Consider the following 72089-nt stretch of genomic DNA (forward strand, 5'->3'; position numbering starts at 1 on the left):
AGCACTGGAAGGGGTCTGAATGGACGTGGGAGGCTAAGGAGGAGATGAGAGAGCACTACCCAGAGATATTTGCAGATTCAGCTGTAGCAGACTTCGAGGACGAAGTCTGAGATAAGTGGGGGAGAATTGTAACGACCCGTTTCCGGTATGATGATTTCTTGGTATTTATTTAGAAGTCTTGCAAGAGGGACTCGGCGAGTTCATAGCCTGACTCGCCGAGTAGGGGCGGGATTTCGAGCACGTGTTAGCTGGCGACTCGGCGAGTCCATATTCTGGGCTCGGCGAGTCTGTCCGTATGGGAGAAAACCCTAAATCCCCGGGTTGCCCACTATTTAAGCCACCTTATGGCCTCCATTCTCGCCTCCTTCACCCTCAGAAGCTGTGAGAAAACCCTAATTCGTTCTTGAGTGATTGTAAGTGATTTTTGTGTGCATTTGTGAAGGCTTGAAGAAGGAGAAGAAGAAAGGAGCAAGGAGAAGGATTGTAGAGTTGAGATTCAAGGGAAAGCAAGAGCTCTTTGAGGTATTCTTCAGATTTCCTCCCCTTTTATGCTTTAAACCCCCCCCCCCCTTTAGATCTAGTTGATGCTTTTCTCAAGCCTTATGTTGATATGGAAGCCCTTTTATGCTAAGATATCCTTAGATCTGTTCATTTAGGAGTTGTAGAGCCTAGATCTATTGCCTTTATGGAGCTATTTTGCATCCTAACCCTAGATCTACCCCTTTCAAGTGTCTTTTAGCCTTTATCCCCTTTTTCATGTGTTTGTACACGTAAAGTTGGAAACTTTACGTGGTAAATCAGCTTATTGGACTCAGATATATCATTTGTATGTATTGGATTCGAGCAGAATCGAGAATAGAATAGTTGCATGGCGGTGACTCGGCGAGTCGGAAGAACGACTCAGCAAGTCGAGTCGCGAGTCCCCGATTTCTTCCTTTTGAGCGGTGTCGAGTGGGACCAGTGAGTAGTGGAGTGGACTCAGCGAGTTTGAGGGTAGACTCAGTAATGGAGGGACTCGGCGAGTTGTTCATACAACTCGGCGAGTCCAAGGCAATCTTCTTAAGCTCAAGAACAACTCGTCGAGTTGTTCATATGACTCGGCGAGTCGGATGAAGATTGTATAAGTTCTTGGATCGAGAGGGTACTCGTCGAGTCGATGCCATACTCGACGAGTAGCAGCGAGTAGGGTTGAGGAGTGAGAGTAGGGACTCGGCGAGTTGGCGGCCCAACTTGGCGAGTCAGGTCAAATGAGAGTTGACTTTGACCGAAAGTTGAATTTGACCGAAAGTTGACCTTGACCGAGAGTTGACTTTGACCAAGGGTAAAATAGTCATTTTACCCAGTACAGTGTTTAGTATATGATTGAATGTGTTATGGACTTGTAGCCGGGGAGATACCGGAGCAACAGCAGTTAGCTTCCAGAGCCATACACTCAGCAGCCAGTTTACGAGGTGAGTTTCCCTTCAGTAGGAACGGGTCTACGGCCACAATGCCGGCCCGTTTAATTATCAGTAGTTCCGAACTTTGGTCTGATGCAGTAGTTAGAGTGCTTGATGTCTTTGTGATACAAGCATGTTTGTGTTATGTGTTCCGGACTCTGTACCGATGCAGTATGCAGTATATGTGTTTATGATAGTTGTTATGTTTTATGTTATGCCATGATCAGTCAGTTCCGGACTTCGGTCCGATGCAGTCAGTTCCGGACTTCGGTCCGATGAAGTTAGTTCCGGACTTCGGTCCGATGCAGTCAGTTCCGGACTTCGTTCCGATGCAGTTAGTTCCGGACTCTGGTCCGATGCAGGGGACAAGGTCCCAGTCAGTTCCGGACTTCGGTCCGATGCAGCCCATTCCAGACTTCGGTCTGATGCAGTGGGCAAGGCCCAGTATGTGCTATATATATGTATTGTATGGTATGTGGTAGTTTGGGGGAGCTCACTAAGCTTCGTGCTTACAGTTTCAGTTTTGGTTTCAGGTACTTCCGCAAGCAGAGGGAAGAACTCGGGATGGTTTTTGGTTATATTGAAAAATGAAATTTTTGGGTCGTATTTTTGGGTCGTTTCATACTCACCCATTTCCTCGAACCGGTCTAACAATACCTGCAGAGTCTTCAGCATGACTGGACCGCCTTACCAGGCCTTCATCCAATCTGTACCACTCTCAAAAACCTTCAGCCAATCTGGACTGCCCTCCAGGGCCTTCAGTCTGGCTGGACCGTCCTCTGAGCCTTCTGCCTGACTGGTACGCCTATCGGCCTTCAGTCTATCCGGACCGCTCAACTAGCATTCATCACTCCGAGTTATCTCTCCGGGAAATCCTCCCATGCATACTGTTCTAGCCCTCTAGGGGTTCCGAACTCTATCTCCGTCATATATACTCGATCCCGGCCTGATCCCAGGCCCTCCACAATCAAATGCCCTAGGTCTGTATCCCGCCCTGCACGCCTGCCACTTACTCATACCAGCCTATATTCTTGACTGACAGAACCACTGTTGAATCCCAAGCAGCTAAACAACTTCTCATGCCCATCGACCTTCCGAAGAATTTCCAATTCTCCCCCACTTAGCGCACTGACTATCGACCACTGGTCGCTATCACCGACCTCCCAAAACAACTTTGCACAAAACCAACACTTACATGCATACTGATTCCCCCTAGCACTAGAAACCTTCACAAAAATCACATTTCCACACTGATCACCCCACTCGAAAGAAACTCAATCTTCATCTTGTTGGATAAGGTGTCTAAGTCCATAACTTATTTGGTATATACTTGACCCGACCGGCATGGTCCATTTGGGTTGCATCTCATCCAAACTATTTATGGATAATTTTATGAGAGTTATACACATATGTTTATTAATATATTATAAGTTATAATATATTAATATGAAGTTATGCTATTTAATTAGTTTTAGTCTTAAATTAATTATGAATTAATTTAGAGATTAAAAGGAAGACTAATTAGATTATGGGCTATTGGTTTTATATAGTGTGGGCTAATACTCATTTGTTAATGGGCTAGGCTTATATGGAAGTCCATGGATGATCCATGGAGCTTTTAACCCATGGATCCTTGGAAAGGAAAAGACATGGGTTATTAGTGTTTCACCCTAACCATGCACACTATATAAGCATGCTTATGAAGCATGAAATGAGACTAGTGAACTAGTGTGTGTAAGCTTGTGTGCGGCCAAAAATTATACAAGTGTGTATACTCTCTCAAAGTTTTCCAAGAGTTTGTGGTGTTTTGTGATTCCATTTGAGGCATTCACACTATTGGTGCTTGGCCCTCAAACTCCTTAGAACCAAACTCATCAAAAGGTATGTAATCTCTTCTAACTCTTTTATGTTGAAATGTTCCCCATGCCATGTTAGATAGGTTATAAACCTTGGAAAATTTATTATTTTGCATGTATTTAGACAAACATAGATCCAAGGTTTATTAGGGTTGCATGCACACTTAGGAAGTGTTAGATTGCTCAAAACCCAACAGTGGTATCAAAGCCTAGGCTTGCTTGTTTGATACTTGATGCAAAATAGTGAAAAAAGTCGAAATCGTTGTTGTCTGCATGATGGACTCGCCGAGTCCATGGGGGGACTTGACGAGTCCAAGGCAAACTTCAACCTACTCGTCGAGTAGGTTCATGCACTCGACGAGTAGGATCGACAGAGTGCATATTTTCGACTTTTGCTGCTGGAAATGGACTAGAAACATTACCCTAAACTGTTTTGGTGTTTTAAAACTTATTTTAGTTGGCGTAATGGTTGTTCTAATCCATTTACAATAGCATATATCAAAATTCCATGATTTTATGTGTTCATATAATTCTTGAATTTTTGATGATCATGTTCATGTTCTTATGAATTTAGATAATGATAGGAATTATTTGCTGAATTGTTTAGAATTAATTCTTGATCATTTATGTGTTTTAATGGAGTCCATAATTTGTCCTCAAGTTATGGATTTCCAAAGGTCACTCTTATTTAACACACACTTAAAACACATAAGTTACATGAAAATGAAGAGTCTTCATTTTTATAAACCTTTTAATTCATAAGTTATGAAATGAAGAGTTTTGCATAGTTACAAAACTTGCCCTCAAGTTTTGGAATTTGTAATGTTTCACACACTTTAATAAACTTTAATTCCAACCCTTAGAGTTTTAATAGTTAAAATTCAACCCTTATACTATTTATAACATTAATGGTTAATTACTATATATATGTATAAGAATAAGTCGTTTTACCGTTAGTATGTCTCATTCACGAAGCCGGTCTATAAGGTGGGTATAAGGTTGTTGCCTATAAAATGGCGACTTAATGGGTGTCCATTCTCACCCACCGCTTGCTTGATCGGTGGAGGGTCGTTAGCCGAACGGGTAGAACAATGACTTTAAATCCTCATTAAAAGTATAATGATTATTATAAAGTAACTAAACTCTTTTAATTCCCAATCTTAGTTACCTTAGAAAAAATGTGAACATGGTGCTAGTCCATGGAATTCACACTTTGTACCTTACCAAGTCGTTGGTGGAGCGTGTGTGGTTAACCGGCACACTAACTAGGACTAGTAAGGATCACGAAGGGTGACTTAATGTTTGTCATAGATCAATGGAGCGGGTGTGGTTAACCGGCACATCGATTAGGTGATAATATTAAGGGTACCAAATGAATTAGCATGGTTATTCACACCTTGTTTTGTGATCCTCGGCATCGCAGTCACAAAACTTGAAGGGCACAATCGAGATTGAAACATGCCATTGAAAAGTTAAATGAATCTCAAAAGAATGTAGGAATTTCAAATCCAATTAAACCTAATAAATCATTTCGTTTTCGTGGTGGAAATTGGTGAATCGTCATTCACCTACCTTTCAAATATATTATTACTTAGATTACGGCATCCTTCTTCTAAGTGTAATATATTGTGATTGGATCCTAGCCTTAATATTACATTTGGGTGTCTTATTAAGGATTCTATATATCTAATCTAAACTTACTCACTTCTTTCGGATGTCTTCGAACACTAATGCTTCAGGCTCTAACCCAACTGGTTCTTTTTATCTCATGAATCTTTGTGGGAGGGTCATCTTTGATGGTTCCAACTTCATGGATTGGATTAGGAACATCAGGATGGTTACTCGTTATGAGGACAAAGAATATGTCCTCGATAAGGAGTTAAAAGAGCTTGATGAGTCTACTGCTACTCCTGAGGAGATCGCTGAATTCAGGACTCATGAGAGAGATGCTACTAAGGTGGCATGTATCATGATGGCCACGATGACAACCGAGCTCCAAAAGTCATATGAAGATTTCTACTCTTTTGAGATGCACCAAGACCTGATGGAAAGGTACCATCAGAGTGCTCGTCAGGAGCGGTACTAAATAATCTCCTCCATAATAACAACCCGCATGAAGGACGGTGAATCCGTCACCGGCCACATGCAAAAGATGCAAGGTATGTGGACCGTTTGCTGAAGCTCAATGTAAACATCCCTGAGGAGTTGGCAATTGACATCATTTTGCACTCCTTGCCTTCTTGTTATGACCATTTTCGTATGACATATCATATGAACAAGGAGGAAGTTACTCTCAGCAAGCTTCAAGGACTCTTGAAGACCGCGGAATCCGGTCTTAAGGGTAAGGCGGTTGTTACCTCTACTACTCCTACTCCAACATCTACCCCTGTTTTGGCTATCGGGCAAGGCAAAGGGAAGAAGAGGAAGCAACCTTCGAAGGGTACCAAGGGAAAGTCTCTTGAAGGCTCCTCATCGAAGACCAAGAGCGGTTCTATCACTCCTTTTGCCATTCCCAAGGATGCTGAATGCTTTTATTGCCATGAAAAGGCACACTGGAAGCGAAACTGCCCTAAGTACTTGCAGGATCTAAAGGATGGGAAAGTGAAACCCACCCATGCAGGTATTTACACTATATTGTCTAATTACTCAACATATTCTAACTCTTGGGTGCTTGATATAGGTGTTGGATTAATGTCTAAGTCCATAACTATAATTGGTAAGACTTGACCCGACCCGGCATGGTCCATTTGGGTTGCATGGCATCATGCACTTGGATAGACTATAATGAGAGAAATAAGACACTTATGGTTATTAATATATTATAAGTTCTAGTATATTAATAGTAAGAATAATAAGATTATTTAATTAGTATTGATCAATAATTAATCTAGGATTAATTAAGTGATCAAAAGAAGACTAATTAAATATATGGGTTGATTGTGTAAATCATCCATACTTGTATAGTGGGCTAATGCTCCATGGATTATCTAGTTGGGCCAAAACCCATATGATGCTCCATGGATGCTCCATGGTGTATTTGAACCCATGGATCCAAGGAAATGGAAAGTCATGACAATTAGGGTTTGCCCTAATTGTAACACTATATAAAGATATTATTCTTGACAAAATCGGCACTAGTGAGAGTAAGAAAGGGCTAGCCGATTTTCATGAAGTGTAGAATTCTATCAAGTTATTCCAAGTGTATTTGGTGTTGTGTGAACCATTTGAGGTGTCACACTTGGGGCACTAGGCACTCAAGCTTCATGAAGACATTCTACATCAAAGAGGTATGTATTATATCTTGTTATATTGATAGTTTTTGTATGCTAGATTAGGATAATACCTTGGATGTTCATATTTGCATGTATAATAGAGAAAACATAGATCCAAGGTATTTAGGGTTGCATGTACACTTAGGAGTGTTAGAATGCTCATAACCCAACAGTGGTATCAGAGCCTAGGCTTGTTTTCTTGTTATACTTGCAAATGGAGCTGAAAAATCGAGTTTTGATGCTGTCAGCCCAGCAGACTCGCCGAGTCCATGAAGGGACTCGACGAGTCCAAGGCAAAATGCATCCAACTCGCCGAGTTGTGTTCATGCACTCGACGAGTTGGACCCCAGACAGCATATTTTCGAGGTTTTTGGCTAGAAATGGACTAGGAACATTACCCTAAGTTGTTTTTGAACTTATAAATTTGTTTTTTAATGTGGTAATGTTCATGCTAATCCATTTTCAAAGATAATTGTCAATAGATTCATGTTTTGTATTAGTTTAAAGGTTAGACTAATTACATGAAAAGTTTGATTTGAATTATCTTGTTCTTATGAGTTGCTTAGATTAATAGAAAAGTTGAGTGAAAAAGTTGTTTTCAATCCAAATTAATCTAAGAGTTGATTCTAAAATGTGTTTTTGTAACTTGTCCTCAAGTTATATGAAAAGTCACATTTAAGTTTCATAAAACTCATAAAAGTTGGCAAAGGTTACAAAAAATGAAGAGTCTAGTTCTAATTAATTGGAGTTATGACTCCATAATTTGTCCTCAAGTTATGGAGGACCAAGAGTCTCTTCATTAAATAAAAAATAATAATAAAAAAAAAGTGTAACCTTAATTAATTCCATAAGTTATAAAAAAATAAAGAAAAGTGAATTCTTTTATTAGTTTAAAGTCTTCCATAAGTTATGGAACTTGAAGAGTTTTTGGATTAAAACTACTTTAAACACATAAGTTATGGAATTAATTAGTTTTGAATAGTTTCAAAACTTGCCCTCAAGTTTTGGAATTTGTAAAGTTTTCTCATATGAATACTTTAATTCCAAGTTAGCCCTTAGAATTTTAAAAGTTAAAATTCAACCCTTATACTTTATAATATTATAAGTTAATAATATATATATGTATAAGAGTAAAGTCGGTCTTACCGCTAGTACGCCTCATTCACGAAGCCGGTCTATAAGGTGGGTATAAGGTTGTTGCTTATAAAATGGCAACTTAATGGGTGTCCACTCTCACCCACCGCTTGCTTGACCGGTGGAGGGTCGTTAGCCGAACGGGTTTGACATGACTATAATGCTCCCTTAATTAAAAATATTAATGATAAATACTAAGTAACTAAACTCTTATAAATACCCAATCTTAGTTACTTAGGAAAAATGGGAATAAGGTGCTAATCCATGAAATTACACTTTACACTTTGTCTAAGTCGTTAGTGGAGCGTGTGTGGTTAACCGGCACACTAACTTGGACTTAACAAGGTAGGTAAAGGGTGACTTAATATTTATCATAGTATCGATGGAGCGTGTGTGGTTAACCGGCACATCGATTAAGGGGTAAACACTTAAGGGTACCTAGTAATTTGCATGGTTACTTCACACCTTGTTTTGTGATCCTCGGCATCCCAATCACAAAACCTGAAGAGCACACTCGAGATTGAAACATGCCATTGAACAGTTCAATGAATCTCAAAAGATCTAGGAGTTTCAAAACCAATTAAAACCTAATAATACATTTCGTTTATCTTGGTGGAAATTGGTGAATCGTCATTCACCTACCTTCAAATTGTTTTATAGCTTGGATTACGGTATACCTCTTCTAAGTTATAAAATAGTTTGTTGGGTCCTTGCCTTAATATTTCATATTGGGTGTCATATTAAGGACTTTAAGATCAACTATCTTGAATATCTCCCAAAACATGTCTGGTTTAGACATTTATGATCTTCCCAAATCTCTTGAAACAAGCTTTCCTAAATGAAGATGATGTCCCGTGGAAATCATACTTCTTTCACCTCCTCCAATTATTCTCCCTAACCCACAAGTTCTTGAAAAGTTTAAGGTCACTCAATCCTTATTGGCAAGGCAAGGTCTAGGTGTGATCACATCTTGGAGATGTAGTCACATATTGACAAGTCGGGAGAGTTGGGTGTCAAAGTCTTGAGAAAGTTGGTGGTTCAATCACTTTCTAAGTCACATAGTGAGTTCTTTTGGAACACCTATGAAACAGACTATAACAAGACCCTTAATGATCTTATCTATTTGCTAAGATCAACTTCCTTAAAACTTGATGGACATTGACAGTAGTGACACAGGAAATCCAGAAAAGCATTTTCTTCCCAATGGAAAGGGATTGGCCATAGTCAACTCGGTTGACCAAATGGTAAAGAGAAAAGGCTAAGTCTATGATAGTCCCGTGTATCATTATCAAAGGGTCCATATGTTTATATTGCCAAAGGAAGGGTCATTAGTTGCGAAGCTGCCAAATTTACCTAACGAGGTTAAAGTCAACAAGTTTGACTCTACTTCAGGTAACGTCCACTATCTAACTCTGCTAAGTTTCTATTCTGAGATTCTTGATACATGATGTGACTGGGTCACATGGTGATGTTTTAAGAATCAAAGAAAAGTGAAGAAACTTAAAGAAAGAATATGCTGAATCTGATCGCATAGATGGATTTCTATCGCGTAGTTTGAAAATCGAAATCGGATTCTTGAGCTACTTCTTAGGAGTTATGAGATATTGCTTAGGAATAGATAACAACAAGTTTTCATATGGATTGTAAGGATAAGTTTTTCCGCATAGTTTTAAAATAAAAGAAAATTTTTGATTTTATTTATTTTAAAATATCCTTACAATGGCATTTGAGGAAAAATTGTTGCTTATATGATTCCATTAATAGCAAGAGTGGAAATATGTAATTGATTCTTTCATTTGTGGTAATGTCTAAATTTACCAAACAAGGAAAGATTCTCATCATCCAAAGTCTCAATTGAACCGGGACTTGGAATCATGCAAGTTGTATAGCATGATGAATGAGAACTTTCAAGTATTGGAAAAATTAAGACTAATTACTTGTTCACATGGATGTGTGAGTCAAGTAATGGACTAAGGGATCGAGTACATAGTCATGTGCACTGATTAAGTCCACCACAAAAGATATAAGGCTATTCGTCATAGTTTACTAAAGCTCAGTAAATATGATTATACTTACAAGCTTAAGTGTAACTCTGAGACATTGGAAAAGGTTCCAATGCATGGCAGAGCGGATAAGAATAATCAAATTAGGCAGAAGGATAAAAGTTTCTCAAATCTGAAAAGATGGGAGAGTACTTTAGTATCAGCTTTGTGATCATCTCAATGATTAAGAAACCGTATCAAAATTAGTTCTCTAAGGAAGTCTTAGTGCATTCTTATGACTAAGAAGAAGGGATCTTGAATTGTTGAAATGGTTAAATCAAGAAGATGAGTCATACTTCGTTCCAATACAAGTCTTAGAGTCATACTCCAAGATTGTAATTTGAGCGACATGTCTTTAAGAAGGTTTAAAACACTTGTCAAATGTAAGAGTAAAAGTTTCCTACTCTTGCACATTTGAAATTGGTAAGTTGTGATGTTTTGGATAAAACAAAGACCAACTTAGGCCAATTGTGTGAAGTGTTTGTCTTGATTAGAATCCACACTATCTCTTGGATATCTGACAAGGGAGTCTTATAGGTCAAGAGGACAGTGAGAGTCTTAAAGGTCTTGAAAGTCTCAAGAACTAATCAAGAATAAAACCTGAAATTCTTCACTGGCACACGACTTGAGGTTTATAACCTATCGTGTTGACATAGTCTGTGCCCATTCCAGTTAAAGTTGAGTTCTTAGAGTTCTCAATTGGTTGCACAACAACTTGGAAGCAATGGAACACCCTTGAGCTGCCAGGTGGCAAGAAGTTAAGATTGAGTTCAGTCCATATGAGTTCGGATTTGTCATTATCCTTGTCTTGTGACTATGGTTTTGACAATTCACATGGATAAGAACACATACACCATTAAATCTAAGTGTCATAAGGTTTCTCTCCGATTTATGAAAATGATGGTGAGGAAACACTTTCACTAAGTAGATTTTAGTTAGATAGCAATTGTGATATTTGCATTCTCAAAGTCGTTAGTGGAGCGTGTGTGGTTTACCGGAACACTAACTTGGACTTGTGAGAAATGGCAAAGGTCAAAATGATCAAGACTATGATTACGACATCCCTTTTCATAGTTCTTAAAATTGTTTTGACACACCCATGAGCTATCTAAGGGAAGGTGTATGTTTTTGATAAAGTCTTATCAAAACAATCTAGTATCAGAAATCTGAACTTTGGTAAGAAAGTCAATAAAGTATTGATTTCTAGAAGTCGAGCTTTTTGAGTATATGTCAAAGCTAGTGGGAGCATAAGTGTTATGCTAATAATCATCATGTTAGTGGGAGCATGATAATTATGATAAAGATTGCAAGTTAGCAATGTTAATTATAGAAAACAAAAGTTTCAACTGGGAAAGAGTTGTTTTGCTATAATTAAGGGAGAGGAAATTATACTTCATCTCAAATCTATAAGCTTAGATCGTGAGGTTTTAATCATTTAGTCAAGGATATATATATATATATATATATATATATATATATATATATATATATATATATGAATTTCATGTTGTAATGGCTCAACATAAGGAAATTCTGTATATGGGTCCATTATTTGCGTTCTAAAATTCGATTATGATTACGGCATCCCTTTTCATAATCTGAATTATGAGAACTTGGCAAATAGAAATGGAAATGTTATAGCAAAAGACTGGTTTAGTCTTTATGTGAGACATCATGAATCGTGTTCCATATGCTTCGGATATAGGATCGATTACATGTGCTATATTCATCCTTTCTAAAAGTTTCCAAATGCCTGGGGCATTAAGAAGGGAAAAGGTTTAGAACTGGATATGACTAAAAGGATTAAACAATTGTCGAGGACAATCTAAGGTTTACCAAAGATTGGTTGCTCAAGGACAATTGGAAGTATAGTGATAATTCTGGAAGGACCATATTGACATAATCTGTAAGGAGGCAACTCTTGTTCAGAAGTGATAGTCAAAATGAATCTGGAAATGTTTCAAAGTTAGATTTTTCAATCTGTGTAAGATTAAGGAAACTTAATGCAAGAAGGATGTTTCCAAGGAGTTGATCTCCTTTGGAATGCTCTGTAATGTTTGTTGTCAAGTCTTTATGACTTTGTGCATAATCATTACAAGAGGATCAATGCATATAAGTTTAGAATCTAACAGATTTCAGTAAATGACATGAATTTGGAATTCTTGCATTTGCAGTAAGGATTTGGGAGTGTGAAAAGAGAATCATTGAAGTTATGTTCAATTGATCTAGTTCACAAAGTAAAGATCATAGACAAACATAGTATGCATACTTGGTGTATGGCATGACTAGTGTTTAGAAAAAACATAGTGTACATGCTTGGAGCATGGGATAACTATTGTTTTAAATTCAAGAATAAAGTTGATAGCTGAAACAATATACAATGAATAATGTGTAATCATATGGTGATAAATAAAAGGTGTTTTATTTATGTTCATAGGTTTTGATACCATATTGGATTCAATTATTATTGTGTTTCATTTTGCATGTTTTGACTTCCCGAATAAACTAGGTTATTCTTCCGGAATGACTAAGTTATTCAAACCATCCACAGTCGGTCATATGTTGGAAGTAGATATGAATTAAGACTGTCATGGGTTGGCTTGTAGAGGTCTAAGATGTTGGACAAAGGGCTACAACACTCATGAGTGCTCATAAGTTCTGAGTATTGGATTCAACCCGCGCTCATTGGAATCACTTCATGGATTTTATCACGAGTGATCATGAGACGATAATATCTTATATTCTTCAAACCTAGAGATATGAGTTGTTACTATGAGTTGATAGTACATTGATTGCACGAAAACGCATTGGTAACTCGATGTTATAAAACGTGTCTTTGTGTATGATTCAACAAGTAGTAGAACAAGCCATATGAGTCGAAGTTTATCCATTCCTTTTACCTTCGGGATAAAAGCGATATCTGTGGGTCCCTCGATGATTTGATGATGACAAATGGAAGTGCCCGGCCGGGCCAGGACTGATTTGATTTGTTCAATTAGTCAGTCGTCATAAATCGGAAATCGAGAAACAACAAATGGACAGAGAGAATGATTATAATCCATGTCTCAGTCCATATGATATCTAGAATGGAGGAATATATGATCCCTTATCTAAGGGACAAGTCATTGACAAAGGTCAGCGTTTATCGACAAGGTCAGAGTTCGACAGAAGCTTTTGAGAGCTACGATTGCTAGTTGGTTCCTGAAGTTATACTCAATAATAGTTTTAGACTTATCCAAGTGGGAGACTATTGGATTAATGTCTAAGTCCATAACTATAATTGGTAAGACTTGACCCGACCCGGCATGGTCCATTTGGGTTGCATGGCATCATGCACTTGGATAGACTATAATGAGAGAAATAAGACACTTATGGTTATTAATATATTATAAGTTCCAGTATATTAATAATAAGAATAATAAGATTATTTAATTAGTATTGATCAATAATTAATCTAGGATTAATTAAGTGATCAAAAGAAGACTAATTAAATATATGGGTTGATTGTGTAAATCATCCATACTTGTATAGTGGGCTAATGCTCCATGGATTATCTAGTTGGGCCAAAACCCATATGATGCTCCATGGATGCTCCATGGTGTATTTGAACCCATGGATCCAAGGAAATGGAAAGTCATGACAATTAGGGTTTGCCCTAATTGTAACACTATATAAAGATATTATTCTTGACAAAATCGGCACTAGTGAGAGTAAGAAAGGGCTAGCCGATTTTCATGAAGTGTAGAATTCTCTCAAGTTATTCCAAGTGTATTTGGTGTTGTGTGAACCATTTGAGGTGTCACACTTGGGGCACTAGGCACTCAAGCTCCATGAAGACATTCTACATCAAAGAGGTATGTATTATATCTTGTTATATTGATAGTTTTTGTATGCTAGATTAGGATAATACCTTGGATGTTCATATTTGCATGTATAATAGAGAAAACATAGATCCAAGGTATTTAGGGTTGCATGTACACTTAGGAGTGTTAGAATGCTCATAACCCAACAATAGGATGTGGTATTCACATATGTTCTGATTTGCAGGGCCTAAGAAAAAGTGAGGATGTGGAGCACGGGAAGATAAACTTGATCATGGGGAATAGGAAGGCTTCACCTGTTTCCAAGATTGGAGTTTATACTTTGTTGCTTAATAATGGGTTAAAATTAGATTTGAATAAATGTGTGTGCTCATCTGATATGGAGAGGAATATTATTTCTTTTCATGCTTTGTATAAACAAGGTTTTACCTTTTCGTTTGATAATGAATGTGGTGGTATTAATTCTTTCTTTTATAATGTGTTTTATTTTAAAGCATTACCTTGTGATGGTGTGTATGAAACTGTGTCGATTGTAGACAACTTAGGAAATAATGTGTTGTATATTGATTCTTCTACTAGCCTAGATAAAACATCATTGTGGCATTATCGTCTTGGACATGTAAACAAGAAACGCATAGGCCAACTCCAAAAGAGTGGAGTCTTGGAATCATTTGACCTTAAATCAGATGATAGTTGTGAATCTTGTCTACTTGGAAAGATGACAAAATCACCCTTCACTGGAACTTGTGAGAGGGGTGAGAGTTTGTTGGACCTAATACATATTGATGTATGTGGGCCATTCAAAACCGCCACAAGGGATGCTAATCGGTATTATGTGACTTTTATTGATGATTTTAGTAGATATGGATATGTCTACTTAATCAAACACAAGTCGGAAACCTTTGAAAGGTTTAAGGAATTCAAACAGGAAGTAGAAAATCAATTGGGCAGGAACATTAAGATGCTTCGATCCGATCGAGGTGGTGAGTATCTTAGTACCGAGTTCCTTGACTATCTTAAGGAGTGTGGGATTGTCTCACAATTGACTCCTCCCAGGACACTGCAGCTGAATGGTGTAGCTGAGAGACGTAATCGAACCTTGTTAGACATGGTTCGCTTTATGATGAGTCGAGTTTCATTACCAATCTCTTTTTGGGGGTATGCCTTAGAGACTGCCGTCCATATCCTTAATCTAGTCCCTACAAAGAAGGTTACCAAAACACCTCATGAGATGTGGACTGGGAAAGTTCCCAATTTGGACCACATCAAAATTTGGGGTTGCGAAGCTTTTGTGAGGCGTGAAACTCATGATAAGCTTGAACCCCGAAGTGAAAGGTGTATTTTCATCGGCTACCCACAGAAATCCTTCGGTTACCTCTTCTACAGACCCAGTGAGAATGTGGTCTTTGTAGCACGAAGAGGGGTCTTTCGCGTGAGAGAATTTATAAGCCAAGGAGACAGTGGGAGGCAAATTGATCTTGAAGAAATTCAAGAATCAATTGGTGAAGGAACCTCAAACACTAGCAATCAACCTGAGGAGGAAACTCCTGTTGATCCAGCTGACGAGTCTGTACCTCCAAGGCGTTCTACACGGGTTAGAAACACACCTTCGTTTTATTATGGCTTTCATATTACTACGGAAGGTGATACGTTCATCAGTGATGGTACATTGGTAAATTTGGATGAACCTAGCAGTGTCAAGGAAGCTATGGCAGGCCCAGAGTCTGCTAAATGGAAGGAAGCTATGGACAGCGAGATGCAATCCATGTATGACAATCAAGTTTGGAACTTGGTTGACAATGTACCAGGCCGTAAAACAATCGGGTGCAAATGGATCTTCAAGAAGAAGACCAACATGGAAGGAAAAGTGCATACTTATAAGGCTCGACTAGTTGCGAAGGGTTTTACTCAAACTCAAGGTATTGATTATGATGAAACCTTCTCGCCGGTAGCAAAGGTTAAGTCTATTAGGGCTATGTTAGCCATTGCCGCATTTCATGATTATGAAATATGGCAAATGGATGTCAAAACCACTTTCCTTAATGGAAAGTTGGCTGAGGATGTGTACATAAATCAGCCAGAGGGTTTCGTCAATGCAGAGTACCCTAATAGAGTATGCAAGCTTGAGAAATCCATTTATGGATTAAAACAAGCATCTCGTAGCTGGAATCTTTGTTTTGATGAGAAGGTCAAAGAGTTTGGCTTCTCGAGAAGTGAAGATGAGTCTTGCGTGTATGTCAGAGCTAGTGGGAGTATAGTTAGCTTCTTGGTACTGTATGTGGATGACATACTACTTATAGGAAATGACATCCCAACCTTGCAGGAGGTTAAGTCCTGGCTTGGGAAGTGCTTTGCTATGAAGGACCTAGGGGAGGCTGCCTATATCCTAGGGATAAGGATATTAAGAGAAAGGAGTAGAAGACTAATTGGACTTAGTCAGAGTACCTACTTGGATAAGGTGTTGAAAAGGTTCAACATGGAGAATTCCAAGAAAGGAGATTTACCGATCCAAAGCAATGCCAAACTGAGTAAGACTCAAAGTTCGAGTACAGAGGCAGAGATAGCTGAGATAAGCCAATTACTGTATGCTTCCATTGTTGGCTCGATCATGTATGCTATGACTTGTACCCGCCCTGATGTGGCATTTGCTTTGAGCATGGTTAGCAGGTATCAGGGGAACCCTGGCAAGGCTCATTGGACCACGGTAAAGAACATTCTCAAGTACCTGCGGAGGACTAAGGATTGGGTCCTTACCCTTGGTGGGAGTGATGACTTGAGAGTATTAGGGTATAGTGATGCTAGTTTTCAAACTGATAGGGATAAATTCCGCTCTCAGTCAGGCTGGATCTTTACCTTAAATGGAGGGGCAATTTCTTGGAAGAGTTCCAAGCAGGAGACGGTAGCTGATTCGACTTGTGAATCAGAGTATATAGCAGCGAAGGAGGCGATATGGCTAAAGAACTTCATCGGAGACCTTGGAGTTGTACCAGCCATTAAGGAACCTATAGAGATTTTCTGTGACAACAATAGTGTGGTTGCCTTAGCCAAGGAACCAAGAGATCATGGTAGATCCCGACACATTGACAGAAAATTTCACTTCATAAGACACAAGATTGAAGAAGGACTCCTGGTGGCAAGGAGGATATCGACGGATGAGAATCCTGCAGATCCCCTTACGAAGGGACTGACGAGGGTTAAGCATTTTCAGCATGGGAGGCGCATCGGGCTGAGGGACGATATTAGTTTTACAGATTAGATAGTTTTCCTGAAACTTGTAAAATGTAATCGACGTTTGATGATGAATAAAATTTGTGATTTATTTATGAGTAAAGTGTTACTATCATTGTCAATTGTTTACTATGGTTTCAGTTTTGCATGTTTTGACTTCCAGAATAATTAATTTATTCAAACCTCCACAATCAATCATACGTCGGAAGTAGGTATGAATCAAGATTGTCATGAATTGGGTTTGTAGATGGCTAAAAGGTGTTTAGACATGGCAATGGTTGCTGCAACATTCATGAGTACTCATAAGTTATGAGTATTGGTATAAACCCACGCTCACTTGTATCACTTCATGGAATTTATCTCGAGTGATCGTGAGACGATAATATCATATTAATCTTCAAACCTAGAGATATGAGTTGTTACCTATGAGTTGGTTGTGCATTGATTGCATTAAACGCATCAGTAACTTGATGTTATAAAACATGCCTTTGTGTACGACTCAATAAGTAGTTAAACAAGCATATCAGTCGAAGTTTATATGTTCCTTCTAGAAATAGAAGCGATATCTGGGCCCCTCGATGATTTTGTGTTGACCCATGTACCGGGCCCGGTCAGAACTAAACCGATGTGTTCAGTAAAGTTCTTCGTCAAACAAATTGTAAAATCGAGAAACAACTGCTAGACAATAAGCAAGACATAGTTCCATGTGTTTGTCCGACTGATATCATGAGAACAGAGGATTATGTGATCACTTGTCTTAAAAATGGCGCTTCATAGTTCGATGGAGTTTTCGAGAGCTACGATTGCTGGTTGGTTCTTGAAGTTATGTAGGCAAATACAGTTATTAGACTTATCCAAGTGGGAGTCTGTTGGATAAGGTGTCTAAGTCCATAACTTATTTGGTATATACTTGACCCGACCGGCATGGTCCATTTGGGTTGCATCTCATCCAAACTATTTATGGATAATTTTATGAGAGTTATACACATATGTTTATTAATATATTATAAGTTATAATATATTAATATGAAGTTATGCTATTTAATTAGTTTTAGTCTTAAATTAATTATGAATTAATTTAGAGATTAAAAGGAAGACTAATTAGAATATGGGTTATTGGTTTTATATAGTGTGGGCTAATACTCATTTGTTAATGGGCTAGGCTTATATGGAAGTCCATGGATGATCCATGGAGCTTTTAACCCATGGATCCTTGGAAAGGAAAAGACATGGGTTATTAGGGTTTCACCCTAACCATGCACACTATATAAGCATGCTTATGAAGCATGAAATGAGACTAGTGAACTAGTGTGTGTAAGCTTGTGTGTGGCCGAAAATTATACAAGTGTGTATACTCTCTCAAAGTTTTCCAAGAGTTTGTGGTGTTTTGTGATTCCATTTGAGGCATTCACACTATTGGTGCTTGGCCCTCAAACTCCTTAGAACCAAACTCATCAAAAGGTATGTAATCTCTTCTAACTCTTTTATGTTGAAATGTTCCCCATGCCATGTTAGATAGGTTATAAACCTTGGAAAATTTATTATTTTGCATGTATTTAGACAAACATAGATCCAAGGTTTATTAGGGTTGCATGCACACTTAGGAAGTGTTAGATTGCTCAAAACCCAACACATCTAACCACTCCTCAGACTGCAGATGCTACCCGACATTCAGACCAACGCCAGCTTTCCACTAATAACCCTCATGAATGATAACCAACGAAATCCCAAACACTAACCCATAACCATACCAAACCCTCAAGGAACAACAGATACCATACCGAAAAACCACACAATGAGACTAGCAGATAAACAATACTCCACAACAATCACAAGATAATCAAGACATTAAGAAAGAAACATACCCGCAGCTGCATCCGGCACTGCTCTGACCTCCTCTGCTGCAAGCTGAAAAGCACGACCCTGAGCCCTTGGGGGCTCCGCTCCACCCTGACCTCCACCCGTGATCCTCAAAGTGGCCGGTGCTGGAGCCTGCACCGACCCTGCAGCAAGTTGTGGACAGTTGACCCTCAAGTGCCCAACCTGACGACAATGATAACAGATCCTCCAATTCTGACCCGGGCTGCCTACCGACAATCTCTCGCATAGTGCCCCTCCTTTCCGCACTTGCGGCATGCACCACCGGACCGACAAACTCCGATGTGACCCCTCCTATACTTCCCACAAGCGTGGCTGCTCTGATCTCCCACCCTAAAATCAACGGTCTTGGACCGTTTCGACGCAGGCTGCGACTGCACCGGAGCCTGCCTCAGCTTACGTAACTGCAACTCAATCTCCAACTCTCGCCGCCTGGCGGCCTCCTGCAACTCTAACAAGGTCTCGCACCTCTGTGTAGACACACAATGTCTGATATCTCTCTTGAGCATACTCAGATATCGGGACATCTGAGCCTGCTCCGAAGCGAACTCAGGGCAAAACATCGCCCTCTCAATGAACATCCTGGTGATCTCAATCACCAACTCCGAACCCTGCTTCAGCTCAAGGAACTCCTGAGCCAATCTCTCTCTCTCAACCCGCGGAACATAACGAGTGATGATCATCTCTCTGAACTGATCCCATGAAACCGTAGCCCTCTGCGCATCCAAATACGACCCCGTGGTCAATCTCCACCAATCCTTCGCCTCGAGCCTCAACAGGTTCAGAGCACACCTCACCCTCTGATCATCAGGGCATGAACACGTGAAGAAACACCCCTCCGTGTCCGATAACCATCTCATAGCAACAATCGGGTCCTGAACTCCATCAAAGGTGGGAGGCTTCGTATTATCGAAGTCCCGATACTGGAAACCTCTACCAGCTCCTCCCCCTGTCGTTGCTACAGCCGTTGTAGCCGCCGCTGCAACCGTCTCAGTGAGAGCCGCATAGCGCTCATCAAAATACTCCACCATAGCGGTCTTGATCGACCCAAAACAGTTCCGGCAGCTCGGCCCGGAACAATGCAGCAACCTCATCATGCAGGATCTCACGAATCCTGACATCCATGTCGCATGTGCTCATCTGAACAATAACCTCGGGCGGTATTGACCCACCCGGAACTCCCTCTCCTGCTCCCGATCCTGACTTGGATCCACTCCCAGCATGCCTCAGAATCTCCATACTGAAAATAAACCACAAAATCTCAGACACTTCCCACTAACCTGGGAACCAACTCTCAACCCAACCCTAGAGGTCATGGTTTCCCTGATACGCGTATGGGTCCTATGCTTTCAGTAGTACGGGCCCATACTACCTTCCACACCTACCCATATTTGTATGAAGTACTACCACAACACCCTAGTGAAAACAACATAATAAGAACTCAACCCTCACTCATAGAGGAACACTGGAAATCTCATACAGAGGGAAACCCTATGCTAGCAGGCATCATAAAACAAGCAACATTATCATGAAATCCTGAAGATCCCTAGCCTAGTACTAGCATGTTGTTCTATCAAAGCTCGAAAACAAATATCATGTATGGTATTTTGGGGTTACTTACTGGCTCCGGCTGATCGTACCTCCGCGTCCTCTTTTTACTTAATTTGAAAACCATTTTAAATTCTCTTTTAAAAACTCTCCCTGATTTGAGACTGGGTTCACACGAATGTTCCTCTAATTCACTCAAACCAAGGCTCTGATACCAACTTGTAACGACCAAAAATTTCAACAAATTTTAACTTTTAAAAAACAACCCATTTAAATAATGTTATTACAAAAAGGTTTTCAATACATTTATTATTAGAGTATTCCAAGAACCATATCATAAAACATAAACACGAGGAGCGGTACGATCACACCTTCGCCTTGCCACGGTCTCCTGAAGAACCTGAAAACATTAAACCATAACTGTAAGCCCGAAATCTTAGTGAGATACCCCTAAAATACCAACCACATATAACATGTCATATCATAATCGATCACAGAACAGCCATGCATATCGGGTCTACTGTGTGACTGGTCCGCCGTATCGGGACTTCAGTCCACCGGGTCCACCCTACGAGTCTAGTCATGTCCCTCGAGTCTGCAGTGTGGTTGGTGTGCCCGCATCGAGCCTTCAACCCACCTGGTCCACTCTCTGAGTCTACAATATGACTGGTCCGCCCGCATCGGGCCTTCAGTCGGCCTGGTCCACTCTCCGAGCTTCGGCACGTCTGGTCCGCCCTCGTGGGGCCTACAGTGTAAAGCCCTGTTTATTTATTAAATAAATAAATAAAATAATAAGCGAATAGAAGCCCTAAAATAAATAATTATAGACCAAATGATGGTCTCATAGAGCTAATTGTCACACTTTAAGATAATAGGGGTTAAAAGTGTAATTTTCAGACTTAGTTTATAATTATTTATGAAGGAAGGGGCTGATGGGTAACAATTAGGACTCAATATGAAAAGAATTATGGAACTAAGGGATAAAATGTAAATTATGGGTTATATTGTAAAGATTTATGATTATGAGGGTTTATATGGTAAATATCGGCCTTATTTTGAAAGAAATGAGGAAAGGAGGGACTGATGTTGTTAATATGGATGGAAGTTTGTTAGGAGCGGGATATATGAACTCGCATTCCCGGTTGCCATAACCCGAATGGACGATGCAGCCGCTATCCTCTCCAACCATAACCTCTAGCCGCCACCTTCACTTGCGATTTCCGGTACCATACTACCACCTCTGATGAAGTCATTACCCGCCCGTGTTGAAGCCAAAAGCCATCAGGAGCGTCGTCGCCCCACTCCTCTTCTACCGCTGCCTTGTGTTGCTGCTGCTCTTGGCTGATGACACGCCATCTACGGTGTTCCGTTGTCGATGTCGAACAATACACGTCGTATTCTTCTCCTCCTTCCGCTACTGCTGTCATCGTTTCACGCCATCATCGTTGCCTTAAGCCACCAGGTGGGGTGGCCGGGTCCATTTCCGATCTGGAGGGTGCGTGTGTGTGCTCAGGTTGCTGGTGTGATTCCAATAGCTCTAACCGCCGCCCTTAGCTGCCGTAGTGGTCGTCAGGGATGTTGTTGTCGTCGTCACGCACCACCAAGTGGTGGCTGCATCCTTATCTGCAAGAACAGGTTTATTGTTGTTGTTGTGTTCGTGTGTGTGGACTGTCGGTCGAGTAGGGTTGTGAAGAACCACCATGGCAGCCGGCCATGGTGGCTACTACCATCCACATGTTGATTAATTGTGGCTGCCATCTCAGATTCGCTATAGCCGCCGCCGGGAGCCACCAGGTGGGTGGCTGGTGCGTGAACCACTCTTCAATGTGCGTGTGTGTGTTTTCTGTGTGTGTGCGTCGTGAGTGGCTGGTTTGGCCGGAATATCAAGAACAACCACCGCCACCACCTTAAGGTGGTGGCTGCCGCCTTGAAACACCATGTATCATAGTGATTTTGTGTGTTTATTTCGATTATTAGCCTTGTAAAATGTAATCTGAAATTTGAATAATAAAAGGAATTGAAAACCACCACCTTAGGGTGGTGGCTGCCGCCACCGGCCGCCGTGTCGGGTGGCGGTGTGTCTTGCCTCGTCAAGTGTGATTCATTTGGGGTGCTTGAAACCCTAATAGGCCTTGTTAGGCTAATGGGCCCAATGTAGCCAAATGGGCTTAGTGAAAACCCTAATGAGTCTAATGGACTCTAATTGACCCAATAAATCCTTAGTGGGCTTAATGACATTCTAGTGGGCCTAGTAGGCCCAATAAATCCCTAATGGACCTAAAAGCCCAATAAATTGATAAATGGGCTAACATTTGGGACGGAAGAACCGCAATGCCAATAAAACCCTAATTTGGGGAATTAATCGGGACACATGGGAATTATTTAATAACTGGAGATATTAAATAATAATCGTCGTCAAGAAATTAATCTAAGTAATATTGGACTTAATGGATTAAGTCCTTAGAGGAATAATTCCTTAATGGGTTGAGTAGGAAACTTAACCCTAATCGACATTTTATGTGAAACCCTAACTTCACTTGGGTTTATTGTTGGGCCTTTCTATTGGGCCTTGATGATTGGATTATTAATGGGCCATCCAAGAATAATTATATGGACTAAAATAATTTAATGGGCCTAGGGTAAGTCCCATGTAAGGGGTTGGGCCCAATTTGGAAAATTGGGCCATAGATGGACCATAGTTGGGCCTTAATGATTATATAATGTTGGGCCATAAGACCACATATAGGCCTGGGCCCAATTTGGAAAATTGGGCCATATGCTGGGCTTTAATTCCTAGTTTGCTTTGGGCCTGTGGATTGGGACTTGGGTTTATATAAGCCAAGCTTGGGGTAATGAAGTAATTATCCAAGTATGTATTATGGTTATGTGTTGGGACCCAATTACTAATTGGGTGTTGTTTTGGTGTTGACAGTTCGGGAATCTGTCATCCAACCGCTGGGGTTGAGTCTGCGGGACTTCAACAAGTGTGGGATTGTGTTTACGGGACTTCAGCAATGCGAGGTGAGTTACCTTCCAGTAGCAGTGGGTCTATGTGCTAGTGACAGTAGGGGAGATAGTCCCCGGATTACCGGTCGACAGGACCGAAGGGGTAGGCCAGCACCCAGATATGCTAGGCAGTATATGACTTATGTGTTTATGCTATGCTTTTATGTGGTAGTGTTAGGGGGTGAAATAGTCCCCGGTTACCGGTTGAAAGATACCGAAGGGGAGGCCAGCACCCAGATATGCTAGGCAGTATCCGGTCGAGAGGACCGAAGGGGAGGCTAGCACCTAGATATGCTAGGCAGTATCCGGTCGAGAGGACCGAAGGGGTTGGTCGGGCACCCAAATATGCCTGACAGTATATGCATGTTATGTGATTGTGTGGTATGTGGTATGATGGGGGAACTCACTAAGCTTCGTGCTTACGGTTTTCAGTTTTGGTTTCAGGTACTTCGTGTTTAAAGGAAAGGAGTCGGCTTGATCGCAGCGCATCACACAATGGTTTTCCGCACATGAGATCTTTGGGATTACACTCTGATATTATTTTATGATAACACGTTGATTATTTCTACTTTGGTTTTGACATGACATGATATTATAGATGTTTTATTACACTGTTGGTTTTATAATGACGTATTTAAAAATGAAAATTTTGGCCTGTATTTTTGAGACGTTACATACAACCTATCTGGACCGCTCGCTAGGCCTTCGGAATAACCGGTCCGCCCTGGGTATGTTGGCCTACAGCACAAAGCAGGTCCCGCCTCAACCCAACTCCAGTCCAAACAACCATGTGCACATAAACATACAATCATATAACAGTTCACAGTCAACAAGTCGATCAAACATATCACATAACATATCATCATGCTAACCAAGACACCGACCTAACCGGTCACTAGCATATACCATTCTAACTAGCAGGATGCAAACATATCAAAGCAATAACATAACAACAAATACTCGGATCTCAATCCGATAAAGGGCCGGCCGTGGTGCCTTAGACCCTGTTGATATAGTGAGGATAACTCACCTCGCGATTGCCGAAACTCTGAACTGAAGACGCCGATTCCCGAATCACCGACTCACCGAAAATCCTGAACTAGCCATCATAACAAAATAATCATTAGGCCAAACATACATCCACTTATCGGGCCAAGGCCAAAGTCCAAATCTTCTACAAAGCCCAATATTGGCCCAATTTACTAAATTGGGCCCTCCTCACCAAATGGGCCTAGATCCAAGGTCCATAACAATAATTGGGCCCAAAAATACTCTATCCATAAATTTACAATCATGGCCCATAAACCAACAACCCAAAAATAGCCCAAACTCTAAGGCCCAACATGAAAGTCCAATCAGGGGGAGTACGTTGGGCGTACCTTCTCTGGTACGTTGGGCGTACAACATTGGTTCGCAAAGGGGATCGGGGCATTTTCTCTCTACGCAGGGTGTACTCAAAGGTTACGCGGGGCGTAACCTTGTTGCTCAACAATTTCACATAATGACTTAATGGCTTAAGCTCTTAAGCCCAAACTTCAGATCCCTAGGCCAAATCTGCCTAAGATTCATAAAGTCTCAAACTTTATCACTTGGGACGTCCATAAAGCTCTTAATCCAAGGTCTTAATCCATTAAGACCTATATATCTCACACATGGAACAACCACATCCCTTGGGACCTCATTTTTCTCACTCAAGACCTCTCCAAAGGGCTGAAAGGATAGATAATCTCGGCCAACACAAAGCATGAATCAAGATGAGGACTTTTGGGACAAGAATGATGCCAAAACTTCACAACACTTAGATCTATGCAAAATAATTGACAAGCAAGAAGCTTTATACCTCAAACAAGCTCCAAAGGATGATATCTCTCCAGTTCTACAAGCTCCAATCGTTCCTCTCCTTCTTTGACAACTTCTCCTTTCTTGTTCTAGCTTTTCTTTTGCCAAAATGAGCTTTCCAAGGCCAAACACACCCAACAATGGAGGGAATACAGATTTCTAGGGTTTCTGGGGGTAAAAGAGTGTCTATGGAGGCTAGGGTATGAACCAACATGTTCCTTATATAGTGGCTGACCCTAATTTTAGGGTTTGGGGTTTTTGAGAGTATGCTGGGCGTACCTCTAGTACACTGGGTGTACTCACCTCCCCCCCCCCGACATTTCTCCCCTCACTACGCTGGGTGTACCCAGCCAACTTCAAGCATGCATGCCATGCATGCATGGGACCTTTTCCTTTAATTACCCCTAAGGAGCTATGGTTGATATTACCTTCGAAACGCCGCAACTCCTCAACTCTAAACGCGCTCTCAATAAACTTTACATTCACACGAGGGTGGCGATAAACCCTATGCTTCTATCAACATACACCAGTCCGAAACCTTCTCGGATAAAACCCATTTCCCATAAAAGGACCAACATTACCCTTTCTCTTAAATCTCAAGGACTCATCCATAAATACTTAAAGAACGGGGCGTTACACTACTTGTACAAACCGTAGTGTTGTCCGATCATCTTATGATCAAGTGAGTGTATGGTTACTTTCTTCTAACACATAATTATAAAGTATTAGCTATGAAATACGTGCTACGTGTTATATATTACTTGTCTATTTGAGATGGGCTTGGAATTGATGTTTTTATACACGTGTTAAATGATTCAAACTATATATGTATTTTATATCTACAAAATATATTGGTAGAGCATGGGTAGATGAAATAGTGGCAATTATGAGACGTAGTGCCTATAGTATAAACCTTGGTGACTATGGAGTTAGCGCCTATTGTATAAACCTTGGTGACTATGAAGTTAGCGCCTATTGTATAAACCTTGGTGACTATGGATTTAGCGTCTATTTGATAAACCTTGGTGACGATGTGACTTCGTGCCTGTTGAGTAAACCTTGGTGACTATAGATATAATTGGTTCTTAGGGTGAACCTTGAGAAATAAAAGGAGATAATGGGGATGGGTATTTGAGTTGATTGTTTGATGATTGAATATAATATATTATGTATATTTGTGGGTTGAAAACCCTATATGCTCACTAGGCTCCCAAGCCTGACCCACTCAGTTTTATTTGCATTACAGGTAATGGAGCAAGGGTATAAGTTGATGGACTTGACGAGAGATTTTGGATTATAGATCAGTAGTTATAAATAACTGTTGTAAGATCTATTTTATATTATTTATGCTTTTGGTCTGTATCGGAACATGACATCCCGAGGTTTTATTATTAAATAAAATACATTTTTTTTGAGAAATGTTTTGAAAAGTTATTATCATATCTTGTTTTGGGAACAAATTCGCAACCGTTTTCTTTAAATGATTACTCTGATTTATAAAACAAAGCATAAACAAATCGGTATTTTCTGGCCGTAAAATTGGGGATGTCACAGTTGGTATCAGAGCATTAGTTTAAGCGAACTAGGTGTAAATACCCAAAAAACTTCGTTTAAATAATACTAAGGTTATCAACTATCTATAATATATCATAAAATCATACGTCATAAATCTCAAAAAGTTATAATAGAGGTGTCATAACAAAAGAACTGTAACAACATATCATAGTATATGAAATAAACTCCCATGACAAAAGCTGAAGTTGTGGTGTGTGCAATGCCATCATCCCGAGCCCTTCCTTTTGCTTGCGGAAGTACCTGAAACCAAAACTGAAATTGTAAGCAGAAAGCTTAGTGAGCTCCCCCAGACTACCACATACCATACAATCATATAAACACATATTGGGCCTTGCCCACTGCACCGGATCGAAGTCCGGAAACTGCATCGGACCGAAGTCTGGAACTAACCAGGGTCTTGACCTCTGCATCGGACCGAAGTCTGGAAACTGCATCAGACCGAAGTCTGGAAACTGCATCGGACCGAAGTCTAGAACTGACTGGGACCTTGTCCCCTGCATCGGACCGAAGTCCGGAACTAACTGCATCGGATCGAAATCTGGAACTGATTGGGACCTTGTCCCCTACATCGGACTGAAGTCCGGAAAGTGACTGAGCATAACATAGCATAGCATAAACATATCAACTAGCATAAACACATATACTGCATATTGCATCGGACCGAAGTCCGGAACACATAACACAAATACATGCTTGAATCACAAAGACATCAAGCACACTGAACTACTGCATCGGACCACAGTCCGGAGCTACTGCTAACTAGACGGGCCCGCATTGTGGCCGTAGATCCGTTCCTACTGGAAGGAAAAATCACCTCGTAGTGCTAGTTGCTGAGATGATAACTCTAAAAGTGGCTGACTATTGCTCCGGAACTATCCGGCTACAATTTCCAAAAACACTAGATCAGTTACTGGTAAATGCTCTCAGGGTCAAATGACTATATTACCCCTAATCAAAGTCAACTTCCAGTTGACCGGACTCGTCGAGTCAGGGCACAGACTCGCCGAGTCCCTCCTTTACTAACTCTGACTTTAACTCACTGAGTCCCTTTCCCACTCATTAACTCACCCTGAACTCACAGGTTGAAGAAAAACAGGGACTCGTGACTACTCTTCAAGTTCGAAGAACAACTCGCTGAGTCCGGTAGTGCAGATCCCATACAATTGAATTCCAAACCATTCCGGAACATCTAACTTGTAGATATGTTAGCAGGTAGGCCCAGTGACTGGCGAGGCCTAAGTGAAACAGATCTGTATCCGAGCGGGGCTCGAAGCCAGATAGGGCCTGGAGCGGCGGGGCCGTTGTAGCGGGCGTGGCCCAGTAGGTATTGTATGTGTTTTTGCAGGGTATGTGGTAGGTTGGGGAACTCACTAAGCTTCGTGCTTACGGTTTTCAGTTTTGGTTTCAGGTACTTCCGGTGTGACATCCCCAAAATCACGGCCAGAAAAGACCGGTTTGTTTATGCTTTGTTTAAAAATCAGAGTAACATTTTAAATAAAAGTGTTGCGGAATTTTGTCCCAAAACAAAATATGATAAAGATTTATCAAAATCATTTCCATAGAAATGTATTTCATTAAAAGACTCGGGATGTCATGTTCGTACAGATCAAAAGCATAAACAGTACAGTATAAGCCTTACTACATTATTTCATATCTATAGGCCTATATCCGTAATCCCTCGTCCAAACATCATATCTATGCTCAAGCTCCACTACCTGTAATACATAAAACTGAGTGGGTCAGGCTTGGGAGCCTGGTGAGCACATAGGGTTTTCAACCCACAATAAATAAGTTTATTAACTTCATTAAATTAAACAAACCCGATTACCTGTTCCCTTTATCCTCACATTACATCCCTAAGCATCTATCATAAGGAACCTATCCTAAGGATTATCATCGGGATGGACACTACCGCTAAGGGGATTCCTCAACAACAAATGTCCTTAAGGCAACCATGTGGGGGATGGAGAACATCTGGTGAGCACACAGTTCAAATAAACACACAGTTCGAATAAACACCTACAGGTTGCGAGCCTGCTAGTGTTCCACTGGACTGTCTAGAATAGTCCATGGTCGTCATCTATACTCCGCTAGATGACTGGATCATCAATAACATCTATAACGAGGCCTCTCATTATTTTATTTTGTCACACAACAACTATTACATCTACCCATGTTTTACCCAACACATTTTGTAGATATAAAATACATATACAGTTTAACTCTTTGAAAACATGTATAAAACGTTCATCCACCATAGATAGCAAGTATTCAGATAATATGCACACATAGCACGTAATTTATATTAAATACTTCATATCTATGTGTAAGCTGAAAGTAACTATGCACTCACTTGAAAGGTGGTGACTCAGCACTCGGACAGCGCTTCGATACTCTCACAATGATTTTCCTTCAATAAAACCTAGTATCGATACCACTAGGGTTTAGTCTAATGATAACCGCGACAAATTAATTGTCTGACTATTATTATTATTATATAAGCGTTAATAACACTCAATATAACTCATAATAATAGCCCAAATAATTATTTTAGGGACCTAATAACATATAACATTCCTATAATTATTTGAAAGCTATATTAAAAATTGCGTAAGCGTAGCACACTTACAGCGAATTTTATCGAAAACCAGAACTTAATTGGAGCAGCGTTTCGAAACCGAAAAACTCCTTTTTCTCGGGACTCCGGGAGCCTCGGGGCTTCCCTCGGGTGCTAGGGGTTTAACTAGGGCTTAAGGGTGGTTTGGGGTTGTAGAGAGAGAAAGTTTGTAGAGAGAGAAGTGAAAAATGGTGTGAAATGGGAGGCAGCCTCGGCCTCCTTTTATAGCCGCGAGGGCCTCGCTACGCTGGGCGTTCAGAGCTCTACGCGGGGCGTAGCTCCGGATATGGGTGCCAGCTTTGCACTGCTGGCTCGCACTCGGAAGAAGACCCGGATAAGACCGGAGGTACGCGGGGAGTACCGAACCTCGTACATGGGGCGTAATGCGAAGGGCGTGTCACAATCCGAAGCGAGGACCGTGGGCCGCAAGCAACGGCTGGGATCGTGCCATGTCATCAGCTTCGCAACAGATTTCGCAAATTCATGCTTCAACTTTAAAAATTTGTAACTTTCGCATACGAGCTCCGTTTTCGACATTCTTTATATCCACGCGAAGGTGGGAACGTACTCTACAACTTGCGTTTAGACTTGATTGGCTAATTTTGACTCGATTTTAAATTTTATATTGTTAACGGGCGAGACAGGATTGGTTCGTTAACTCCTCGTAACTTCTTCATCCGACATCCTTTTTTGCCCATCTTTTTCTCGTTACGCTACTTTTAACGAGACCTTCGATTCTCGTTTAGGTCGTGTTGGCCAAAAACCGCTCGATCTAATGTTTGAATTTCGGGCTGTACACTGCTAACTCGAAACTTCGAAAAATCATAACTTCTTCATACGAAGTCAGATTTGGGCGTTCTTTTTATCGATGTTCTTAGTTTAACATATCCTACGACTTTCGTTTAGATTGCTAAGGATAAATCTCCATCTATCGTAAATTCACTATTCACGCTTTCCGGTATTGTGCTGGTTCTGTCGCGAAACTTCGACGGGTCATAACTTCTTCGTTATAACTCGGATTTTGGCATTCTTTATATGTATGGAAACCTTGAGACATATCTACAACTTTATGTAGAGATATCGGGATTATCTCACACTTTAATTTTGACGCTCATTTTTATTCTTTATTAATTATACATTTATAATTAAATAATAAACACATAAACACACATAATTCACATAATACTCAAATATTTCATCTTTATTACTTCAAAAAGAGTTACAAGAGTTGACTTAGACTATTACATTGACAAAAATGCTTAGCCCTGAAACCCGGGCGTTACATCCGATAGCGGAGGGAAGAGCTCAAGGTGATCGAATAGCACACACCATTGATTAGTCAGCCTGGGATGTTTTACTCTGATAATGAAAATATGTTTTGAAAATGATGCTCTGAATTCATGTTATGACTTATGATATGTTTTATGAATATGGCTTTGGTAATGATTTAAAGAAAAAATTTTGTACGGATTTTTGGGACGATACACCATATGTAGCACCTGGTTCTTGGTACGTATTTCTTTTTATTTTTATCTAAGTATTTTTCATTTTTGGCCTTGGACACGGCGAGTTGAAGGACCAACTCGCCGATTAGAAGCGGGATGGGACGCGGGGTTTAAGCAGTAGACTCAAGTCCCGGACTCGACGAGTCAGGTCCCGGACTCGACGAGTAGACCCTATCTGGATAAAAACCCTAATCTGAGGGTTTACACCCTATTTAAACAATGTTATGTCGGCCAAAACGTCCCTTATGCTCCCAGAACACCTCTCATTGAAACCCTAGCCGTTATTGAAGCAATCTAAGCCTTGTTGGTGGATTTTGGTGTTTGTGGTCTTAAGAAGGAAGGAGAAAAGCTTGAGAAAGCGAGTAGAGACTAAGGGAACCGAGTTGGTGCACCTTCTATAGTTCATTGAAGGTAAAAAGCTGTAACCTTGCTCTTTCATTTGTTAGATCCCTCTTTTGGGATATTTAGGGCTTTTATAAGCCATTTTTGATGACCAACCATGATTGCAAACATGGTTGGGGGTTGGGGCTTCTAAATCAAGTCATTAAGGGAGTCACAAGGAAGTTGGTGGCTGCTTTTGCACCCATTAAGGGTCCCATACATCTTAAGAGCTTGTTTTATGTCTTTTTGAGCTCAAAGTCCCATGCAAGCACATAAAGTTTGTAACTTTACGTGCTAGATCGATTGTAGAAGCTTGGATCTATCTTTTGATCAAAGGTTGTACATCAAAAATCGAGGATTTAGAGTGTGGACATGACCGACTCGACGAGTCCGTTCCTAGGACTCGACGAGTCCAAGGCTTTGAGTCCCAAATCTGTTGAGGGTCAAAGAACTCAGTTGAGTGTTAGAAGGGTTGTAGCCGGACAAAAAGAATGACCCAACGCATTGGACATAATTTTAGACTTGGAGTTCATGGGACTCGATGAGTGCTACAATAGACTCGGTGAGTCCAAGGCAATATCCTTAAGATTGGAGATGAACTCGACGATTTGTTCATACAACTCGGCGAGTCGAGGAAAGGACTTGTTCATAAGATGAAGGTGGACTCAACGAGTGTTCATACAACTCGGCGAGTCGGATGAGGTTCATACGATGTTCATATGAGAGAGGAACTCTTCGAGTCGATGCCAAACTCGACGAGTCAAGTCATGGATAAGGACAAGTAAAGGGTTAGGGACTCGATGAGTTGACAACCCAACTCGGCGAGTCGGGTCAACTTGAAGTCGACTTTGACTGGACTTGGACTAACCCTGTTTAGGGTTGCACGTGTTGTGAGTTGACTTGAAGGTTGTCATGTAGGGATCGAGGAGTCGAAGGGAGTCGACTTGTGCGCCGAGGAAAATTCAAACACTACACGACATTGAGGTGAGTTACCTTCCAGTAGGGGTGGGTCTATGATCACAATGCCGACCCACCAAAAAGGGATATAGAAGATGATTGTCTTCGTGATAATTATCTTGGTTTGGTTATGTGCTTTAGTCATGAGATTTATCTGTATGATATGTTATGTGTATAGTAGGGATTAGTTCCCCTGACAGTGGTCCTTAGGACCAAAGGGTAAGTCAGTACCTGAATATGCCTGACTGTATGCTTATATCTGTTGTTGTACGCTAGTAGTAAGGGGTGAAATAGTCCCCAGTTACCGGTTGAAAGATACCGACGATGGTTACCGGTTGAAAGATACCGATGACGGTTACCGGTTGAAAGATACCGATGAAGGTTACCGGTTGAAAGATACCGATGAAGGTTACCGATTGAAAGATATCGATGATATTGTATGGTGTGTGGTATGATGGGGGAACTCACCAAGCTTTGTGCTTACAGTTTTGGTTTGGTTTTAGGTACCTCTTCGTCGAAGGGGAAGGAGTCGGTGGTGTAGCAGCGCATCACACACACACATGGTTTCCGCATTGAGTTTTTGGGATTGTACTCTGATTTTCATTACTTTTGATGTCATAGTTTGGGACACAACATTATGATTTTGAAACGTGTTGTTTATTTGATCATATTTTGGTAAAATTTTTATTAACTTATTAATTCGAAATGAAATTTTCGGGCTTGAATTTTGGGATGTTACACCATATGGACTCGTTGAGCCCACATTGAGACTCGACGAGTCCGTTAGTTAGATGGATAAAAAACGACTTTTTCAAGCATGAATGAAACACAAAGCATCAAATACAATAGAAACCAATCAAGGTTCTGATACCACTGATTGGTTTTATACAAAAGAACATTCCTATGTGCTAATACAAAACCCTAAATGCTCGAATCTAGGTTTCTCTATTGTACATGCAATTCATCCAAGACTTGAAACCCTAATCTAGCATACATAGAAAACGAAATCTATAATAAACTAGTTTAGATGATACCTTTCAATGGTTGCAAGAATTCTTTGATCTTCAAGAAGCTTAGTGTCACAAGTGTAACACCTCTAATGGCTCAAAAACACCACAAGCAAGAGAATGATGTATAGGAGAGAGGATGAGAGGCAAAAATCGGCTTCTAGGGTTCCAAGGAATCAAGTGGACGATTTTCTAAGCCTTAGGGGTCTTTATATACTTGAGCTTTTAGGGTTTTAGTCAAAACCCTAGGTTTTCAGTCAAAACCCTAATTGGATGACTTAGACCCTAAGTAACTTGAGAACCTTCTGGAATAAGGTCTCCATGGCCAAAATTAAGATAGACTCCTCTTAATTTGGTCTATGCCTAACCCATAAGGCTTCTCAACCAAAGATTCATGTAGCACCTGGTTCCTGGTACGTAAAATTTATCTAAGTATTTGTCATTTTTAGCCTTGGACTCGGCGAGTTGTAGGTCCGACTCGCCGAGTAAGGACGGGGTCCGGGAACACGTTTAAGTTGGCGACTCGGCAAGTCCATATTCTGGACTCGGTGAGTCCCTACTATCTGATGAAACCCTAAATTTCAAGGGTTTGCACCCTATTTAATCCTTCTTATCCGCCCCAAGCTCGCCCCCTTCACCCCCCAGAGCCTCATACTTCGTTTAACCTTGTTCCTTGTGAGATTAAAGCATTTTGGTGTGTTTTATTGAAGATTTGGAGAGGAAAGAAGAGTAGATCAAGAAGAGGAGAAGGAGGCCAGGCATCTTTGTGTCATCTCAGCGTTTTGTTTGAGGTATAACTCGTTTCACCTCTGTTTTCATGCTTGTAGTCTCTTTTAGCTTCATGAAAGTCCTTCTTGAGCCATTCCCCAAGCTTGTTTGTGCATTGTGGGTTGTAATAAGTTGTTAGCCTCTAGATCTAGGCATGATTGAGTCCTTGGAGCTTGGATCTACTGCCTTTATGGAGTCATATTTCATGATAGCCCTACATCTACTCTTTTGGTGCATTTTGAGCCCTAAAACCTTCATTGGTGATTATTTACACGTAAAGTTGGAAACTTTACGTGTAATTCATGCCCTAGAAACCCATATCTGTGAATGGCATGAGCTGAATTCAAGAAAATTCGAGTGTATAGTAATTGCATGTGGCCGACATGGCGAGTCGTCCCTCGGACTCGGCGAGTCGAGTTGCGAGTCCCCGAGTTTTCCCCCTTTTCGTGTTTGCGGGTTGACGTAGTGAGTCATAGGGTGTGACTCAGTGGGTTGGAAGCCAGACTCACTCATGTAGTAACTCGACGAGTCAATTCCATGACTCGGCGAGTTCAAGGCAATCTTCTTGCCTCAAGAACAGACTCGACGAGTTGTTCATACAGCTCGGCGAGTCTCAGCATAGTGTAACAGCCCGAAATCTAGGTATCTTTATATTTAACCCTGCATCTTTACTATGTTGCCATTTAGGGTTTGCATGTTAGGCGAGTACGCTGGGCGTACCAGGAGTACGCTGCGCTTACTCGCACGCTTCATTTGGACTCGTTCACCCTCGGGTACGCTGGGCGTACCCAAGGTTACGCTGGGCGTAACCGGTCCAGACCTAAAAACCCTAATCCATTTGGAGGGCTATAAAAGGAATGTGTGGTTGGACTTCTCAGCCACCATCCCTCTGAGGGAAACCCTAACGAGAGTGTGCATTCGTTCTTAGGCCATTTTGTGAGTACTCTAAGCTTGGTGGTGCTATTCCAAGGTAGCAAAGGAGAAGAAGAGCTCATTGGGAAGGCTAGAAGTGGTGTTCAAGTGTGGATATGAGCTTTGCAAAGGTTGAAGCTTCATTATCACGTAAAAAGTTCGGATCTTGACAAATGGTTCATGTTATATGCTTCATGTACCATTTTCTAGGGTTTTAGTCCCAAAGGTGGAGACTTTTTGTGAAAATGGTCTCCATAAGCTTAGATCCATCATATTTCTGGTCTATTGGAGTTGTAGACTCATAAAAATGATATCTTGGACGTGAATGTTACACCATGCATGAGATCTAGGTCCTTGAGTTGGAATAGAATGATGTTAAGAAGTGTTGGATCCTTTACAGCCATGCCAAGGCTTAAAGGTCTCGACTTTATGGGTATAGGCGCATAAACAGAGTCGGATCTAGAAGTTGGAGTAATGGCTTAACCGATTAAGACCAGAAATGAAGTATGTTAAAGTCTGATGGTTACGTTGGGCATAACTCCCAGTATGCGCAACGTACTGGGAGGAGACCCCGATCCATGGGTTGGCGATGTACGCCCCGCGTACATCAAGCAGTACACCCCGCGTACTCTCAAGGTTGACTTTTTTTACTTTTAGGGCTTTGGTCAACATGAAGACTTTGGGTCAAGGAAGGGTAAAATGGTCTTTTACCCTCTAAGGAATGATGATAAGGGGTAAAGTTTAATTGTGGAAGTCTTTGATTATTAAAATGATATTTTTATGATTAGGCGAGGTAGAGTCGTCGTTGGGATTTGGAGTTAGCGAGTACGCGAGATCTTAGACTTTCCACGAGGTAAGTTTTCTCACTATACTATACCTGGAAGGGTTTTATTGTGTGACCGGAAGGTCGGGTATGTTATGAGTTATATGCATTGTATGTGATAAGTTAATCGTTTATATGTGCCATGTATGATATGCTTGATATGGGCTGGAAGACATTATGTTATGGGCCGGAAGGCGTATATGTTATGGGCCGGAAGCCGTTGTGATGTGGACCGTAAGGTTGACGCAGGTAGGACCGGAAGGTTTACCTAGTCGGGACGGAAGTCCCCTGAGACACATGGACCGGAAGGTCAGGGCCTGGAAAGGCGTATGTGCGTAAGATGTATTTTGGGGAACTCACTAAGCATTTATGCTTACAGTTGTTGTGTTATGTGTAACGCCCGGGTTTCCGGGCTAAGCATTTTTTTGTCAATATAATAGTCTAGGCTTGTAACTCTTTTTGAAGTAATAAAGATGAAATATTGAGTATTATGTGATTTTATGTGTGTTTGTGTTTATTATTTAATTATAAATGTATAATTAATAAAGAATAAAAATGAGCATCAAACTTAAAGTGTGAGATAATCCCGATATCTCTACATAAAGTTTTAGAATATGTCTCAAGGTTTCCGTACATATAAAGAATGCCGAAATCCGAGCTATAACGAAGAAGTTATGGCCCGCCGAAGTTTTACGGCAAAACCGGCACGACACCGGGAGACGTAAATAGTGAATTTACGATAGAAGACTTTTTAGCCTTAGCAATCTAAAAAAAAGTCTTAGAATATGTTAAACTAAGAACATCGATAAAAAGAACGCCCAAATCTGACTTCGTATGAAGAAGTTATGATTTTTCTAAGATTCGGCTTAGCAGTGCACGGCCCGAAACTCGAATTTTAGTTCGAGCGGTTTTTGGCTTACGCGACCTAAATGAGAGTTGAAGATCTCATTAATAGGAACTCAACAGTAAAAAGACAGACGAAAACGGAGTCCGTATGAAGGAGTTATGAACTCTTCGCGGTCATTTAACAGTCTAAACGCCTCCTACTGTTAAATTTGAGATCGGTCGAGAATTAGCCGACGGAGTCTAAACGAAAGTTGTAGATCTTGATTTTACCTACGCGTGGATATAAAGAACGTCGAAAACGGAGCTCGTATGCGAAATTTATGATTTTTCTAAGTTTGAAGGCTCATACGCGATAGAGGGTGACATGGCACCACCAGAATTGGACACGTGGCACCACCAGAAGGCCACCACATGGACCAACTCGGCGAGTCATGACTCAGACTCGGCGAGTCCATCAGATTCCTCCCCTATAAATAGAGGTGCCGGGTTCCCTCATTTCCTCACCCCTCACCCCTCTTCTTTTTCTCTCTAAACTCTCTCTCTAAGCTCCCTAACACCCCTAAAAGCCTAGGTAAACCCCCTAGCACCCGAAGAAATCCCCGAGGCTCCCGGAGTCCCGAGAAAAGAGCCTTTCGGCTTGGGAACGCTGCTCCAGCGAAGCCCGGTTTTCGAGAAAAACCCGCTGTAAGTGAGCTGTACCTATCCTATCGTTAGTTTAGCTTATGTTTTAATATAGGAATGTTATTAGGTCCTTAAAATAATTATTTGGGTTATTATTATGAGTTATATTGAGTGTTATTAACGCTTATATAATAATAATAATAGTTAGATAATTAATTTGTCGCGGTTATCATTAGACTAAACCCTAGTGGTATCGATACTAGGTTTTATCGAAGAAATATCATTTTGAGAGTATCGAAGCGTTGTCCGAGTGCTGAGTCACCACCTAATCAGGTGAGTGCATAGTTACTTTCAGCTTACACATAGATATGAAGTATTTTATATAAATTACATGCTATGTGTGCATATTATCTGAATACTTGCTATCTATGTTGGATGAACGTTGTTATACATGTTTACAATGATTAAAACTGTATATGTATTTTATATCTACGAAAATGTTGGGGTAAAACATGGGTAGATGTAATAGGTGATGTGTGATAAAATGATGAGAGGCCTCGATGTTGTTGTTGTTGATCCAGTCATCTAGCGGAGTATAGATGACGACCACGGACTCTTCTAGACAGTCCAGTGGAACACTAGCAGGCTCGCAACCTGTAGGTGTTGTGAACGATGTGTTCACCGGTGTACTCCATCCCCCACATGGTTGCCTATTAGGACATTTATTGCTGAGGAATCCCCTTAGCAGTAGTGTCCGTCCCGATGATGATCCTTAGGCTAGGTCCCTTATGATAGGTGTTTAGGGACGTAAAGTGAGGATAACGGGAACGGGTAATCGGGTTATTGTTGATTGATGTAATTAATAAACTTATTTAGTGTGGGTTGAAAACCCTATGTGCTCACCAGGCTCCCAAGCCTGACCCACTCAGTTTTATGTATTAAAGGTAGTGGCGCGTGAGCATAGGTGTGATGTTTTGGACGAGGGATTACAGATATAGGCCTGTAGATATGAAATAATGTAGTAAGGCTTATATTGTACTATTTATACTTTTGATCTGTACGAACATGACATCCCGAGTCTTTTAATGAAATACATTTCTATGGAAATGCTTTTGATAAATCTTTATCATATTATTGTTTTGGGACAAATTCCGCAACCCTTTTATTAAAAGATAACTCTGATTTTGAAATAAAGTATAAACAAAACCGGTCTTTTCTGGCCGTGATTTTGGGGATGTCACAGTTGGTATCAGAGCATTAGTTTAAGCGAACTAGGAATTTGTAGGATTTCTAGAGTTAAACTTAGAATGCTAAGCGATGATTGTGAGGTGTGAGCACTAGCTTATTTTAGGAATTGTGCCTAAAATGCTTTTATGTGCTAAATGCTTTATGCATGATATGTTGTTGTTTTGTTCGGATCTATGGTCTGTTGCCGACCGAATTTGGAAACCTTATGTGTTTAGGATTCTAAACGTACGACTACGATATTAGAACTAGCATGTAAACGTTTCGGAGTGATGAGGACGATTTAAAACGTCTCTCCTAAATAAAGATCTAAATTCACCTTATTCGGTGTATAGATCAAGATGGCAAGGACCCGTAGCGGAAACGTAAACGTGAATGGAGGTAGGAACCAACCCCCAGTGATCGAGCAAATACCAGTTGTGGAAGCCGCTGCCGGACCAATAACGATGGCCGCAGTGCAAGCGATGATCCAGACAATGTTGGATCGTCAAATGGAGGAAACCAGGCGTTTGCTCCAGCAAAATCGAGAGGAAGCGACTATTTAGATCGAACAGCCCGAGTTGAACGAAGGGCAGACTGAAGAAGGAAACTACAGTGGGACTATTGGTCAAGCCAACCCACCGATAGTTAGGCAAAACCACCAGGATGTAGGGATGTCAACGGGGGCAAACGGGGCGGGGAGTGCATCTCCCGCCCCCACCCCCGAAATCTTCCCATTACCCCGCCCCCGGAATGTTCAACCTTCCTACCCCCACCCCCGCCCCCGAATCCCCTTTATTACCCCCGCCCCCGCCCCCCGTTCCCCCGCCCCCGATTGATTTTGGGCTAAAAGAAATTGTTATTTATGATAAAAGAAACTATTTTTTAGGTAACAAATAATTACTTAGAGCAGAATTTTATATGTTAAAAATAAAAAAAGTTATGACATTTTAAAAAATTATACTAACATCTTAAAAACATGTTTTTTTGATATAATTATGTTATTGTTTATTATATTTATATGATTTTGGAAGCTCAAAATCATGTTATTGTTTATTATATTTATATAATTAATATATGTAAATATATGTGTAATTTATTAACGGGGTCTCCATGGAGATTTCGGGACTGGATTGCCTACCCCCGCCCCCGCCCCCGAAATTAAAACGGGGGTTAACCTTGCCCCCGCCCCCGATTTTTCTTAAAAAAATCCTCCAAACGGAACAGGGCCCCCACGGGAACAGGGTCCCACGGAACTTTTTGACATCCCTACCAGGATGGAGGAAATGATGGACGTGGATGCAAATACAAGGATTTCATGGCATGCAAGCCACCGAGTCTATCTGGAAGCCCGACGCCGGTGGAAGTCATGAACTGGATCTCGGAGATGGAGACAATGTTTGAGAGTTGCGAGTGTAGCAATAGGCAGAAGACCGCTCTCGCAGTTCCTCTATTGAAATCTGGAGTACTAAGCTGGTGGAAGCTATTAGCTGTTTCGATGCCCAAAGGTGAAGCAAGCAAAATGTCGTGGGAGGATTTTCTGGTACAGTTGAAGATGCAATACTGCTCTGAGCAGGATCTTCTAGAGATCAACAACGAATTCCAGAATCTGAAGAAGGGAAGAATGAGCGTTACTGAATACGCTGCAAGCTTTACTGAGAAAATGAAGCTTGTTCCTCACCTCGTCCCAACTGAACTCTCCAAGGTTAACAAATTTGCCCTCGGATTACCAGCGGACTTCGGTCCAATGGTCAAGCAAACTACCACTCTGAAAGCCGCCATCTGGGCTGCTAAGAATGTGGAGACCCATATACGAGAGAAGGGTCTGGAGAGAGCAGAAGTGGGAGAGAAAAGGAAATTTGACGGATCCTTGAGGTCCGGTAAGAAAGGTAGATTCTCGAAGTCTGGTTCGAGAGGAGGAGGATCAGAAGCAAAGTGGTGTGACAAGTGCAAGAAGAAGCACTCTGGGAAGTGTGATGGAGGGGTCACTTGTTACAAATGCGGAAAGCTTGGGCACTATGCCAATGAATGCACCCTCAACCAGAAGGCCTGTTATGGGTGTAATGAAGAAGGGCACATTTTGAAGGATTGCCCGAAGAAGAAGGAGGCAGGAAGACCCAACATACCACCAAAGCCGAAGGCGAGAGCCTTCCAGATGACGCTCGAGGCTGCAAAGGAGGTAGCAGACGTCGCTTCAGGTACCTTTCTTGTAAATGGTTTGCCTGCAAATATACTGTTTGATTCCGGAGCCAACTACTCCTTTGTGTCGCATAAATTTAGTGCGAAATTAGCATTACCTACAGAAAAACTTGATAACGCCCTAATTCTAGAAGTTGCCAGTGGCAAATTCGTACCTGTTAGTAATCGTATTAGGAACATCGTCATTGACCTAAACGGAAATGAATTCCACGAAGAACTATTACCCATAGAGTTAAACGGTTTGGACATCGTTTTGGGTATGGATTGGCTTAGCGCCAACGATGCCGAGATATTATGCCGAAAGAAGATAGTTAGGATAAACCCACCCGGAAAGGAATCATTTATGGTGTACGGGGACAAACGCAGAGTGAATTCTGGAATCATCTCCCTGATGAAAGTCAGAAAATGTTTGTCCAAGGGATGTGCATCGTACTTGGCATTCGTAATCGATGCTAAGAAAGAAAAGAAAGAGGTGCAGAATATACCGGTTGTGTGCGATTATCCGGAAGTCTTTCCCGAAGATCTTCCTGGATTACCACCTGATAGGCAAGTGGAGTTTCGTATAGACTTATTACCAGGAACAACACCGATAGCAAAGGCACCTTACCGATTAGCACCGACGGAGATGAAGGAGCTCATGACGCAACTTCAGGAGCTATTGGACAACGGTTTCATTCGACCTAGTTCATCACCCTGGGGAGCTCCGATGTTATTTGTGAAGAAGAAGGATGGAAGCATGAGCATGTGCATAGACTACCGAGAGCTGAATAAGGCAACGGTGAAGAACAAGTATCCATTGCCGAGGATTGATGACCTATTCAATCAGCTGCAAGGTTCGAGCTACTTCTCAAAGATCGATCTTAGGTCAGGATATCATCAGCTGAAGGTGAGAGAGCAGGATATTGAGAAGACTGCATTCAGAACAAGATATGGACACTACGAGTTCTTGGTTATGTCATTCGGACTAACCAATGCTCCCGCAGCATTCATGGATTTGATGAATAGGGTTTGTAAACCGTTCCTCGATAAATCTATGATAGTGTTCATCGACGACATTCTCATCTACTCGAAAAGCCAGGAGGAGCATGGCAAGCATCTACGAGAAGTGTTGGAGGTGTTAAAGAAGGAGAAGCTTTTTGCAAAGTTCTCCAAATGCGACTTTTGGATACGGGAAGTCCAGTTCTTGGGTCATGTGGTTAACCAGGAGGGAATAATGGTTGATACAGCAAAAATCGAAGCGGTAATGAAGTGGGAACGTCCAAAGAGTCCCACGGAGATTCGAAGCTTTCTAGGATTAGCCGGATATTATCGACGATTTATCCAAGGCTTTTCTTCGATAGCTGCTCCATTAACAGCTTTGACTCATAAAAGAGCTACGTATACGTGGAGTGAGAAGCACGATGAGGCGTTCGAGAAGCTAAAGAAGAAGTTATGTAAAGCACCGATACTTTCTCTACCCGATGGAGTCGAAGATTTCGCGGTTTACAGTGATGCATCTGGAGTCGGGTTGGGTTGCGTTCTGACCCAAAGAGAAAAGGTGATAGAATACGCATCTCGATAATTGAAAGAGCACGAAAAGAACTACCCCACTCATGATCTGGAGTTGGCAGTGGTAGTATTTGCCTTAAAGATATGGAGGCATTACCTCTACGGCACGAAGTGCAAGCTCTTCACTGATCATAAGAGTCTCCAGTATCTCTTTAATCAGAAGGAGTTGAACATGAGGCAACGACGTTGGCTAGAACTTCTCAAGGACTACGACTGTGAGATACTTTACCACCCAGGTAAAGCAAATATTGTTGCTGATGCTCTCAGTCGGAAAGTCAATCTTGAAAGGAAAAGGCCAAGAGCGTTAAGGATTGAAGTCGTCTCGACGATTGTGGAAAGTATCAGGAAAGCTCAAGAAGAAGCTTTAGGGAAGAATGACCGAAAGGAAGAACGTTTGGGCAAAACGTTAGTATTCGGAACAAACATTCGAGGACTGAAGGTATTCCAAGATCGAATCTGGGTACCTAAGACGGGAGGAATAAGAGATCTTCTAATGGAAGAAGCACACAAGACCATGTACTCAATTCATCCCGGTAGCACTAAAATGTATAGGGACCTAAAACCCTACTACTGGTGGCCGACGATGAAGCTCGATGTTACGAAGTATGTGGCCGAGTGCGTAACATGTGCGAGGGTTAAGGCACAACATCAAAAACCGTATGGGAGTTTAGAACCCTTACCTGTACCCATGGGTAAATGGGAAGACATCACCATGGATTTTGTGACTAAAATTCCCAGAACGAAGAATGGTCACAACATGATTTGGGTAGTCGTGGATCGTTTCACCAAGAGTGCACACTTCATAGCCGCCAACGAGAAGTGGTCTATGGATAAGCTCGCAAATGCTTACGTGAAGGAAATTGTAAGACTTCACGGTGTCCCTCTTACGATTGTGTTAGATCGTGATAGTCGTTTCACGTCGAGGTTTTGGAAGAATCTGCAAGAGGAATTGGGTACGAAATTATGTTTGAGTACTGCTTACCACCCACAAACCGATGGTCAGAGCGAAAGAACGATTCAAACGTTGGAAGATATGCTGAGAGCATGTACCCTCGAATTCCAAGGGAATTGGGACGAGCACTTACCTCTAGTAGAATTTTCCTACAACAATAGTTTTCAATCGAGCATCAAGATGACACCTTATCAAGCCTTGTATGGACAAAAGTGTCGTACACCGTCTTGTTGGCTTGAAGCCGGAGAGAAGCAGTTTATGGGCCCCGAGATAGTCCATGAGACTGCTGAGAAATTGAAGGTGATTAGGGAAAGAATGTTAGCAGCTCAGGATCGTCAGAAGAGCTATGCTGACAAGAAAAGACGACCGATAACCTTCGAAGTTGGGGATTCTATTTTACTTAAAGTCTCACCATGGAAGGGACTTATACGATTTGGGAAACGAGGACAGTTGAGTCCAAGGTTTATTAGACCGTTCAAAGTTCTTCAGAAGATTGGGAACCAAGCTTACAAGCTGGAATTGCCCGAAGAACTCAACGGTATTCATAACACCTTCCATGTGTGTTATTTGAGGAAATTCATGGGAGATGTTCCCGACATAATTCCAATCTCATAGTTAAGGATGGATGAGAATAAAAGGCTGATCGAAAAGCCCGAGGCAATTGTTGACCGTAAGACTAAGAAGTTACGACGCAAGATGGTCGACTTAGTGCTAGTCCGATGGAAACATTCGAATGGACCGAATCTCACTTGGGAAATAGAGGATGACATGATGAGTCGCTATCCACATCTGTTTGCTGATGCATGATTCCGGGACGGAATCATCCTAAGGGGGAGAGAATTGTAACGCCCGGGTTTCCGGGCTAAGCATTTTTTTTGTCAATATAATAGTCTAGGTCAACTCTTGTAACTCTTTTTGAAGTAATAAAGATGAAATATTGAGTATTATGTGATTTTATGTGTGTTTATGTGTTTATTATTTAATTATAAATGTATAATTAATAAAGAATAAAAATGAGCGTCAAAATTAAAGTGTGAGATAATCCAGATATCTCTACATAAAGTTGTAGAATATGTCTCAAGGTTTCCGTACATATAAAGAATGCCGAAATCCGAGCTATAACGAAGAAGTTATGGCCCACCGAAGTTTTACGGCAAAACCGGCACGACACCGGGAGACGTAAATAGTGAATTTACGATAGAAGACTTTTTAGCCTTAGCAATCTAAACAAAAGTCTTAGAATATGTTAAACTAAGAACATCAATAAAAAGAATGCCCAAATCTGACTTCGTATGAAGAAGTTATGATTTTTCTAAGATTCGGCTTAGCAGTGCACGGCCCGAAACTCGAATTTTAGTTCGAGCGGTTTTTGGCTTACGCGACCTAAATGAGAGTTGAAGATCTTATTAATAGGAACTCAACAGTAAAAAGACAAACGAAAACGGAGTCCGTATGAAGGAGTTATGAACTCTTCGCGGTCATTTAACAGTCTAAACGCCTCCTACTGTTAAATTTGAGATCGGTCGAGAATTAGCCGACGAAGTCTAAACGAAAGTTGTAGATCTTGATTTTACCTATGCGTGGATATAAAGAATGTCGAAAAAGGAGCTCGTATGCGAAAGTTATGATTTTTCTAAGTTTGAAGGCTCATACGCGATAGGGGATGACGTGGCACCACCAGAATTGGACACGTGGCACCACCAGAAGGCCACCACATGGACCAACTCGGCGAGTCATGACTCAGACTCGGCGAGTCCATCAGATTCCTCCCTTATAAATAGAGGTGCCGGGTTCCCTCATTTCCTCACCCCTCACCCCTCTTCTTTTTCTCTCTAAACTCTCTCTCTAAGCTCCCTAACACCCCTAAAAGCCTAGGTAAACCCCCTAGCACCCGAAGAAAGCCCCGAGGCTCCCGGAGTCCCGAGAAAAGAGCCTTTCGGCTTGGGAACGCTGCTCCAGCGAAGCCCGGTTTTCGAGAAAAACCCGCTGTAAGTGAGCTGTACCTATCCTATCTTTAGTTTAGCTTATGTTTTAATATAGGAATGTTATTAGGTCCTTAAAATAATTATTTGGGTTATTATTATGAGTTATATTGAGTGTTATTAACGCTTATATAATAATAATAATAGTTAGATAATTAATTTGTCGCGGTTATCATTAGACTAAACCCTAGTGGTATCGATACTAGGTTTTATCGAAGAAATATCATTTTGAGAGTATCGAAGCGTTGTCCGAGTGCTGAGTCACCACCTAATCAGGTGAGTGCATAGTTACTTTCAGCTTACACATAGATATGAAGTATTTTATATAAATTACATGCTATGTGTGCATATTATCTGAATACTTGCTATCTATGTTGGATGAACGTTGTTATACATGTTTACAATGATTAAAACTGTATATGTATTTTATATCTACGAAAATGTTGGGGTAAAACATGGGTAGATGTAATAGGTGATGTGTGATAAAATGATGAGAGGCCTCGATGTTGTTGTTGTTGATCCAGTCATCTAGCGGAGTATAGATGACGACCACGGACTCTTCTAGACAGTCCAGTGGAACACTAGCAGGCTCGCAACCTGTAGGTGTTGTGAACGATGTGTTCACCGGTGTACTCCATCCCCCACATGGTTGCCTATTAGGACATTTATTGCTGAGGAATCCCCTTAGCAGTAGTGTCCGTCCCGATGATGATCCTTAGGCTAGGTCCCTTATGATAGGTGTTTAGGGACGTAAAGTGAGGATAACGGGAACGGGTAATCGGGTTATTGTTGATTGATGTAATTAATAAACTTATTTAGTGTGGGTTGAAAACCCTATGTGCTCACCAGGCTCCCAAGCCTGACCCACTCAGTTTTATGTATTAAAGGTAGTGGCGCGTGAGCATAGGTGTGATGTTTTGGATGAGGGATTACGGATATAGGCCTGTAGATATGAAATTATGTAGTAAGGCTTATATTGTACTATTTATACTTTTGATCTGTACGAACATGACATCCCGAGTCTTTTAATGAAATACATTTCTATGGAAATGCTTTTGATAATTCTTTATCATATTATTGTTTTGGGACAAATTCCGCAACCCTTTTATTAAAAGATAACTCTGATTTTGAAATAAAGTATAAACAAAACCGGTATTTTCTGGCCGTGATTTTGGGGATGTTACATTATGTGTTTCAGGTACTAGCGAGGACCGTGGGAAGGCGCCGGGGTGATTATACACACTGTCGGAGAAACTGTTTTTATGATCATGGGATGTATTTTGTTATGATAACATTGTTCATGTTTGAATTTGGAATATTAAACGATGGTTTTTGATGTTTGCAAAAATGAAAATTTTGTTTTAAAATTTACGTTGTTACAAGTTGGTACCAGAGCCTTGGTTTGAGGGATTCGGATACACCTTCGGGCATAACTGAACTCAAACCGGGGATTTGAGGAAACTTTTTTTTTAATTAATAAAATCAATAAAAGTTTGATAAGAGATTTCGAAACAACCAAAGGAGAAGTAGTGTGTACGGTCAGCCAGCGCCCGAACGGTAAAATCCCCAAAATACTCTTACAATATGTGTTATGAGATATGTTATGATATGATACGCATGCTAATAGACTAGGTATTCATATTAGGACTAGAGTGGCCTGATTTGTGATGCCTTAATATAAGGAGAACTGCTGCTATGAGAGGCTTTGAGAGCGAGTGGGTAGCCAGTGCATGGCAAGAATAGACTACTCATGATCCGGGGTTCGGGGAGGAGGACTTGGGGTGAATGCTGATGCGGTGTAGTTGGTAGTATTGGGCCTGTACTACTGAAGACACCGGGTCATTGGGCAACCCAAGTAAGAATCCTTGGGTATCGGAGACCGAGTAGGGTTGCGTTATCGAGTGCGATTATGCTCGATGGAGTCTCTGATATTTTTATGTTGTATTTAAGAGGAATTATGGTTGGACCACGCCACAGACCTGGTACGAGCGGTGTGAGTGACGAGGAGCTTCGTCAGATGATTCACGAGGAGGTGGCTGTGGCGATCCGAGCCGAGATTCTAGAGATTATTTTGGTCTATTAAGACCACTATGATGGAGACTTTTGATGAGCAGTACGCCGTGGTGACTGAGGCTGCAGCTACCGCAGCTATGGCTGTTGCCAGACCACAGGGAGGTGACTCGTTGCTGTTCCAGGAGTTCAGCAACACGAAGCCACCCGAGTTTGACGGGACGCAGGATCCGATCGCTGCGATGAGATGGATTGCTGATATTGAGGGATGCTTCTACACTTGTTCATGTCCAGAGCATCTGAGGGTACGGTTCGCTTTGAACCAGCTCCGCCTGGGAGCAAAGGATTGGTGGAAGTTCGTGACGGCGAACTTCACTCTTGCGGAGGTTTCAGCCGTGACTTGGGAGAGGTTTACCTCTATGTTCAGAGACGAGTATGTTCCCCTGGTGGAGAGGGAACGGTTGGTTCAGGAGTTCTTGACCCTCAAGTAGGGTAATGATTCGATTACGGTGATCACTCGGAAGTTCCATGAGAGGGAGATGTTTTTCCCTAAGCAGGTGTCCACCGAGCAGGCTCGGATGAGCCGATATTTGGGTGTACTGAGGAGGGATATTCGGGAGTTCGTATCAATCTCGTCATACCAGACCTTTGCTGAGCTCTAGGAAAATTCCAGGAAAAGAGAGATCGAGTTGGAGACTCGGGCTAGGGAGGAGGCCGAGTCTCAGCGGGTGGATCGGCGGCCAGCTCAGTCCCAGCCGGCAGCCAAGCGGACCAAGTCTGCCGATTTGAGGACGGGATGTCAGAAGGTCCGCACTTGCGGAAAGTGCGGCAAGGGTCATGTCGATCGGGTGCTTGCTACAAGTGTGGAAAGGAGGGGAACATTGTTAGGGATTGCCCTAAGGGATTTATGGTTTGCTTTCATTGCAACCAGACCGGCCATCGGAAGGTCGAGTGCCCTCAGCTTCACCAGGGATCTGCGCCTACTGCTAGGGTTACCGAGACTCGGCCGGTGAAAGCCGAGGCTCCGAAGGCTCGTGGGAGAGATTTTCAGTTGACTGCGGAAGAGGTCCGTGCGGTGCCCGATGTCGTAGCTGGTATGTATTCTTTCGTGTATTTACTTTTATGCTAAGATATTGTGCTTATATTATGATATGCGTAGGTACTTTTCTTGTGAATTATGTACCTGCTTTGGTATTATTTGACTCGGGTGCGAGTCAGTCTTTTGTATCTTTGGCTTTTAGCCAGCACATCGGTATTGATCGGGAGGTGAAGAGTCGACCCCTGCGGGTTTCTATAGTGGATGAGAAAGCGGTATACGCCACTGACGTGATTCGAGGATGTGTGCTCGAGATTTTTGGTGTCAAGTTCCCTATAGACTTGATTCCTATAGCGATGGGGGATGTCTGTGTCATCGTGGGCATGGATTGGTTGAGTAAGTTTGGGGTAGTCATTGACTACGAGAGACAGCAGGTGACTATACGAGACCCTAGTGGGGGAGTGCTTACTGTGTATGGCGAGGGGACCCGGTGTAGGTCAGCGTTTTGTTCGGCTGCCAGGGCAAGGCAGAGTTTGCAGCAGGGCTGTAGTGGATTCATAGCCTATGTGATGGACACTCGAGTGGCCGCGGGGAGGCCAATTTCGGTTGACGAGGTTCCAGTAGTATGCGAGTTTTCGGATGTGTTCCCCTAAGAATTACCAGGCGTGCCTCCAGAAAGGCAAGTGGAGTTCCGTATCGATCTGGTTCCGAGAGCGGCCCCCATCGCCAAGGCGCCTTATCGCCTCGCTCCACCAGAAATGCAGGAGTTATCCTTGCAGCTTCAGGAGCTGTTGGGAAAGGGGTTTATTCGACCGAGTAGCTCACCTTGGGGAGCGCCGATTCTATTTGTCAAGAAAAAGGATGGTTCACACCGGATGTGTATCGATTACCAGGAGTTGAACAAGTTGACGGTTAAGAACCGGTATCCGTTACTGAGGATCGATGATCTGTTCGATCAGTTGCAGGGGGCATCTTGGTTCTCTAAGATAGACTTGAGGTCGGGTTATCATCAGATGAGGGTTCGGGACGAAGATATTCAGAAGGCTGCATTCAGAACTCGTTATGGACATTACGAGTTTGTGGTGATGCCTTTTGGGCTCACCAATGCCCCGGCTGCGTTCATGGATCTTATGAATAGGGTGTGCAGGCCGATGCTGGATCGGTCGGTGATCGTATTCATTGATGATATTTTGGTATATTCGAGGTCTAGGGAGCAACATGAGGAGCATTTGAGGGAAATTCTTGGAGTATTGAGATCGGAGAGGCTGTATGCCAAATTCTCCAAGTGTGATTTCTGGTTACAAGAGGTCCAGTTCCTAGGGCACCTTGTTAACCAGAAAGGGATATTGGTCAATCCGACCAAGATCGAGGCGGTGTTGAGATGGGAAGTGCCGAGATCGCGCACTGAGATCAGGAGTTTTCTGGGATTGGCCGGCTATTATCGAAGGTTTATCAAGGATTTCTCCAAGATCGTCGTGCCACTTACTAAGACGATCCAGAAGGGTGTTGCATTTTCATGGGGACTGGAGCAGCAGTCCTCATTCAAGACCCTTCGTCAGAAATTGTGCGAGGCCCCGGTGCTTGCACTCCCGGAAGGGATGGAGGATTTTGTGGTATACTGTGATGCATCGATATCGGGGTTAGGGGCGGTGCTTATGCAGAGGGGACACGTTATAGCGTATGCTTCGAGGCAGCTGAAGCCTCATGAGTCGAGATATCCCACCCACGACCTGGAACTGGGGGCTATGGTGTTTGCCCTCAAGATCTGTCGGCACTATCTTTATGGCGTTCGGTGTACCATATACACGGACCACAAGAGTCTGAAGTACTTGATGGATCAGCCAAATCTGAATATGCGATAGAGGAGATGGTTGGATTTGGTGAAGGATTATGATTGTGAGATCCTGTACCACCCGGGCAAGGCGAATGTAGTGGCCGATGCGTTGAGCCGTAGGGCGGAAAGCGCCCTGATCCGAGACACTTGTATAAGGTTGACGGTGATGACTCTGATTTTGGACACCATCCGAGGAGCTCAGGCTGAGGCTGCAAGACCAGAAAACCAGAAGAGGGAGCGGGTTGTCGGTTAGGTATCGAAATTCTTTACAGATGGACAGGGACTCATGACTTTTCAGGGTCGGATTTGGGTACCGTTTGTGGGCGGTACGCGTACTATTTTGATGAAGGAAGCGCATCGATCGAAATTCTCGATTCATCCCAAGGCTACTAAGATGTATTTGGACCTAAAGAAGGAGTATTGGTGGCCCTGTATGAAGAGGGATGTTGCATGGTTCGTTGAGAGGTGCCTGACTTGTCGTTAGGTTAAGGCCGAGCACCAACATCCACACGGTAAATTGCAGCCGCTGGAGATTCCCGAATGGAAGTGGGAACAGATTACCATGGATTTGATCACTAGATTGCCAAGGACTGCAAGGGGAGTCGATGCAATTTGGGTGATTGTGGATAGATTGACAAAGAGCGCTCATTTCCTAGCCATCAGTGGGAGCTCCTCTACGGAGAAGTTGGCAGAATTATATGTGAGGGAGGTGGTATCGCGGCATGGAGTTCCGATGTCGATTGTTTCCGATCAGGATGTATGATTTACTTCCAAGTTTTGGAAGAAGTTTCATGAGGAGTTGGGTACGAGGCTGCATTTCAGTACCGCATACCACCCGCAGACGAACAGACAGAGCGAGCGGACGATTCAGATGCTTGAGGATATGCTCCGAGCATGTGTTTTGGATTTTGGAGGGAGTTGGGTCACCTATTTACCCTTAGCAGAGTTTTCGTATAACAACAACCATCATTCGAGCATTGGTATGCCACCCTTTGAGCTGTTGTATGGGAGGAGGTGTCGCACCCCCATCTTCTGGGGAGAGGTGGGGCAGCGGGTGATGGGTAGCACGGAGATTGTACTCCAGACGACCGAACAGATTCAGCAGGTCAGATAGAGATTGTTGACCGTGCAGAGTCGCCAGAAGAGTTATGCGGACAGGCGTCGGTCCGAGCTCGAGTTTCAGGTTGGTGACCTTGTGCTCCTAAAGGTCTCTCCTTGGAAAGGAGTGATACGATTCAGGAAGAGGGGCAAGTTGGGACCTCGGTATATTGGACCTTTCAGGGTAATTGCTAGGGTAGGTAGGGTAGCCTACCGGTTAGATCTACCTGCTGAGTTGGGGCAGATCCATAACACCTTTCATGTCTCGCAGTTGAAGAAATGTATTGTCGACGATTCGGCAGTGGTGCCATTAGATGATATTCAGGTGGATGCAGACCTGAACTATGTGGAGAGACCAGTGGCGATCAGGGATCGGAAGGTTAAGGTTCTGAGGAACAAGGAAGTACCCTTGGTACAAGTGCAGTGGCAACATCGGAAGGGGTCCGAGCTGACATGGGAGTCCGAGTCTGAGATGCGGGATCAGTATCCGGAGTTTTTTTCAGTATGAGACTTCGGGAATGAAGTCTGGTTCTAGTGGAGGAGAATTGTAACAACCCGAAATCCAGGTATCTTTATATTTAGCCCTGCATCTTTACTATGTTGCCATTTAGGGTTTGCATGTTAGGCGAGTACACTGGGCGTACCAGGAGTACGCTGCGCGTACTCGCGTGCTTCATTTGGACTCGTTCACCCTCGGGTACGCTGGGCGTACCCAAGGTTACGCTGGGCGTAACCGGTCCAGACCTAAAAACCCTAATCCATTCGGAGGGCTATAAAAGGAATGTGTGGCTGGACTTCTCATCCACCATCCCTCTGAGGGAAACCCTAACGAGAGTGTGCATTCGTTCTTAGGCCATTTTGTGAGTACTCTAAGCTTGGTGGTGCTATTCCAAGGTAGCAAAGGAGAAGAAGAGCTCATTGGGAAGGCTAGAAGTGGTGTTCAAGTGTGGATCTGAGCTTTGCAAAGGTTGAAGCTTCATTATCAGGTAAAAAGTTCGGATCTTAACAAATGGTTCATGTTATATGCTTCAAGTACCATTTTCTAGGGTTTTAGTCCCAAAGGTGGAGACTTTTTGTGCAAATGGTCTCCATAAGCTTAGATCCATCATATTTCTGGTCTATTGGAGTTGTAGACTCATAAAAATGATATATTGGACGTGAATGTTACACCATGCATGAGATCTAGGTCCTTGAGTTGGAATATAATGATGTTAAGAAGTGTTGGAGCCTTTATACCCATGCCAAGGCTTAAAGGTCTCGACTTTATGGGTATAGACGCATAAACAGAGTCGTATCTAGAAGTTGGAGTAATGGCTTAACCGATTAAGACCAGAAATGAAGTATGTTAAAGTCTGATGGTTACGCTGGGCGTAAATCCCAGTACACGCAGCGTACTTGGTGGAGACCCCGATCCATGGGTTGGCGATGTACCCCCCGCGTACATCAAGCAGTACGCCCCGCGTACTCTCAAGGTTGACTTTTGTTGACTTTTAGGGTTTTGGTCAACATGAAGACTTTGGGTCAAGGAAGGGTAAAATGGTCTTTTACCCTCTAAGGAATGATGATAAGGGGTAAATTTTAATTGTGGAAGTATTTGATTATTAAAATGATATTTTTATGATTAGGCGAGGTAGAGTCGTCGTTGGGATTTGGAGTTAGTGAGTATGCGAGATCTTAGACTTTCTACGAGGTGAGTTTTCTCACTATACTGTACCCGGAAGGGTTTTATTGTGCGACCGGAAGGTCGGATATGTTATGAGTTATATGCATTGTGTGACATCCCCAATTTCACGGCCAGAAAAGACCGATTTGTTTATGCTTTGTTTTATAAAATCAGAGTAATCTTTTGATTAAAAGAGTTGCGGAATTTGTTCCCAAAATAAAATATGATAACCATTTATCAAAACATTTCTCGAAAAGAATGTATTTTCATTAAATAATAAAACCTTGGGATGTCATGTTCGATACAGACCAAAAGCATAAACAATATAAAATAGACCTTACAATAGTTATTCAACTACTGATCTATAATCCAAAATCTCTCATCAAGTCCACCAACTTATACCCTTGTGCCATTACCTGTAATGAAAAGAAAACTGAGTGGGTCAGGCTTGGGAGCCTGGTGAGCATATACGGTTTTCAACCCACAATAATATAATTATTATATGTAATCAGCAAACAATCAACCCAATTACCCATCCCCATTATCTCCTTAAGGTCTTACCCTAAGAACCAACTATCCTTCATTCATTTATGCGTAAGGAATTTGGCACGAATTCCATTGCTGCCAAAGCTTATTTATCAAGTACTAAATCCATAGTTATCTGGCGCTAACTCCATAGTCACCAAGGTTCACTTAACAAGCGCTAACTCCATAGTCGCCAAGGCTTACTCAACAAGCGCTAACTCCATAGTCGCCAAAGTTTACTCAACGTGCGCTAACTCCATAGTCGCCAAGGTTTACTCAACGTGCGCTAACTCCATAGTCACCAACTATTCCATCTACCTATGTTCTACCCAACAATTTTGTAGATATAAATACTTACACATTTTAAATAATTTAACCCCTATATAAAACTCCAATTTCCATGCCCATCTCAAATAGACAAATAACATATAAACACATAGCACGTATCTCATAGCAAATACGTCATATTTATGTGTTAGAAGAAAGTAACTACACACTCACACATATAAACAACAATAAACTTAATACGCTCAAACCATACTTGTATTATTATCGTGTTTATGAAAGGTAGTATACACTCACTTGATCAGAAGATGATCGGACAACACTACGACTTGCAGAAGTAGTATTCTTCGGTAGATCTGGAAGATCTCCACAAAAATCGAACTTCTCGCGGGCAGAGCTTCGGCTCGGGAACCGCACTTCTCGGGATCTTTGGGATCTTCGGGATCTCAGGACTTGCTTCGGGACTCGAGAATATTACCGGGGCTTCAGGGTATTTCTGGCATGCAAATCGAGGTAAAACGGGAGAGAAAATGGAGAAAAATAGCAAAGAAGCCGGCTGCCCTCGCATCCTATTTATAGGAGGCTGGAGCCTTGGAATACGCGGGGCGTACTGGTTCGAAATCGTCACTGTGTTCGTCATCCGAAGTCCTCGAGTGCGAGTGTCGACATCTTCGTTGTACGCGGGGCGTACTTCGGATTGGACCGCTGACTCCTCTTTGGATAATGTCGGGGTTTAATAATTAATTTTAATTATTAATTATTTAATAAACTTCAGAAATTCATATCTCCTTCATACGAACTCCGTTTTCGATGTTCTTTATATCCACGCGAAGGTGAGACTACGCTCTACAACTTTCATTTAGATTCCGTCGGCTAATTTTGATTTATTTTTATTATTTATTTTTAATAGGCCGGGACATAAAATTTCGTTATAAATTCATAACTTCTTCGTTTGACGTCCGTTCTCGCCTAACTTTTTATCGCTTTGATACTAACAACGAGATCTTCGATTCTCGTTTAGATCGCTAAGGCTAAATATCACTCTAACGTAAATTTACTTTTTACGTCATTCAGCGTTGTGCCGTTTCTGTCGTGAAACTTTAACAAGTCGTAACTTCTTCGTTATAACTCGGATTTTGGCGTTCTTTATATGCACGGAAACCTTGTAACATATACTACAACTTATTTAGGATTATTCATCCTAAATAATATTCTATGAAAAAGTTATTTTTGACGCTTATTGTCTCTAAATTGACTGGCCCTGATCTACGGGCGTTACACATTGTATGTGATAAGTTAATCGTTTATATGTGCCATGTATGATATGCTTGATATGGGCCGGAAGGCATTATGTTATGGGTAGGAAAGCGTATATGTTATGGGCCGGAAGGCATTGTGATGTGGACCGTAAGGTTGACGCAGGTTCGACCGGAAGGTTTGCCTAGTCAGGACAGAAGTCCCCTGAGACACATGGACCGAAAGGTTAGGTCCTGGAAAGGCGTATGTGCATAAGATGTATTTTGGGGAACTCACTAAGCATTTATGCTTACAGTTGTTGTGTTATGTGTTTCAGGTACTAGCGAGGACCGTGGGAAGGCGCCGGCGTGATTGTACACACTGTCGGAGAAACTGTTTTTATGATCATGGGATTTATTTTGTTATGATAACATTGTTCACGTTTGAATTTGGAATATTAACCGATGGTTTTTGATGTTTGCAAAAATAAAATTTTGTTTTAAAATTTACGTTGTTACACATAGAGTGTTCATCGGATGAAGAAGAACTCAGCGAGTTGTTCATACAACTCGGCGAGTAGGATGAAGGACTATTGGCCTTTAGCTTAGAAGGAAAACTCATCGAGTCAATGCCAAACTCGACGAGTAGAAATGGGTTAGTGGTTAGACAAAGGGATAGGGACTCGGCGAGTTGACAAGCCAACTCGGTGAGTCGGGTCAACTGGAAGTTGACTTTGACTTTGACTCATGGATTGGTTAAGGGTAAATGGTCAGTTTACCCTGAGGTCGGTTAGCAGTATTTGACTAAGTGTTTGGTGGGAATTACAGCCGGAGGATTTCCGGAGCAGCAGCAGCAGACAAACCGTTCCCACATAGATCAGCAACTACGAGGTGAGTTACCTTCCAGTAGCGGTGGGTCTACGACCACAATGCCGACCCACCAGTAGGAATTGTATGATAGATGTTTGTCTCTGTGATATTCATCTAGGGTTGCTACTACCTGTGATATGTTATTGTGCTAGTATGATATGATGCTATGTGCTAGTGACAGAAGGGGGGAGATAGTCCCCCAGAATACCGGTCGATAAGGTCGAAGGGGAGGTCATGCCCAGCCATGCTAGATAGATTATGTGATATATGTGTTATGTGGTAGTAGTAGGGGTGAAATAGTCCCCAGTATCCAGTCGAGAGGACCGAAGGGGAGGCCAGCTCCCAGATATACTAGTCATTATCCGGTCGAGAGGACCGAAGGGGAGACCAGCACCCAGATATGCTAGTCAGTATCCGATCGAGAGGACCGAAGGGGAGGCCAGCTCCCAGATAGACTAGCCTGTATCCCGTCGAGAGGACCGAAGGGGTAGGTCGGGCACCCAGACATGCCTGACAATATATGTACGTTATGTGATTGTATGGTATGTGGTATGTTGGAGGAACTCACTAAGCTTCATGCTTACAGTTTTCAGTTTTGGTTTCAGGTACCTCTTCTTCGAAGGAGAAAGAGCTGGCGTGGTAGCAGCCCATCACACACATGCTCTGTATTCCGCACCATGAGATCCTCCTGGAGAGTTGTACTATGACATTATTATGTTTTATGAAAATGTTTTTTTAGACATGCGATATCTTTATAAAATGTTATGATCGGTAAAAGTTTTATTTCGAATGTTTTGCTAAGTATATGTTTTCAAAAATGAAATTTTTGGCTCGTATTTTTGGGTTGTTACGAATTGGTATGAGAGCCCTGGTTTGAGGGATTCGGACACACCTTCGGGGGTGTTTGAACTCAAATCGAGGGATTAGAAGATTTTGGAAAAAGAAAAAAAAATGTTTTCTAAAAGGCTAAGTAAAGGGTTTTAAGAAAGAACAAAGTGTGTGATTTGCACGACCGGCCAAGCTCAAGTAAGTATTCCCCAAAGTACCCATACAAGCTTATATTATGCTTATCAGTTTTAGTAGAGCAGCATGCTAGAATAAGACTAAGGATCTATGAGTGATGCCTTACGTGCCTGCTTTATGTGCTTCAGTCTATGAAAAGTTGCATGGTAGAATTGAGTAGACAGTAGTAGGATAGCCTATTTAGGTTATGCCTGATAGTATGAGTTATCATTGTATGCTAGTTCAGTTTTTCTCTACGAGGATAAAGTTGCTTAAGATTCTTTCCTTTTTGTCCAAATGCTGTTTCCTTTGTGCTATGAGGGTTTTGAGTGATGGGAGTTAGCTGTTAGGTGAATACGTTAAGGTCACATCTGATCAGGGTTGAATAATCTCAGAGTGTTGGATTTGACCCTATTGCGTAGCTCGTGTTTAAGTCCTAACCATGGTAGGGATGAGTCCCCTACTCGAAGGATTATCCGAGCCTTGTCGCATGTGATTGTATTCAGGTAATAGCTAATTGGCATCACAAAGAGACCTTCAGCAGCTGAGGACTGGGTTGGGTGGAGCCAGAGGTTTCCTAGGGAAAGCCTAGGATAAGAGTAATAGTGATCAGCGGTAGTGAAAGGGACCTGGTGGAGTCAAGGCAGTCCTTGGAGAAGGTACAGATAGATGTGGAAGGTAGTATGGGCCCGTACTACTGAAAGCAGAGGATCCGTACCCGAACCGAGAAAGGCCAAGATAAGACCAGGGAACTTGTAGTAGGTGTGATCCCTCCAGAGGTGTCGGTATCGCTAACAATTGTTATTTCTTTTGTATTTCAGAATGGTGGTACGCTCGAGGCCAACAGTTGGCAGTACAGGAGAGGGATCGGGTTCAGGATCAGGTTTCGAGCCAGTAGATGAGGGGCTACGCGAGTTCATCGCGTCAGAGATCACCAGAGGCATCCTTGAGCCAACCCCCATTATCTTCGGGTCGATCAAGGAAGGGATATTGGAGATGATGGAGGATCGCCTTAGGGCATTCAGGAGCGACATGGCATCTGGCCAGTCAGGACCCCGCACACTGTCCTTCAAGGAATTTCGGGGCAGTGGTGCGCTGGATTTTCACGGGGCAAAGGACCCCATAGCTGCCAGACGATGGATTGCAGACATTGAGTCTGCACAGTTGACTAGCTCCTGCCCTGAGGGGTCGAAGGTGAGATATGCAGCAGGATGTTTGAGGGATCGGGCTAGGGATTGGTGGGAGTCCGTTGGCGACTCGTTGGGAGCCTCGACTGTCGAGGCTATGACCTGGTCGGACTTCGTGACAAGGTTCAGGGCAGAGTTTGCACCGGCTGTCGAGCTTCAGCAGCTGCCAGGGAGTTCCTAGATATGAGACAGACGACCGAGACTGTGGCGGAGATCACCGCCAAGTTCCAGGAGAGGGCGTTGTTGGTGCCCTAGTACGCGGGTGACGAGGATATGAGGAGGACCCGCTATCACAACATGCTACGAGCTGATATACGGGAGCATGTCAGTTTTTCAGCTTGCCCTACCCTGGACTCTATGATTTCCAGGGCAAGGGAGAGGGAGATAGATTTGGAGCACATTCGGAAGAGGAAGGCGGAGGAGGGTCATGTTATGGGGGCTTCGGGGAAGAAGCCCAAGGGATCAGATGCAGGGCCGAAAGGCCAACAGGGGCGGGGTCGCTGCAGGAAATGCAGCAAGACGCACAAGGGAGCGTGCAAGTTGGGATCGTCAGGCTTCTACAAGTGTGGCAAGTTAGGGCACTTCAACAGGGATTATACCGCCCCTGCACCTGTGATTCAGACATCGGAGTTACTGTGTTTTCACTGCAACCAGAGGGGCCACAAGAAGGCCAATTGCCCCCAGTTGACAGCATCAGCGCCGGTTAAGGCGCCAACTCCAGCTACCCTGTGGATTACAGATGGTCGGTAGGGTAAGGTAGAGGCTCCAGTGGTGACGAGCCGGGCATTTCAGCTGACGACAGAGGAGGCACGAGCCACACCCAATGTGGTGACGGGTATGATTCTTTCCCTCTATCTTTATTTTTATGATATTGTGTTATTGATATGTGCTCTGTGTTCATGCGTTAGGATCGTACCATGTGAACGGTATCCCAGTTCAGGTGTTGTTTGACTTGGGTTCCACCCGGTCATTTGATTCCCTTGCGCTTAGCAAGAAATTTACTGAGTCTTCGGGCATGTTGGATTGCCCTTTAGAGGTAGAGATTGCCGATGATCGATCACTACGAGCAACAGCAGTATTCAGGGATTGTGTTATGAGGTTATTCGAGGAGCGCTATTTGGTGGATTTGGTTCCCATCCCATTGCGGGGAACAGGGTGATTATAGGCATGGATTGGTTGAGCCCTAATGGGGCGGTGATAGATTGCGCACAACAGCTAGTGCGGATCAAGACCCCAAGTGGGGGAGAGTTGGTGATCCACGGAGAGAGGCCACATCATGGACCTGCAGTATGTTCGGCAACGAGGGCTAGGCGCTACCTTCGGCAAGGTTGTGCGGGATATGTCGCGTATGTTCTGGATACCCGGGAGACGGGTAAAGCGATGGTGAGCGAGGTTCCAGTGGTGCGAGACTACACTGATGTGTTCCCGGAGGAGCTTCCTGGAATACCTACGGAGCGTCAGGTAGAGTTCAGGATCAACCTAGTTCCTGGTGCGGCTCCGATAGCCAAGGCACCCTATCGGTTGGCTCCTCCCGATATGCAGGAGTTGTCTGCGTAGCTGCAGGAGCTGCTAGACAAGGGATTTATTCATCCGAGCAGTTCACCCTGGGGAGCCCCGATCCTGTTTGTGAAGAAGAAGGACGGGTCACATCGGATGTGTATAGATTACCGGGAGCTAAACAAGGTGAAGGTGAAGAACCGTTACCCACTCCTGAGGATTGACGATCTCTTTGATTAGTTGCAAGGAGCATCTTGGTTCTCCAAGATCGATTTGTGCTCAGGATATCATTAAATGAGGGTCAGAGAGGAGGATGTGCAGAAGATCGCGTTTCGGACGCGTTATGGCCATTATGAGTTCGTGGTGATGCTATTTGGGCTCACCAATGCTCCTGCCGCGTTCATGGACCTCATGAACCGCGTGTGTAGACCGATGCTGGATCGGTCTGTGATAGTTTTCATTGATGACATCTTGGTTTACTCCAAGACGCAGGAAGAGCATGAGGAGCATCTGAGAGAGGTTTTGGAAACCTTAAGGAGGGATAGCTTGTACGCCAAGTTCTCCAAATGTAAGTTTTGGTTGCACGAGGTGCAGTTCCTTGGGCACCTCGTCAACCAGAATGGGATTTCTGTAGACCCGGCCAAGGTGGAGGCCGTGATGAGATGGGAGGTTCCGAAGTCACCATCCGAGATTCGGAGTTTCCTAGGATTAGCACGCTACTATCGAAGATTCATTCAGGATTTCTCCAAGATAGTCGTACCCCTGACACGGTTGAGTAGGAAGGTCGTGGTCTTTCGGTGGGGGCCTGAGCAGCAGGCAGCGTTCGAGATTCTGAGACAGAGATTGTGCGAGGCGCCAATCTTAGCCTTGCCCGAGGGCGTAGAGGATTTTGTGGTATATTGTGATGCATCCATCTCGGGTTTAGGCGCGGTATTGATGCAGAGCGGTCATGGCATTGCTTATGCCTCGAGGCAGCTGAAGCCTCACGAGGCGAACTACCCGACGCATGATTTAGAGTTGGGGGCGGTGGTCTTCTCCCTCAAGATTTGGCGGCATTACCTCTACGGGGTTCGATGTACCATTTACACGAACCACAAAAGTTTGAGGTACCTCATGGATCAGCCGAATCTGAACATGAGGCAGCATCGATGGTTGGACGTGGTGAAGGATTATGATTGCGAGATCCTTTACCACCCGGGGAAGGCCAACGTGGTGGCCGATACGCTTAGCCGTAAGGCAGCACCAATCGGGGATGTGTGTGTGAGGATGACGGTGGTGACCCCACTGTTAGAGCAGATTCAGAAAGCTCAACAGGAGGCTATGAAGGAGGAACATCGGAAGAGTGAGTGTATAGTGGGTTAAGTCACCTCCTTCAATTATGATAGTCGAGGGTTATTGACACTACACCGTAGGGTGTGGGTGCCGTATCACGGAGGTGTGCGCCAGATCTTGATGGAGGAGGCGCACAAATCCCGATTCTCTATTCATCCAGGGGCGACGAAGATGTATCGGGATCTTCGTCTAGACTATTGGAGGCCCTTCATGAAGCGGGATGTGGCGTGGTACGTCGAGCAGTGTTTGACCTGCAGGAAGGTCAAGGCTGAGCACCAGAGACCGCACGACAAAATGCAGCCGTTGGATATCCCGTTGTGGAAATGGGAGGATATTACGATGGATTTTATCACGAAGCTTCCCAGGACGGCGCGAGGAGTAGATTCGATTTGGTCATAAGAACATCCTATGTGCTCATACAAACCCTAATGCTTGGATCTAGGTTTCTCTATTGTACATGCAAGTTATACAAGACTATAAACCCTAATTCTAGCATTCAAGTAATCATATTAACATGAGAATAGGTTTAAGATCATACCTTGATTGTTATGTAGCAATAACAATCCCAAATCTCCTTGTATTGACTTTAGAAAGCTTAGAGTCACAAATGTCACTCCTCTAATGGTTCACAAACACCATAAGCAAGAGGATGAAGAGGAGAGAGGATAGAGGCTACCCAAAACGTGTGAAACCCTAGAACAAAGCTTAGCCACGTTTTTGGTCCTTAAGGGGTCTATATATAGTGAGGCTATTAGGGTTATCTAACAAGGAAACCCTAATTTGGATGCTTAAGCCCTAAGCAACCCATGGACTCCTTTCCTTAAGGCCTTGGACGATTTCCCCATTGGTTTCCCCATAGAATTCGTCCACTCCTCAATACAAGACAATCCATGGCCCAAATTGCAATTATCTTATAATTACAATTCCAGTCCCTTAAGTTTAATTAATCTCTTTTAGTCACAAAACTAATTACCAATTATCTATTGACTAATATTAGTTAAACAATATGATTTCTCCTTTAATATATTATTCTCATAATATATTAATAAATCATATTTAATCCTTTCTCTCCATAATTCATCCTATCAAGTTGCTTTGGTGAAGGCAACCCAAAAGGACCATGCACCATCGGGTCAAGTACATACCAAAATAGTTATAAACTTAGACACTAATCCAACAGTCTCCCACTTGGATAAGTCTAATAAATATTCTGCGTACGACTTCAGATCCTGATCTGCAATCGTAGCTTTCTAAAGCCGCTGTCAACTCTGATCATATCAGATACGCGTGTCCTTAGATAAGGGGTCATATATTCCTCCATTGTAGATATCGTATGAGATATGATTTCTAATCATTCTCTTTGTACTATTTCTCGATTTCCGATTTATGACGACTGACTAATTGAACAAATCAAATTAGCCCTAGCCCGGCCGAGCATTTACGTTTGTCATCACTAAATCATCAAGGGGCCCAAAGATATCGCTTTTATCCTACTTTGGATAAAAGGAACGGATAAACTTTGATACAATGCTTTCTTGCACTCACTCACTGAATCACTGAATCACGGATAAACTTTGAATTTCTTAAGTCCATGTTTCTAATACTTAATTCTTTGATGATCTTTTATCAAGGCCTCTCAAACTTATACACATTTTCCTTAGATAGCTCATATGTGTGTCTAAACAGTTAAGACTAGTTGCTAAACCTCACAATTCAAATCATGGAAAGGGATACCGTAACCATAATCGAATTCGAGAATACAATTTTACAATCACTATCTTCTTAAAATCTTTCTTAGTGAAAGCATTTCCTCACAATCATTTTCATGAAGGAGGAAATATTATGACACTTAGATTTAAACGGTGTATGTGTTCCTTTCCATGTTAATTTGTTAAAACCAAAGTTTACGACAAATTCAAACTTATATGGACCGAACTATCTTAATCTTGATTTCTTGCCTTATGGTAGCACAGCTGCCCACCACATCTTCCAAGTAGTTAAGCAGCTCACCTTTTCCTATCAATGTACCTTTCATTGATCAAGGTGCCTTGCCTTTTATGCGTTCAAAATGAGAACTCATAGAACTCACATGCATAATTAACTCAATTGGAAACAGCACATAAACAAAATAATGTCAACACGATAGATTGTAAACCTCAACTCGTGTGCTAGTGATGATCGATAAGGTTTATTTGATTTGTTCTTGAAACCTTTCAAGACCATTAAGACTACCACTGACTCCTTGATATATGAGATTCTCTTGTCAATAACCATTTCTTGACAAAACAAATATTCAAGAGTTAGTGTAGCTTTTATCAAAACACTTCATAAATTGGTCCCAGTTGTCCTTTGTCTTATCCAAGACATCACAACTTTCCACATTTGATGAATGTTATAAACCTTCTTAATACTTTTCACTCATTGTCACAATCTTAACTTTAAGACTTGTTATTGGAACGAAGTATCATTGACCTTTTGATTTAACCATTTCTTTAATTCTTGATTCCTCTTTTTATACATACAATTGTACTAAGATTCACTTAGAGGATCAATTGAGATATGGTTCTTAATCATTAAGACCTATCATAAAGCATAAAAGGTACTCTCCCTTCTTCTTATAATGGAGAAACTTTTATCTTTCTGCCTACTTGATTCTTCTTATTCGTGCTGCTATTGATTTAAACTTTTTCAATCAATTCATAATTACACTTAATCTTATAAATATAATCATATTTACTAAACCTTTACTAAATCATGACAAATATCTTTGTTATTCTTGAGGTAGACTTTGATCAACACACAACTTTGTGTGCTCGATCTCCTAGTCCTTTCACTTGACACTTTGTCAATGAATTAGTCTAATTTCCAAATATGAAATTTCTCATTCATCATGCAACCAAGTTGCGTGATTCCAAATTTCTGTCCTTTTGAAATTTGGGCGATGAGAAACTCTCCCTATTTGGTAAATTCTTGACATTTCCATAAATAACATAAACAAGAATCATATCCATTCGTTGTAGAAATATGCAAACATCAATTTTCATAACAATTTCATTGCAAGGAAATAAACAAATAAATAAATAAGTCAAACCAAAATTTATTTTATTTATAAAAACAGTGGAAAACATTTGTCCTTACAATGCAAAATCCATTGAAAACTATGTATTTCAAAAAGAAAATTTCTAACAACTCTATCATAACTATCTAAGCTCAAAATCTAATCTTCAAGTTCATGCGATCGAGATCCATTTCTTTGTGATTAGACTCATCTTGCTCTTTCATCAAGCTTCCTTTCTTTTCACCAATCCTACAAAACATTCAAATGCAATCTTATCACATCATGTATTAGGAATCAACGAATAGGAACTTAATTTAGATAGTGGATTTTACCTGAAGCACAACCATACTCTTTGACTCTCCCATCTTTGGAATCTTCAGGCTCTTGGGGCAGATTTCTATCCAACGCCCTTTCTTTTGGCAGCAAACGCGGGTTGGTTCTCCTAGAACGTCCTTAGAAGCATGGTCGGTTGACTTTCCCAACAAATACACTCCATTGCTTCACCAAATCATTTCTGATTAAGCAGCAATGAGCATGTAAGTTAGGTCAATGAGGTTGTCGTCATGATCCATCATATAATAATTTCTTTTGAACTCATTATATGATTCAGGAAGTGACTGCAAAACCTAATTCACAGCCAACTCATCCGGGAATGACACACCCAACATTACCAACCCATCAATGTGTGATTTCATTCCTAGAACGTGGGCACAAACGGGTTTACCATCTTCATGTTTCATTTCCAATAGGGCTTTAGTGATATTGAACCTTTCAATTCTTCGATCTTGTGGGTTAGGGAGAACAATTGGAGGAGGAGGAGGAAGTGAAGCATGATTTCTTATTCCTTGATCGAATCGTGGAATATCATCTTCATGTGGAATGCTTGTTCCACGGGATTTGGGAAGACCATAGTTGTCGAACTTTGACATCTACAAAACGGGAGAAACAAATTCAAGTTAGTTGATTGATTGAGTCCTTGGTAAATCACCCAAATGAAATTCCAAGGCTAGGACCCAACACAATACGCTACAACCTAGAAAAAGGATGTCGTAATCTAGTTGCAGAATATTTGAAGGTAAGTGAATGACGATTCACAAATTTCCACCATGAAAAACGAAAAAGAAATTTAAGTTTTAAATCTATGAAAACTCCTAGATCCTTTGAGATTCATTGAACATTTCAATGGCATGTTTAAATCTCGATATGCCCCTCTAGTTTGTGACTGGGATGCCGAGGATCACAAAGTGGGTGTGAATAACCATGCAAACTTACATGGTGCCCTCACATGTTACATTCACCTATTCGATGTGCCGGTAAACCATACGCGCTCCACCAAACTATGACAAACATTGAGTCACCTTTTGCTACCTTTGCTTAGAACCGTTTAGTGTGCCGGTAAACCACACACGCTCCACTAACGTCTTCGCAAGGGCACAAAGTGTAATTTCATGGAATTGCATCAATTCACTTTGCCTAAGTAACTAAGATTGGGAATTTGAAAAACATTTAGTTACTTTAGAAATTCATTATACTTATAATGGAAGGCTTCTTCCTATCCTACCCGTTCGGCTAACGACCCTCCACTAGTCAAGAGTGCGGTGGGTAAGAGTGGATACCCATTCAATCGTCATTTTATAGACAATTTCCTTAAACACCCCTCATAGACCAGCTTCGTGAATGAGGCCTACTAACGGTAAGACTGACTTTTACTCATACATATATATAATGTTAGACTTTTAATGTTATATATAGTATAGGGTGTATTTTACACTTTTAAAATACTAGGTGATCAAATTTAATAATTATGCCTTTAATTCAATTAAATTATAAACCAAAACTATTATGGATTTATTATACCTCTTTTAATTATACACCTTAATTAATTAATAAAACCATAAGGATGTGATTTGAACTTTTCAAAACAATACTAGGGTTTTAGAATTTAACATTCCTAATTAAACCTTTAATCAACTTTTAAATTCCAAAACTTGAGGGCAAGTTTTGAAACATTTCAAAACATTAGGGTTTAGAATTTAAACATACATCAAAATTAAACTTTTAATCAAAATTTAAATTCCAAAACTTGAGGGCAAGTTTTGAAACCTTTTTCAAAACATTAGGGTTTCAACTATTAAAATTTTAAAACAACAAAACTTTTGAGTTCAAATTTAAACTATAAAACCTAAAGGGGAAAAAGTGAAACTTTTCAAAGCACAAGTATCAAATAAACAATAATCTAAATTAACATTTAATCACATAATTTTCCATATTTGATTTATTTAATGATTTCTTGCAAAACAATTTACCAATTTAATCAAAATAATTAATCAATTATCACATAAGGAAACAAATATTTTATTAATTGATAAATATCTTCAATTAGATCAACAATATACTCATATATATATTAAAAAATCGGATTTATATTGATCTAATATGATAAGGCAACTATCCTTAAGCAAAAACAAAAAGAAATCCCGATTTTCCCTCCATCTGACCAGCCGACTCGCCGAGTCAGGCATGGACTCAGCGAGTTCATCTATGGACTCGGCGAGTCCAGCCTCTAGAAACACAAAAAACGAATTTTTTAATCATATAATGCATCAATACAATAGAAATCAGTCTAGGCTCTGATACCACTGATGGGTTTTGGTCATAAGAACATCCTATGTGCTCATACAAACCCTAATGCTTGGATCTAGGTTTCTCTATTGTACATGCAAGTTATACAAGACTATAAACCCTAATTCTAGCATTCAAGTAATCATATTAACATGAGAATACGTTTAAGATCATACCTTGATTGTTATGTAGCAATAACAATCCCAAATCTCCTTGTATTGACTTTAGAAAGCTTAGAGTCACAAATGTCACTCCTCTAATGGTTCACAAACACCATAAGCAAGAGGATGAAGAGGAGAGAGGATAGAGGTTGCCCAAAACGTGTGAAACCCTAGAGCAAAGCTTAGCCACGTTTTTGGTCCTTAAGGGGTCTATATATAGTGAGGCTATTAGGGTTATCTAACAACGAAACCCTAATTTGGATGCTTAAGCCCTAAGCAACCCATGGACTCCTTTCCTTAAGGCCTTGGACGATTTCCCCATGGGTTTCCCCATAGAATTCGTCCACTCCTCAATACAAGACAATCCATGGCCCAAATTGCAATTATCTTATAATTACAATTCCAGTCCCTTAAGTTTATTTAATCTCTTTCAGTCACAAAACTAATTACCAATTAATTATTGACTAATATTAATTAAACAATATGATTTCTCCTTTAATATATTATTCTCATAATATATTAATAAATAATATTTAATCCTTGCTCTCCACAATTCATTCTATCAAGTTGCTTTGGTGAAGGCAACCCAAAAGGACCATGCACCATCGGGTCAAGCACATACCAAAATAGTTATGAACTTAGACACTAATCGAACAGTCTCCCACTTGGATAAGTCTAATAACTATTCTGCGTATGACTTCAGATCCTGATCTGCAATCGTAGCTTTCCAAAGCCGCTGTCAACTCTGGTCATATCAGATACGCGTGTCCTTAGATAAATGATCATATATTCCACCATTCTAGATATCGTATGAGATATGATTTCTAATCATTCTCTTTGTACTATTTCTCGATTTCCGATTTATGACGACTGACTAATTGAACAAATCAAATTAGCCCTAGCCCGGCCGAGCATTTACGTTTGTCATCACTAAATCATCGAGGGGCCCAAAGATATCGCTTTTATCCTACATTGGATAAAAGGAACGGATAAACTTTGATACAATGCTTGCTTGATGTGACATCCCCATTTTCACGGCCAGAAAAGACCAATTTTGTTTATGCTTTATAAAAATCAGAGTTCTTCTTTTAATAAAAATGTTGCGGAATTTGTTCCCAGAAAAACATGATAAATACGTTATTAAAACATTTCCGAAGAAACGTACTTTATTCATTTTAAAATGTTTGGGATGTCATTGTCAATACAGGAACATAAGCATAAACAGAACTTACATTTATTTACACTAGTGATCTACATCTCTTTAAATCTCTCAGTGTAAAATGACTTAGTATCAACACCTGTGATGTAAATAAACTGAGTGGGTCAAGTTGGGAAACCTGGTGAGTACATAGGGTTTTCAACCCACAATAATATAATTATTATGTTTAAACAATCAGACAATCAACCCAATTACCCATCCCCATTATCTTCTTTAGTCTTAAGGATCTACCCTAAGAATCAGTTATTCCTTGTTTATTTATTCCTAAGGAATCGACATGAAGTCCATCATTACCAAGGCTTATAGAATATATCTGGTGAACACGTAGTCCGAAACATCTGGTAAACACTTAGTTCAAAAGTAACTAGTGAACACACTTAGTTCAAAATACCTAGTGAACACACTCAGTTCAAAGATACGTAGTAAACACACTCAATTCAAAAATACCTAATGAGCACCTAGTTCAAAAATACCTACATGTTACGAAACTTCTATTGTTCCACTGGACCATCTAGTATCGTCCATAGTCGTCATCTATACTCCACTAGATGACTGGATCACTGACAATACTGATGTCTCCCATCGTGTTATCGCAAAACAACTATTTCATCTACCCATGTTTTTCCCAACACGTTTTGTAGATATAAAATACGTATACAGTTTAAATCATTTAAAACATGTATAAAAATCTTTCACTCAGCATAGACAGCAAGTATTCAGACAATATGTACACATAGCACGTAATTTATATTAAAATACTTCATATCTATGTGTAAGATGAAAGGGACTATGCACTCACAACACGTAAATTATATAATAAATACTTCATATCTATGTGTAAGATGAAAGGGACCATGCACTCACCTGAGAAGGTGGTGACTCTGGTACTCGGACAGCGCTTCGTTTACTTTAAAATAATTTCCTTCGACGAAACCTAGTATTATCACCAATAGATTTTAATCTATTATTCGCCGAGACTAATTAATAGTCTAGCTATTATTACTATTATATAAGCATTAAAAAAAATACTTATATAACCCATAATAATAGCCCAAGTATTTATTATATGTTCTTAATAATGTTAATATAATTAAATAAAAACTATATTAAAAATAGCGTAGGCGTAGCTCACTTACAGCGGGTTTTATAGAAAACCAATATTTGCTTCGAGCAGCGTTTCCGAGCCGAAAATCTCTTCTTCTCGGAGCCGTCGAGCACTCCAGGGCTTCCGCCTCGTGCTAGGGAGGTTCCCTAGGCTTTTCGGGGGATTTCGGGGCCAGAAAGAGGTTCTAGAGAGAGAGTAAAGAGAAGAAAGAATGGGAAAGGTGTGAAGAAAATGAGGGTGGGAGAGGTGGTATTTATAGGGTGAAAATGGCTGAACTTGGTGCCACGTGTCACCATCTAGTGGCAAGACTTAGGAAGAAAGCAATGGCCAAGATTGTGCCACATCACCCATTTTCGCACAACACACTTCCGACTTCTAAAATCCGTAACCTTCACATACGAACTCCGTTTTTGACGTTCTTTATATCCACGCGTAGGTAAAAATAATATCTACAACTTTCATTTTGACTCCGTCGGCTAATTCTCGGCCGATCTTAAATTTAACAGTACGAGACGTTTAGACTGTTAAATGACCGCGAAGAATTCGTAACTCCTTCATACGGACTCCGTTTTCGTCTGTCTTTTTACCGTTGAGTTCCTATTAATGAGATATTCAACTCTCATTTAGGTCGCATAAGCTAAAAACCGCTCGAACTAAAATTCGAGTTTCGGGTTGTACACTGCTAAGCCGAATCTTAGAAAAATCATAACTTCTTCATACGAAGTCAGATTTGGGCGTTCTTTTTATGGATTTTCTCGGTTTAACATATTCTACGACTTTCGTTTAGATCACTAAGGCTAAATCTCGCTCTATCGTAAATTCAATATTTACGCTTCCCGGTGCCGTGTCGGTTCCGTCGCGAAACTTCGACGAGTCATAACTTCTTCGTTATAACTCGGATTTCGTCATTCTTTATATGTACGGACACCTTGTGACATATACTACAACTTGGTTCAAATTATTTATTCTAAATAATATTTTGTCGAAAAGTCATTTTCGACCCCTATTATCTCTAAATTGACTAGCCCGGATCTACGGGCGTTATAATTATTTCCCCCTTAGGATGATTACGTCCCGGAATCATCAACGAAACAGGGCAGTATAATGACTCCATACATTATCTCTTCATCCTAGGTAGTAATTGTAACTTCTATGTTGCTTCGAACGGGTATCTAACTCTTGGACTCCTTGATTGCAGGCGGTGCTTGGTCTTGCACCTGCTCGTTAGAATTTCAGTCATGACCTTCGTGTCACAAGCTCATTATGTATCAGAGACACTTCCTTCTTCTTAGGACAAGTTAATTTTATTGCTACAATTGATCGAGGTGTCATATTCTAATGACCTATTATCGTACGTAACAACGCTTAGACTCAGGTCTCTTAGAGTCAAATTCCGGAATGAAATGTGCCTTCCTTCATGGTCTAATGTGATATAATCACATTTTAACATGTAGCATTTCTAGCTACCAACTTTTTTTAACAACGAGCGCGATACTTCTATTGATCGCTTTGATTTCAATCGTTTAGTTTAAGTCGGACGCTACATCAAACTTGGTTCTCTGAACCACGTAACCTACTCATCGTAGTCGGACTCAATGTGATATGACCACTAGGGTCAGGATAACAACAATTTTCTTAGTCATTACTGAAACAATGGTAACGACATACTTGAATAAAACGAAATCAATTACTAGCTTCTTAGTAACCTTGTGACTTTCCCTGATCCAAACGTGAGTCCTGTGCTTTCGGTAGTATATGCATCTACTACCTTTCACACCTACTCATACTCGTCCCAAGTATTGTCTCGCAGTTTTCCAAGTCACCATTCAAGAAAATCACATAACAGTTTAACACACCAGATAACAAAACGAAGATTTTATTATTTCTTGAAACTATTACATAAGTGTTCAAGTTCACCCTAGACTATGCCTCTAATAGGCTACATCATATGGTTCTATCTCTTTGGCTACCTCATAGCTTGATCTTCGGGTATGAATTCCTCATACTTGGTTCCTCGCATTGTTTTCTGCTTCGTCGAGGATCATGTGGAATGCCCTTGGCCTCGGTGGCGTTTCTGGTCTTGCTACTTTATTTTTCTTTAGGCAATTCCTTGAAAGATGCCCCCTTCTTTACAATCATAACACAACCTCTTGCTGGATGTACACTCATGGGCGTAATGCCCATAATTTCCACACTTGAAACATGTCACCTCTTCGCCGCATTTTCCAAAGTGTTTCTTCTTGCATTTATCACACCATCTTGCTTCACCTCCTCCTCCAGGCTTCGAGAATTTTCTCTCCTTGTTGGACCTTGAAGATCCTTCAAACTTCTGCTTCTCTCCTGCCTTATCTTTTTCTAGACCCTTTTCCCTTATCTGGGCCTCTACATTCTTAGCTGCCCTAACAGTTGTTTTCAAGGTAGTTGCTATTTTGACCATTGGGCCAAAGTCAGTGGGTAATCCGTTAGCAAACCTATCAATCGTGGAGAGTTCAGTAGGCACCAAGTAGGGGAATAGCTTCATCCTCTCGGTGAATGCGGTGGCATACTCATCAACACTCATCTTCCCTTTCTTCAGGTTCTGAAACTCGTTGTTTAGGTCTATCAGATCTATCTCTGAGCAGTACTGCATTTTCAACTGTTCCAAGAACTCTTCCCATGACATCCTTAAGGCTTCTCCTCGTGGCATCGTATCTGCCAATAGCTTCCACCAGCTCAAAACTCTAGTTTTCAGTTGTCTTACAGCGAAGACGGTCTTCTGTTTCTCGCTACAGTCACAGCTCTCAAACACCATCTCCATCTCGGAGATCCAATCCATAATCTCAACAGGCTTTGGGCTTCCTGAGAGACTTGGTGGTTTCGCACCCAAGAAATTCTTGTACATTCGCCCATCCTTGTCATTTCTCCTCTCCGGGCCATCCCTTTGATCACCTTGAGTCCCCACTTGACTCACTTGGCGGCTGTAGTTCCCTTCCTCCGATTGCTCGGGAATCAACTCGGGTTGCTCAGTGGGCATAGTAGGTTCGTCCCTATTCAACATCCGCCTCATTTCTTCCCTTTGTTCAGCTAGCATAACCCGAATCATGGCTTGAACTCCGGCCATGGTGACTGGCTCAGGTGCAACTTCTTCTACAACAGGTATTTGCTGAACCACTGGGGGTTGGTTCCTATTCTCATTTGCATTCACGTTTCCGTTACGGGTCCTTGTCATCTTGATCTATACACCGAATAAGGTGAATCTAGACCCTTACATAGGATTGACGTTTAAATCATCCTTATCGCTCCGAAACGTTTATATGCTAGTTCTAATATCGTATTCGTACGTTTAGAATCCTAAACACATAAGGTTTCCAAATCCGGTCGGCAACAGACC

This window comes from Lactuca saligna, chromosome 8 (genome assembly GCF_052625555.1).
Source record: "Lactuca saligna cultivar CGN05327 chromosome 8, ASM5262555v1, whole genome shotgun sequence".
In the NCBI taxonomy this organism is placed as follows: Eukaryota; Viridiplantae; Streptophyta; class Magnoliopsida; order Asterales; family Asteraceae; genus Lactuca; species Lactuca saligna.